The 60,948-nt window shown below is 40.8% G+C and overlaps 1 long non-coding RNA gene across 1 annotated transcript; it reads left to right on the top strand.

Annotated features, from left to right (window-relative positions):
* The first annotated feature begins 889 nt into the window (after positions 1 to 889).
* Positions 890 to 39,927, top strand: LOC145545823 (uncharacterized). Its single transcript, XR_014082231.1, has 3 exons — positions 890 to 1,020; positions 1,097 to 1,218; positions 38,564 to 39,927. It is a non-coding gene; the product is annotated as an uncharacterized LOC145545823 (long non-coding RNA).
* Positions 39,928 to 60,948: the final 21,021 nt, after the last annotated feature.

Raw genomic sequence — 60,948 nt, 5'->3', positions numbered from 1 at the left:
TAAACACACACACACACACTCCAATCCCTAAGTAATTACCCTTAGCTTCACAGAAAATTCCATCCAAGAAAATAGTTGCATTTAGGGAGATTTAGAGAGAAACACAGAGCAGACTCCAGACTCTTGTGGGCCCCAAACAGTTGGGCAAAGCATAACACTTAGTTCTATATAAAACTAAACCTCTCATTTCAGGAGCCAACAAAGAAAAAAAAAGTCAACCAAAATTCTGCATTGAGATAATAAAAATATCTTTTGTTATCCCCTAAGACAGATTGTATATGTGCTACATGTTAATTTACTGTCAATTTATTCACTTTTATATAATCTCATCCAGTCAAGGTAGATTTCATTCCATTTTCATCTTGTGTACTTCCTCTCAGAGCTTGGTAATTTCTTTTCTATTTTTATTCATTCCACTTTTGCTTCCTGTCAATTTTTATATCAAATCTGCTTCAGTTCCATTTGGCAAGCTGCAATCATGAAAATATTCCTCATGCTTTAATGTTTAAATTTGCCATTGCACTTTAAAACGGCTCTCTGTTCCAAAGGCGCAATGTCAGCGCTTCGCCTGGCGTAGCTCCCGGGCGTACAGAAGGCAGGGGCTCCATTGCTATCATGGCTCTTCATCCCTGTCTGAAAATTTCCCTTTATTTCCTAGTCATTGAGGGAGCACTGAGAACCTACTCTGTGCCGACCGCTCTGTGAGGGCAGTGAGAATACAAGTCAGAGGGGAAGTGAAATAAGACCGTAACTAACCGAAAGCTGGTGTATGATGGCAGCACAGGTGTTCAGGGGACGCTGCCCACGCTGTTGTGGAGGAAGTGGCAGGCTCAGGAGGAAAGAAAACCCGTACAGCAGTCATAAAAACCAGATGCCCTTCCCGGTACCTAGAAGAGGAATGTATACGCAGTGTGTCTGTCTCATGTGGGGGCCATTCTGCAGCCACTGGGCCACGGGACACAGAGAATAACCTCCAAAGAAGCCTCTCTTGGTGTACTTGACTAGAAGCTTGGTCCGGCGGTGGGTTCGGTGGGGGTACAGGGTGCTACGCGCTGGTTGAGACCACAGACACAGGTTACAGACTTCTCATCTTCAGCTTTTCAGACAACCTCTCATGCCCTGGGGAGAGAAGAGAGCACAAAGTGGGGACAGATCAGACTGTGGAACCAAACTGGTTGGATTCAAAAACCCAGCTCTGCCATTGACTACCCGTGTGCGGTGAGTGTGTTACCCCAGCCCTCTAACTCAGCTCTCTCACCTGTACAGTGAAGTAGGCATCTAATGAGGAATGATTGAAGTCATTGAAAACAGTGATGCTTACAACAGTGCCTGGTACACAGTAAGCTCATGTCATCATGATGCTCCCTGATATAGTGTTTGAAGAAGCAGAACTTTCGAGTTCTGTGGCTCTGCGTCACCCTTTCTAGGTGCCCTGGTTGATGTGGTGCAGTGGCTCAAGGTGTGGTGGGGAGCATGAAGCTGGGAATATTAGCTGGTGCACCGTCTCCCAGCTGCAGCCATATCTGTAATTGATCTGTAACCTCTTCCTCCTGGCAGCAAGCCCTTTTCCTCTCACATTGGGAAGGGAAGCAGCATTTATCTGAGTTTATGATTCATTTATTTACTATGCACAGAGCAAGGTAACTGCCTCATGGAAACAGTCTTGAGAAAGACATGAGATCAGGAGAGTGGTGGTGGGTTTTTAACTTTTAATTTTGTACTGTGGTATAGCCGATTAACAATGTTGTGATAGTTTCAGGTGAACAGCAAAAGGACTCAGCCATACATGTACATGTATCCATCCTCCCTCAAACTCCCCTCCCATCCAGGCTGGCATATAACATTGAGCAGAGTTCCCTGTGCTATACAGTAGGTCCTTGTTGGTTATCCATTTTAAGTATAGCAGTGTGTACATGTCCATCCCAAACTCCCTAAATATCCTTGCCCCTATCCTTCCCCTGGTAGGATGGTGGTGGTTTTAAAACAATTTACTCAAAATCTCATAGCTAGCAAGAGCCAGGAGAGGAATTTGGTCCCGAGCTTCAAATGCCTGCTCTCCCCCTGCTTCACCACACTTCGAGTGGTGTGAGAACACACACACACACGCACACACACACACATCACATATGTTCCTGCCCTGGAAGAATATACTTCAAGTTCATTGTCATCACTTTCACCTGTACACACTGTGGGAGTGGTGAGCGATGTTCAGGGATCATTGCCCCCACGGACAACTAGAAAAGACCAGCAAATATTATTTCCTACTTTGCCGCTCATGTACCACAGATACTCCTCTCAAGTTCAGTTATCTAAGTGAACAAGTATATTCACTCATTCAGTCAACAAGCAGTTCTTAGAATTCACTACAAGCAAGGCACTGTTTAGACACGGGTGAACAGCAGTGAACTAAATGGGCAAAATCATCACATTAAGAGTTTACTTTTATTGGTGTGGAGGAAGAGGAGGCAGATAATAAACAAGTAAACACATAAATTTCAGATTACGATGCCTGCTGTTAAAAAGATAAAATAGGTCAATGATACAGAGAGAATCATTGATCACCCAGCAACCAAGCAAGCTGTTAAAAATGGATCATTTCACACCCTGGCTTCAAACCTGTCGATTTCACTGGACTTGGAATAAAATCCAGATCTCTTTCCACGTCCTTCAAGTCCCCACGTGATCTCTGACTTCATCTTCCGCCATTCTGTTTCTTCTTCGATCATCTCCAGTCATCTCGGCCCTCTTACTGTCCTTCAAAAAATATAAAGCTCTGTTCTCTCCCCAGGCTTTGCCCCTGTTGTTTCCTCTTTGTGGAACATTCTCCTCCCCCCTCATCCCCACCAGCAGGCCCTTCCTATGCCCCCCAGCTCTTTAAATGTCTCATTCCTTCTCATCTTTCTGCTAAAAAAATAACACCTCTTCAGAGAGCCATCCCTGATCACTCTACAGTCCTATGATTTTAAATCTCCTTCCTTTTATTTTGCTAGGTTTTCTTTATAGCACTTGCCACTATCTGAAAGTGCCTGATTTATTCACTGATGCATTTATTGTCTCCCTCTCCTGCTGATGTGAGGGTGGAGACTCTGTCTCATAGTCCACTGTATCCCCAGTACTTAGAACATATATAGTGGGTTCTTGCTCAGTGTTAATTGACTAAATGAAAGCACGTCCAAAACAACAGCCAAAAGAGAACCCTGACAATTAGCAAATGGCATATACTTCTAAAGACTGCCCTCTAAGCAGCAAAAATCTTCTCTGTGATAAGACCAGGGAACCAAAATGTTGGGAAGTGGAGAATATGTGAGAATACAAAACACCAAATTGTATTTTTAGTCTTCAGACTCCAAAGGCTCTGAAATTAGGGGCAATTTGGAAGGAAACTATCACATGTTTATAAAGGTTTGTTTGCAAACTGATTTTTCATTTTTGAGACCAGAAGTTAGGTTAGCACCCATCTAACCATTGGTATAAATATCAAAATAAACACATGATTGCTTTTCTAACATAATTTCTTTACATAGTTTTTCTACTTCCAGAAAGAAAAGTAACATAAAACTATAAATTGATCATTTGAAGTGGTCTGTGGATTTAGAGAAGAATCACACAATTTCAGAGATAAAGGAATTTTTTAAAAAAATAATGCTTTTTAGTAATAGAACCTTTTGTTCCAACCTATTATGCAGAACATGTAAGAACACATAAGGGAGGTAAAGCAGAGGTGGTCTGGTTGCGGGCAGGACAGTCACCTCACCCCAGCCCTCCAGATGTCTCCCTGACCCCTAAGCACAAGAGCATAGGGAGGACCTCCTGACACAGCCAGACCTGCTTGTCTCATTGGCCCTGAGAAAGAAAATGACAACTCACACCACAAGGGCAAATAAGGACACTTCAGAGCTGACACTCAAGCCTGGGTTCCTGACGCCTGTTCATCCTTTTAACTAAACCATAGCAACCTTTCAAAAGGATCGAATAACATATTTAAAGAGTGTTCCCTTGGCTGGACTTACCAGGCTTCTTCTAAGTACAATCACGTCTTGTAAAGCATTTCATCTGCCGGTGATCACACTGTAGCATGCTTGGTCCTCTCAGCCTGGCCGGTACCACCTGCCCTGTGCCTCCCTTTTCTAACCCCTCACTTACACCCATGAATTTCAAGGCTAATGTTAAAATTCTTTTCTTAACTGGTCTCATTGAAAACTTCTAAACAAAACCACTCTGGACCAAATAGCTTGCAGGATTCTATTATTCCTTAAAAGCAGCAAGGAGAGGTATGATCCAGAGACTTGTGAAGCTGTGACAAAAGCAGACAGAGCTTAGCGGAAGGCACTTCTTCCTGTGTTTCTTCCACACCTCACACCTGGCAGGGGAAGGATGTAGTGCGGGTATTGGGAAAATAAGGATAGGAATTGATGTCATGTGGCTTCCATCTGGAGCGCTCCCAGCAAGGATTTGGAATACATCACTCAACCTGTTCACCCATCACTGGTCCATCCAGTGGGTATTTACACATTGACTGGGTGCTGTGTCAGGTTCTGAGGATACGTGCGTAATACTGTAACCCAAGGCAGTTACAGTTTGGTAAAAAATTAGCAACTACAGAAGAGATGCTGCTGAAGAATGAGCATAAACAGTCAGTGTGGTAGACTTTTGCTTTCGTGCCCCCTCCTTCAAATTCAAGCACCTCTCATTCATGGTTATATAGGCCCCGCCTGCCCTGACTTTGTCCAATCAGAGAGCAGCAAGCATGTTGCTAGCAGAGGATTGTCAAATGCTTGCTCCTGAAGACCTTTTTGTCATGACGAACAGCCCAAACTAGTCATATAGAGAAAGTCACAAAAGAGAGAGACAGAATTCTCAGGTTTCCAACTGCCCTTACCAACTTTCCAGACCTGTGAGAATAGCCATTTTAAATGTTCTGGCCCCAACCATCCCTTGACTGCAACAGCGTGAGGAACCCCAAGTAAAATAGCAGAAGAACCACCCCCAGGGTGCCAGTCAACCCACAAAATAATGAACAAATAAAATTGTGGTTATTTTAAATCTCCGAGTTCTGGAGTGGTTTGTTACCTAACAATAGAACATAAACATGTACATTTTTTTAAAAAGATACTCTCTTTTGTTAAAATTGATGCCAGGTTGAAGGTTTCAATTTTGATTGATTCTTTTTCCCAATGTGATCTCTCTCTTTCTCTCTTTCTCTCTTTTTATTGACATATAGTTGATTTACAGTGTAGTGCCAATTTGTGCTGTATAGCAAAGTGACTCAGTTATACAAATATATATATTCCTTCTTATATTTGTTTCCATTATGGTTTATCACAGGATACTGAATATAGTTCCCTGAGCTATACCTTAGGACCTTGTTGTTTATCCATTTTAAATGTAATAGTTTGCAATTACCAACCCCAAACTCCCAGTCCATTCCTCTCCCTCCCTCACTCCTCCTTGACAACCACAAGTCTGTTCTCTCTTTTAAAATAGTGTTTTCCAAGTGATTATTGTTATGGAATAATGTTCAGTTTGTTGCATGCATGCAAATATATTCATAGGAGGAGGAATAATCAGTAGACTATTGTCAAGGAAGAAGGCAAAAAACAGAATTTATAGGAGAAAGGAGAGAAAAAAAACTGAAGACAGTCTGGGAGAATGAATTTTGTTTGCACATTTTCGAGGTAAACTGATTAGCCTGTTTCTAACAAAAATAAAAGTCAGTCTGGGCACTTTGTTCTTAAGTAGGCAGATGAGGGGTTATCAAAGGAAAGAACTGAACTGATTATGGATTCTCCTCCCAAACCTTGAGAGTTTACCAGGGAGCTCACAGGTCAGGCTGTCCCGGGGCTATGGCTGATGGCGTCTTGTCATTAGACCTGATTCAGGGCTAAGCCGGGACTGCACCATTTTCCTCATCACAATTTTACTTACTGATTTTAATGTACTTTGTCGCTTTATTCTAAATTTTTAGTGAATTCTTTTAGATTTTCTCAGCATAAAATTAGATTGTCTGCACACAATGTACACCTTTCCTTTCATTAACATATAGCCGCTGACAAAGCACATCTTATGCAGGATAGAATCACAAACTGCAGTACTCAGAGCACACATATCTGTCAAGTGGATGCTGAGACTTTACTTAGATCCCTTTTACTCCCAGTATATGATTACTATGGCTAAGGCAGTGTTAATTTGGACCAGGGAACAATGGCAGATGGGCCATTTAGAGTTAATTCTCACCATAAAAGTTCTTCTGAAATCATCTGACTCCACAGGAAGTTCTGTCTCAGGATCTGGGCAGTAACAATTCTTGCTTTGATATTCAGCAGATGGTTAATTCTTATCGCATAGCACTGCACGATCACGCCACTCTACGGGATGCTGAGTTTATATCCTGTAAAATCAAAGTGGAACAGCACTATCTGGCTAAAAATGGTTTTAATAATAATCAAGAAAATAGAGGATTTTTTAAAATTTTAGAGTCAAGTTTTATAGGTAAATATTTCGCTATCTTTACTGGTGTCTCTGGCGGGTTCACACACACACACACACACACACACACACACACACACACACACACACACACACACACACACACACACACACCACTGTTACCATCATCACTGCCACACCATCGACCTGCCACTATACACTGTGCAGTCTCTGAATGGGAACCAGGTTTATACTTTATAAATGTTCCCCAAGGGACCTACTGCCTTGCTCTAGAAATGATCTATTCAACCTAGGAAATTTGCTGGGTGCCTGACTAAGAGGTGGAGTTTTCTGCAGAAGAGGTTAAAAGCTGTTTCCTCTCTTTAAGAAAGTTGAGGTTTATTCCACAGGTCAGTGGTTACATCTCTTGGGAAAGCCCTTTTCTTTTCCCTATCCTCAATGCATATTTTTGCAATTCAGGAGAGTGTGATTCTGCTTCCATTTAGCAGATCCTGTGGCAAGTTATTTCTGACAACTTAACAGACAACCACCTGCCTATGTGTACAATCAGAAATGCTGAGAGTCCAACCTTCTCTGAAGAATTTAATAATTGCAATTTACATTTATACCATTCAGTTTGCCAAAAAGACAGAAATTTCCTATTTTGAAGACTCTTATGGGAATCTGAATCAATCCTTGGGGTCTCCAGTATCAACCATTCTCACATTATATTAAAGACCCAAGGAAAGGCCATAGGATTGATGTATTCTGATTGGGGAGGTGGACACAGAAATAGAAAGCTGGTGGGCCAGTAGCTAGGGCCCTCTGGGCACTTGGGAGCTAGACATGTAGATGCATCGGCGTGCAAAGGATAGAGAAAGGCAGGCAAGCACAAAAAGGAGGAATTATGATGACAAAAGGTAAACTTTGCCCCCCTTTCAATTTCTTCCAGCTCCTTAATCTTCACTGTAACAGCTCTGTCTTACTGAGCACTGATATAGCAGGCTCGGGAAGATCTTTGCATGTGTTATCTCATTACATCTTTACATTTCCTAGTAGGTTCAACATTGGCTTGAAGTGAAAGGACAGCTGGAAAAACATTCTACTTTATAGGGTTATAGGATAATGTGAGATAGATAAGAGCTTTGCAGGCTATAAAGCATCAGGGTATGCCAGGTGGAATTTATTTCTTCTGTTTTTCATCATTTCATTTCTGGCAACTATTTTCAATGTCTGTGAGAGAAGGAGCTTTTCTATTCCTACAGTTCTTATTTTTCATTGTGCAGACTGTATTTCGTAAAAGAGGCAATGGGCAGATGAAATCGATGATTCAGTCAGTTCAGTCACTCAGTCATGTCCAATTGTTTGCAACTTCATGGACTGCATCGTGCCAGCTTCCTTGTCCATCACCAACTCCCAGAGCTTGCTCAAACTCATGTCCATCAAGTTGGTGATGCCATCCAACCATCTCATCCTCTGTCATCCCCTTCTCCTCCCACCCTCAATCTTTCCCAGAACCAGGGTCTTTTCCAATGAGTCAGTTCTTTGCACCAGGTGGCCAAACTATTGGAGTTTCAGCTTCAGCATCAATCCTTCCAATGAATATTGAGGACTGATTTCCTTTGAGACTGACAGGTTGGATCTCCTTTTGAAATTTGATCTCCATTTGAAATTGATGTGTATGTGCTTCTCACTGTGGTGGCCTCTCCTGTTACAGAGCACAGGTTCTAGGTGCAAAGGCTTCAGTAGTTGCAGCTCCTGGCCTCTAGAGGAGCTAGAGTCTCAGCAATTGACATGTGGGCTTAGTTGCCCTGCAGCATTGGAATCTTCCTGGACCAGGGATTGAACCTGTGTCCCCTGCATTGACAGGCAGATTCTTAATCACTAGACCACCAGAGAAGCCCTGTAGTTTCTTTTTTAAAACTTCTCTTCTTCTCCTTGTATTTTCACTCTTTCCTTTGGGCCCACACACCCCATCTCATCCCCATTGGAGGGTGCCTTTAAATGTGTGGTGGGTCCTTGTTTGGCTGTTCATATTTCAGAGTGATGCAGTGAAAAGCTAGTTTGGAGCTTTGTATATGTGGGAAAGGGCTCATGAATTGCTGAAATCTGCTTTAGTTATCAAGTGAGAAATCATCTTTTCTGCAGTGGTAGAATGCATAAGTCTTTCCCCAAGAACCATTCAGTTTCCCCCAGAAGAAACACCAGTCTCGAGCCTGGATGAGATACCTAGCTGTTATCACTGATTGCATAAATATTGGGAGTGAGTCAGGGAGAAAGCAAGGTTTGACCCTTCTATACCCCGTTTTGGGTTCCAAGCTTCATTCCTGCTCTCCACTACATCCAGCAACTCCAATTCGACTCTTCTCTGAGGCTTTGTAGAGCAAATTGCCTACATGCTTCTTCACGAACAATCCAAAATGATGGCTTCCTCAATCCATTTCACATCCTCTGTTTACATCTTTTAGGATTTTGTTCAAATAGCTTTTCTACTGAGCCTGCTACTCATTCTCTTTGTTACTGGAGATTTGACATTATTTTGCCTTCTGTATGTCTCTTTAGTGGAATCTCAGGGGGAAAATAAGCATGTGTATTCAATCCGTCTTTAATCAGAAGACCTATAACTATGCATTAGACTTGATTGGGTCATGCAAAAACATCTGTCTTGTGTGTTTCGAGGGGAGGGGAACAGAGGAGGAATTTCTCCTTAAGAAACATAAGCGTGCTAAGGTGATATTCACCTTGGACTGGAAGCAAGGAGCAAACAGGTTGGGGGCTCCGATTCCAGAGACTTCTCATTGGTGTAGGATGAGCCATATGGAGCCTCCCAGGATTGAGGCACAAACCCCAAGGTTTTACAGCCAGACGGCCCAAGAATGAACATTCTCCAACATTCAGTAAAGAGTTTTTAATATCACTGACCAGACCTATTTCTGCTTGGGAATGTTAAGAGAGGGGACTGTATTGACACTTGGAATGAATGATTATGGGGCAGAAAACAGCCTTGAAGGGCAATTTCAGAGAAGGTGTGAGAAGACTGGAAAAGGACCAGAAACTGTGTCCATGGATAGAGTTGAGGAACATTACATCCTAAAAATCACTTGTGGAAGGGGACCCTAGGAGAAAGGTCTGTCAGTCTGGGAGCATTTTTTCATTGTTATGTTTCAACATTAAAATAAATGTGATCTTATTTTGTGCCTCAAACTGGTGATATGAAATGTATTTGTTGGAAATATTTAAAATATATGTTTGTTTTTACTCTATTACATAATCATAATTTACCTCAATGCCTTAGCTTGTATTTAGCTTGAAGGACATTCTTGAGGTACTTTTAGATAAGAATTTCAAAGGGAAAGAGAAAGGGCAATGGTTTAGTTGGGAGGATTCTGTTTGGATTTGCTTTGCCCTCCTGGGTGACATCTGAGGGTGCTGATCAATGTCAGGCAGGGTGAGCAACTCCATGGGATGGTGAGAAGGCTGCAGTGCCACAAGTTGCTGACCTCCCCTGTAGGCTGGCTGCAAATGAAAACCAATGGGGTGGAGTAGCTATGGAAACCATGAAAGAGAACATTTCCTTTTCTTTTTTGCACATTACAGCAGAATTACAGCAGAATGACAAGCGTCTCTTTTTCTCCTTCCATCTATGACAAAAGTTCTGTGTCCTGGTTTCCACCTTCACTTAAAATAAATTACGAGAAAAAGAACATCTCAAAGAGCTGTTATTACTATGTGGCATTGCCCCTTTCCATCTTTCTATGGATTGATTTTAAAGCCATTTGATAGAATTAACCACGTAAGTCAGTCCCATTTATCCCAAGAATATTCACCTTTGTGCAGGTGATTCTGTAGCAAGGAACTTCTCCAAGGTGCCTCTTTCAACCACATGAAGGTCATTTTTGAGGCAAGGAGGCTGGGACCTGGAGAGACAAAGTCACTTTCTGAAAGGCCTCTGGGTCCCCATGCAGGTCTGGGTCCACACGCAGGTCTGAGTCCACAGGCCACATATGCCTTCATAGCACAGCATTTGAGATTTTTAATGAAGTTATCTGTCCTCCATCTGTTTCCCTATATATATTGACTCTTTCAGTCTCAATCGGAAATACACATTTTATGAGCTCCTGACATTTATAACCTATGCATTTTATTGGAAACTTTCTGCCTTTTGTTGACAACATATTAGCTCTTGGGCTTAAGTTTTTCAAAGGTATAATTTTTGTTTAGTTCCAGGCAATGGCAGTTCTACTTTGTGTCTGTGCCTTCCGTCATCAGCTGTCACTCTGTGCCCACTTGTTCTTTTATTAAAGTGTCATCAGGAAGGCACACAATTGATCCAGGGTACAGAATCCTGTTCCAGCAGCCAATGAATCATCCAGTGTTGTGTGTCCACTGGCAAAAAAGAACTCCATGCAGCACATTCATTTTCTTAATTATTCTTATTATTCACTGCTATAAAGAGGAATTGTTATTAATTCATTCTCCCTGGAGATACCCCCCAATCCATTTCAAAGACTATGATACTAATTATTGTAGGATCTTTACACTCACTTTGTTTCACTCTGTTCTACCTTCTAAATCAGAGTATGTCTTGTTCTATTTATACATTTTTTTCTGTCAATATTCATGCCAGTGATGGAAGAAACTTGGCCAGTACAAGTACACTCTCTAAGATCCTAGTGGATGATGTAAAACAAGCTCATGAGGCAGGAGGAGAGTATCATCTTATGACACGTGGACCTGGATTGCTGGTGGCTCACTCACCTAGAAAAACACAAAACAGACCATTGGGTTCCAGTCTCTCTCAGATCTCATTCAGTTGAGGAATAATGTTGAGCTCCCGATAGACATGAATATTTCAGCTCTAAGTAGATCATCTTTAGTGTCAATGAAAAAACGTCACCTCTCATATCAGTAAACAAAAGATGATGCCCCCATCAAGTCATCACACTGTAACTCCCCTCCCCATGGTGAGCCCCAGGGGAACTCAAGAGAGAAAGAGGAGCCTGATCAAGCCATCAGCCACTGAAGCCACCCCCACCTCCGCCAAAGGTGCACCCTGAGGAGACTCAGGATGAGAAAGCACAGGATACTGGCCCTGGATAGTTAAGGTGCATATCAAAGGAACGATCACAATGAGTCCAGACTTTTGTAGCTTCACTGGTGGCTCAGCAGTAAAGAATCTGCCTGCCAATGCAGGGGATGCAAGTTCAATTCCTGGGTTGGGAAGATCCCCTGAAAAAGGAAATGGCAACCCACTCCAGTATTCTCTTGCCGGGAGAATTCCAAGGACAGAGGAGCCTGGAGGACTATAGTCCATGGGACCACAAAGAATCAGACATGACTTATCAACTAAACACAGCAACAATACATAGAAATGCACTGAATTCATTAAGTTGAGATGTCTAGTTTCCTTTAATTAACAGTAACATTTTGATGTTCCACCTCTGGTCTTTGTTTGCAAAAACTACATATCCTGGCTCCTCTCTTACCTCTTCAGAACGCTCTTTCAGAATGGTTCGAGAGGCTGTGTACCAACCTACGTCCTCAGTTTTGTCCACCAGATAAAACAATTCTCGGCTTTTAGGTTGTGCATTTGTTTCAGGTGATGTTAGGAAGAGGAAACCAGCCTAATTAGAGGAATATTTTGAAACATGTTTTTGTGCTTTGGAAGTTTCAATATATTGTATTAGGTAGAGTATTTGTTGTTCAGTTGCTAAGTCGTGTCCAACTCTTTGCAACCTCATAGACTGCAGCATACCAGACTCCTCTGTCCGCCACTCTCTCCCAGGGTTTGCTCAAATTCATGTCCATTGAGTCGGTGATGCTATCTAACCATCTCATCTTCTCCTGCCCCCTTCTCTTTTGCCTTCAATTTTTCCCAGCATCAGAGTCTTTTCCAATGAGTCTGCTCTTTGCATCAGGTGGCCAAAGTACTGGAGCTTCAGCTTCAGCATCAGTCCTTCCTGAAGATTATTCAGAGTTGATTTCCTTTAGGATTGACTGGTTTGATTTCCATGCTGTCCAAGGGACTCTCAAGAATCTCCAGCACCACAGTTCAAAAGCATCAATTCTTCAGCGCTCGGCTTTCTTAATGGACCAACTCTCACATCCATACATGACTACTGGAAAAACCATAGCTTTGACTATACAGTCCTTTGTCGGCAAAGTGGTGTCTCTGCTTTTTAATATGCTATCTGGATTTGGCATAGCTTTCCTTCCAAGGAGAAAGTGTCTTAATTTCATGGCTGCAATCACAATCTACAGTGATTTTGGAGCCTGAGAAAATAAAGTCTAGAAATCAGATTTATTGTAGATTTGTACCACTCTGGAGCAGTCCACATTTAGTTAAAGTTCTCAGGTAAAGCTGTGGCCCCATCATAGGGCTATAAGTAACAATCTGTAGAATAAATTGATAATTGGATTCCTTTCCCTTATTCATTTAGCTTTAAATTCTAGCAAGAAGGGGCAGTGGATATATTTGGGATTCATTTGGGCTTAAACATGCACTCACTGATTAACACTGGGCAGGTCACCTAAACTTTCTAGCTCTCAACTTCATAATCTTGAGAATGGGGATGATAATGCCTATTTCACTGGGATATTAAATGTGTCAGTGCCTGACACATGTTAAGTACAGAAGAGTAGCTGTTATTTTGCTCTAGGATATTACTGAAGCATAGGAAACCTTACCTTTTCCACTGACTCTAGGCAGTCAAACACACTCTGCAAATTCCCTGGGGGTGTACATTTTCATGCTCCTGGTTCAGACCAAGGACATCTTTCTTACACTCCTCACAGAATAGCGTAATTTGGAATAAAGAATCTGAAAGATCTAATTGTTAATGAATACAAAATGCCGGAATACAAGGAATTCAATCTTAATCAGTATTAAGGAATACAATCTTCCTTAATATTGAACTTAAATTTTCCATTTTCAATTTTAGAATCTACTTTAGAAATCCTCATTTTATATTCGATGGTTGACATTTTCGGGTCTCTATCTTGTGAGGTAAGAACAGGATTAAGTGTAAAATGAAGGACAGATCTCTAGTGTAACGTTTCTAAGGACAATGCTGTAAAGCATGCCCCTGGGTGTCACAAATCCTTGCAAGCTGCCTGGGGACCCAGGCACAATAGAGTCGATGTTTCAAGGAGGGGAGAGGGCTGCAAGAGGCAGCCAGGTCGTAGCGTGGGAGGAGAGCTTGGCGAAGCACTGGAAAGTCCCCTGGGGAGCCATGTTAGCCAAGTGCTAACAAATTTTGTCGTGATTTTGTGCCACTCCTCCTCCTTGCTAGCTCTGTCAGAGCATCCTGAATGATAACACTACGAGAAATGCAGTGACAGTCACACTTCAGCCCCAGCTGACAGGAAAGTGACAGGTATTCACTAACAGTTTCTTCCAGTCCTGATTAGCTGTTCCACAAGTCCACTCCCTGTAGGATCCAGGAGAGCTGACATGTTCTAACTGCTCCATTTATCTGCCAAGGAGTATTTTATTTAGTGGTGAATCAGAGAGCTCGGAGCTGTTATTTGGGGAGCTGGACTCACCATTTTAGAGCACAGGATTTTTATGCCTTAAGACCAAAAGCTCACGAAGGGTAAGCACCTCCCAGCAACTTTTAGAATTTTTTATTTTTTTATTCTGCACAAGCTTTATCTCTGGGTCCCTATACATACTATTCACTCAGGATAGTTGGTTGATTGAGTTGAAGCTCCCCTTCCTCCGCCTGTACCATCCTTCTGACACTCAAAGAGAATACACTCACAGCTTGCAAAGTGCCTCTCACAGTGTGTATGCCATGTGGCATGAGTATGTCATATTATTACATGGAATCGTTTGGTTTCTGTTAGGTAGTTAGAATAGGAAACAGGAGTCCAAAATGGCAGTGGCTAAAAGACAAGGAAGGGAAAAGCCCACGAAAATAGAACAAAGGAAGGTCCAAGGACTGGAGTGAGGACCTCAGGTAGAATAAACAGCACTCCTGGCTAGCCCAATTTCCATAGGGCAGGCCCAGGGGGAGGAAAAAAACATATAAAAAGAGGAGCCAAAGGGCCAGGTCTCTCTCTCTCTCTCTCCCATGCGTGCGTGCTCTCTCTCTCTCTCTCTCCCACCCTGGGACCCCCCAGCCCCCCCAGCCCCCCCAGCTCCCCCACCCCCCCGCACACACTCTCTCACTCCCCCACTCTCTTCTCTTTGCGTATTTGAGTCAGCATGCCCTCACACCTCAAGGATGGATTTTTCTGCTATTTTCTAAATAAAATAGAGCTGTAACACGGAGCTGTAACACTGATCTGTCTAAGAGCTAGAACACGGTCTGTTCAAGACCTGAGAGCTATAACACAGTCTGTCCAAGAGCTGTGGCACTCTGAGGGCTTTAATGTCCGTTGCTTCAAATTTTTGTTGAAACGAAACAGAACTGAGGAGAATACACTTGCCTGACAGTTTCTTTCCTTCATTCTCTGTTTTCACACTTCTTAACACCTGTTTATTTATTTATTGGCTATGCTAGGTCCTCGTTGCTGCACATGGACTTTCCCTGTTGGAGAGCAGGGGCTACTCCCTAGTTGTGGTGCAACGGCTTCTCATTGCCGTGGCTTCTCCTGTTGCAGAGCACAGACTCTAGAACATGGGCGTCAGTAGTTGTGGTGCAGGGGCTTAGTTGCCTCTCAGCATGTGGGGTCTTCCAGGATCAGGGTTTGGACGTGTGTTCCCTGCATTGACATGCAGATTCTTACCCACTAGACCACTAGGGAAGTCCTTGGTTTTCGTACTGTGCTCGTTGGGGTCTGAGAAAATAAAACATGGGCTCAGGGCCAAAACACATGACTCAAAAGCAACTCCCTTTCCATAGAGATTTGTTAATGCTCTGAATGAATTGCTCAGAAGGACTCATTTTTTTACCTAAAGGGTTTTGTCCCCCTCAGTTTCTGTATTTTTTAGTTTTCCAGACCTTCTAATTACCCAGTCACAAGTCAAATGGTCCCTGTCCTTTGAGATACTGACTTACAGTGATGTCACACTTTCAAGGACAAAATAAACCCAAAGAAAGAAGAAGAAATGAAATAATAAAGATAGCAGAAATCACTGTAGTTGAAAACAAAAAGTACAGAGAGTCAGTGAAACAAAAGCTGGTTCTTTGGAAAGATCAATGAAATTGACAAACCTCTAGGGAGACTGACAAAAATAAAAGGGAAAAGACGCAAAGTACCAATATCAGGAGTGAAACAGGATATTCCTGCAGATCCTGCAAACATCAAAAAGATAAGAGAATACCGTGAATAAATCTACGTGTATATTAAATCTGACTGCTTAGGTAAGTGGATCAGTTCCTCAAAAACATCAACTACCACCACTCACACTGTATGAAACAGATAATTTGAATAGCCTTATGACTACTAAGGAAATTGAATCAGTAATACTAAAATTCTTCATAAAAGAAAACTCTGGTCTCAGACTGTTTCATTGGAGAATTCTATGAAGTATTTAAAAAAGAATTAAGATGAATTCTATAGTCTTGTGTAGAAAATGAAAGAGAATGGAATATTTTCCAATTCACTTTATGAAGCAAATGTTAACATGATACCAAAACCAACAGAGACAGTATAAAAACAGAGAGAAAGAAAACCACAGGCCAGTATCTCTCATGAAAATAAATGCAAAAATTCTTAACAAAATATTAGCAAGCTGAATTCAGCAATATATGAAAAGAATGTTATACCATACCCAAGGGGGGTTTCTCTCAGGGACTGCAAGGATGGTTAAATATTCAAAAATCAATCAATGTGACTCATCATATTAACAGTCTAAGGAGGAAAAATCACATAATCTTACCAATAGATGCAGAAAAAGCATTAGAAAAATTAAATAGCCTTTCATGATAAAAACTTTTATGAAACTAGCAAAAGAGGGGAACCTCCTACACTTAATAAAGAACATCTACCAAAAGAAAAATCTATGGCTAGCATCATACTTAATGACAAAAGAATGAATGTTTTCTTCCTACAATCAAAAAAAAGCAAAAATGTCCATTCTTACCACCACTATTCAACATAATGCTGAAAGTTCTGGTCAGTGCAATAAGGCAAGGAAAGGAAAGGAAATACATACAGATTAGAAAGGAAGAAATGAAACCGCCCCTATTTGTCGATGACATGATATTCTACATTAAAAAAAACTCAAGGAATTTACAAAAATCTCCAGAAACTTACAAATTCAGCAAGTTCACAGGATACAAGATCAGCATGCAAAAATCAATTGCATTTCTTGTATACACTAGTAATGAGCATCTGGAAACTGAAATTCAAAGCACAGAATCATTTACAATTGCTCAAAAAAAAGTGAAATACTTAATGTGTAAATCTAACAATATATACCTACAGGACCTGAATGCTAAAAACTGCACAACACTGATGAAAGAAGATAAAAATAAATTGTGACATATTCCCTGTTTCTTGACTGGAAGACCCAGCATACTAAATATGTCCAATTTTCCAAATTTATATACAATTGAATACTATTCCTATCAAAATTCCAGCAAGATTTTTTTTGTAGATTTAGCAAGAGTATCTAAAGTTTACATGGAGAGGCAAAAGAACTAGAAAAGTGAAAATAATTCTGAAAAAAGAAGAATAGAGAAGAATCAGTCTACCTGATTTTAAGGCTTGTTATATATCTATGGTAATCAAAACTGGGTGATATTATTAAAAGAATAGACACATTGATCAATGGAATAAAGAGAACCAAGAAATCACTCCACATAGGTATGGCTACCTGATTGTTTTAAACATACTTATTTGGCTACATCATGTGTTAGTTGTGGCATGCAGACTCTCTGGTGGCAGCACACGGGCTTAGTTGCTTTGCAGCATATGGGATCTTAGTTCCCAGACCAGGGATTGAACCTGCATCCCCTGTATTGCAAGGTGGATTCTTAACCACTGGACCACCAGGAAAGTTTTGGCTACCTGAATTTTAACAGAGATGCAAAAGCAATTTAATGGAAGAAAAATTGCATTGTCAAGAAATGTGCTAAAGCAATTTGGTATCCATGGGTAAAAACATTTAAAAAAATAAAGAATGTTGACTTAAATCTCATGTTATATAAAAATTAACTCAAAATGTATCATAGGTTTAAGTGTAAATGTAAAACTATAAAAACCTTAGAACATAATACAAGATAGAATTTGGGGACATGACACCATTAAAGAAAATATTGATAAATTGGACTTCATCAAAATTTAAAACTTTTACTCTGCAAAAGACTTTGATGAAAAGATAAGCTACAGAGGCAGAGAAAAAAATTGCAATCTACATTCCTAAGAAAAAACTCATCTAGAGCATATAAAGAACTCTCAAAACTCACCATTAAAAAAACCCAAACAATCCAGTTAGAAAATGGGCGAAAGACAAGATATCCTGTTTATCCTGTAAAGGATGTACAGATGACAAATAAGTACATGAAAAGTACCAATACCACTTGCCATTCAGGAAATGCAAATGAACAACAGGATGAGATATTGGAACAAGTAATACCAAATGTAGTGACAAAATCAAATGTTGGTGAGAATGGAGAAAAACTGTCTCTCATACATGGTGGGATTGTAAAATGATACTGTTAATCTGGAAGATAATTTGGCACATTCTTAAAAAAAACTAAACATGCATATGACCCAGCAAGTGCTTTCCTGGGCATTTGTCCCCCTAAAATGAAAATTTAAGTCCACCCAAAAATCTACACTTGCTTCCAGCAGTTTTATTTGTAATAGCTAAAAACTAGAAACAATCAAAAAGTCATTTTGTAAGTAAATAGTTAAATAAGCTATGATACCTCTACCATATATATCATATGATACCTCATATCATGCAATTCATGGGGTCGCAAAGAGTCGGGCACGACTGAGCGACTGAACTGAACTGATACCTCTATACCATGGAACACTACCCAGAAGTAAGAAGGTTTTGTTTTTTTTGTTCTTTCAAAGGCCTATCTGATTATATCTCGTCTCACCCTCAAACATTTCATGGTTTTCTATTATCCCAGACATGATGATGTTTGTATGAAACCTCGCTCAGAGGCCCAGTTGTCCACACTCACCAAAAGCTGGTCTCTCTTAGCTCATTTACCTCTAAACACACTCAACTTAATTCACCTCATGGTAAATCTACCTCTGTTTGGGAGACAAATAGTGTCTGCCACAGTGGTATTCTCAAGGCAATACCATTCAAACAAAACAAAATGCTATTCAAATGGTAATGCCACTCAAACAAAAACAAAACAAAAAAACGATACTACCTCTCCATCTTTTCATTCCCTCTTCTTTATTAAATCAGGAAATCCAAGATCAAGTCATTCACCAACAGCAAGTAACTTAAGTTCTATGAGGCTCAATTTCTTCACTTGAGAATTGAGTATTAATGATATATATACTGGGGATTGGAGATACCTACAGGGGATATAGGCTTCCCTGATAGCTCAGTTGGTAAAGAATCTGCCTGCAATGCAGGAGACCCCGATTTGATTCCTGGGTTGGGAAGATCCCCTGGAGAAGGGATAAGCTACCCACTCCAGTATTCTTGGGCTTCCATTGTGGCTCAGCTGGTAAAGAATCTGCCTGCAATACGGGAGACCTGGGTTCAATCCCTGGGTTGGGAAGATCCCTTGGAGAAGAGAAAGGCTACCCACTCCAGTATTCTGGACTGGAGAATTCCATGAACTCTATAGTCCATGGGGTCGCAAAGAGCTGGACATGGCTGAGCGACTTTCACATCACTTCATTGAGGATATAAAATTGGGGATTAATGATATACCTTAAAGATAATATCTGGCTGGAGTCATGTGACACCCAAATGAAATTATGTACCTGAAGTTGCTTTATATACCATAAGCACTATATAAATAAAAGGAATTATCATCAAGCAAGAGCTCACCCTGTGAAAACAGAGGCAGGAGTGGGGAAGTGAGGAAGAAGGGACCATCTTGGCAAATAACCAGAATGTTTGCTACCCAAAACTAGGGCAGAAGGAAAGATTGTCAAGCACCTACTATGTATCAGTATCGGTTCTGGATGTTTTTACCCTTGACTGACACTCATGAAATATATTTAATGAATTACATTTAATCATAAGAACAGGACTTTAAAGCTTGAGATAGAGAAAAATTGCCCAACTTTGTAGAAATGTCACTAGAAATGGATCACCCTGAGCATCTCATGTGATGGCATATATATTATCTCTGATCTTTCAGAGTTTCTTGCGCTGGTATAACTCCCGCTGATTTCCTATTTAGTGCAAAGCATAAATGAATCACCACCCCATCAGTCACCAGGTTTACACTGGCTTGAACACAGCCCTCCTTCCCTTAGATAAATCGTTGCTGCAAGATGGTCAGACTATAGTGTGGTCTCTTGCAATGGATCCTCTAACCAATGGATCAATCCTTCAAGTACTTATTGATTAGTTACTTGTTACAAAGTGCTATACCACCTGCTGGGAGACAAGGAGGTAGCTCCCAAAGGGTAGAATGAGGCAAGGAGATCAAAGAAAGATAGAGCATAGACCCTGTTCTCAAAATGTTTACAATCTATTTGAAAAAGTAGTGTATATACATGCCAAATGTTAAGTAATCATACCAAAAATAAATAATAGCTCTATTGTTGTTGTTGTTCAGTTTCCCAGTTGTGTCCAACTCTTTGCGACCCCATGGACTCCAGCGCGCCAGGCTTCCCTGTCCATCACCAACTCCCAGAGCCTGCTCAAACTCATGTCCATCACATCAGTGATGCCATACAACCATCTCTGTTATCCCCTTCTCCTCCCACCTTCAATCTTTCCCAGCATCAGGGACTTTTCCAATGAGTCGGCTGTTTGCATCAGATGACCAAAAATGCTGAAGGAGCTTCAGCTTCAGCATCAGTCCTTCCAATGAGTATTCAGGGTTCATTTCCCTTAAGGTTGACTGGTTTGATCTCCTTGCTGTCCAAGGGACTCTCAGGAGTCTTCTCCAGCACCACAATTCAAAGGCATCAATTCTTTGGCATTCTGCCTTCTTTATAGTCCAGTTTCACAACCATACATAACCACTGGGAAGACCATAGCCTTAAGTAAAAGGATCTTTGTCGGCAATGTCTCAGTTTTTCAACACACTGTCTAGGTTTGTTATAGCTTTCCTGCCAAGAAACAATTGTCTTCTGATTTCATGGCTACTGTCACCAGCCACAGTGATTTTAGAGCCCTAGAAGAGGAAATCTGTCACTACTTCCATTTTTCCTCTTTCTATTTGCCATGATGAAATGATCTTAGTTTTTTTTTTAATATTTAGTTTTAAGCTGGCTCTTTCACTCTCCTCCTTCACCCTCATCAAAAGACTTTTTAGTTCCTCTTCACTTTCTGCCATTAGGGTGGTATCATCCACATATCTGGCATTGTTGATGTTTCTCCCATCTATCTTGATTCTGGTTTATAACTCATCCAGCCCAGCATTTCTCAGCGTATAGGTTAAACAAACAGGGTGACAGCACACAGCCCTGTCGTATTCCTTTCTCAGTTTCTTCTCAATAATAGCTTAGTGAATGCCTACTTGACATGAGAAATTAGACCAAAGATGCCTTTGGAGTTCAGAGAATGGAAAACACTGGAGTGGTCTGTAAAATTTTAATGGAAGAGAAGATATTTGATACAAGCCTTAAAAAATAGTCTAAGAATTATGTAGGAAGATGAAATAAGCCATGACAAGACAGATGAGACAGCAACAGGATAAACATGATCAGAAATGTAAGACATGAATAAGGAATGTGGAATAGACTGATATGGCCAAAGAGAAGGGTGAAAGACAGTAAAAAACTTGGAGTTAAGATGAAAAATGAGGTTATAGTCTACAGTGAAGAAATTTAGAATGCCAAAATAAAAGACTTGTTTTCCTGTATGAGACTGAATAGAATTTTTGATTCATTTTGTTTATTGGTTTCATGAAAATTCAATACTATGACATTTTTATTATTTTTTATTTAAAACTCAAGATCTCAATCTTTCTTTGTTCCCTTTGTACAACATCAGAACATAGATATGGAATATCACCAACAGCAAGATTTTCATGACCAGATTCAGCACCAGAGTAGCATCATTTTAGTTAGGATTAAGAAGCCATCGCTGGCTCAAAGCTGTGATTTTCTTGATCTCCTGGACCTTGACAGAGGTCCTAAAGGCAGAATTTGCTGTTTGGATTCAGTGTTTACCTTTCCAGACACAATTATTTACTGGCAAATGTCTTCAAAGAGAGCAAAATGCCAAGGAATTAGCCTTTAGGGCTGGGCTCAGTGGGGCTTCCTGGTACATCATTCTGCTTCTGAGTGGCAGCACAAAACCTCAACATCTGCCTGCACCGACTTTTTAGACTGGAAGCCTCTTGCCCATTGGGCTTCCCTGGTGGCTCAGACCATATAGAATCTGATGGCAATGCAGGAGACCCGGGTTCAATTCCTGGTCATGAATATACTCTGGAGAAGGGAATGGCTATCCACTCCACTATTCTTACCTAGATAATTCCATGTACAGAGGAACAAGGCGGTCTATTGTCTATGGGGTTGCAAAGAGTCGGACATGACTGAGCAACTTTCGCACTTGGCCATGACCGTGGTCAACCACAGTTTGGCCTGTGGGCTGAAACAGTTAACCTAAAGATATCTCTTAGGCATTGTTTTTCTGCCTTTTCTTAAGAGAATGGGGTGTCATGTCAACTTGCAGAGGACAGCTCAATCTGATCCTGATTTCCCTTGATGTACCCTGGGCTGACCCACAAGAATAGCCTGTCAGCTGTGGGCTTCAGAGCCTGCTACTTGGGAGAGGCCCAGACCCTGCAACACAAGTGCTATGGGTTAACCCTTGCACACTTGCTGGCCTTTGTCTTCTACTTTTGTGAATTACTGGTTCATATCTGTGGTTACCAGCCTCCAGGACTAACCCCAGTGATCCCTACCTCCAGGTACTCATGCCCTTATGTAGTCCCCTATCACTTGTAAAAGGATCAGTTTACGTGAATCTTTTAAACAAAACAATTCAGTATTCAATTTTTTTTTTTTTTGGCCACACCTCAAAACATGTGGAATTTCTCTGACCAGGGACTGCGCTCATACCTGCTGCAGTGGAAGTGAAGAGTGTTCCCCTGGATCAGAGGAACCTCTGGTCCACCAGGGAAGTCCCATGAAACTAAAAAAACTCAGAAAAAAGTACAAGTTTCTTTTCTCTCAAGCAGAAATCAAATGATGGAGGAAAAGTTTTTCAAACTTTTCATTTCTTTTATAAGAAGTATGCTTGTTGTTGTTTGGTCACTAAGTCATGTCTGATGCTTTGCCACACTATGCTGTAGACTGCCAGGCTCTTCTGTCCATGGTATTTCTCAGGCAAGAATACTGGAGTGGGTTACTATTTCCTTCTCCAGCGGATCTTCCCCACCCAGGGATCTTCTCACCTGCATTGGCAGGTGGATTCTTTACCGCTGAGCCATCAGGGAAGTCCAAAAGTATGCTTTCTTCTTATTTAGAAATAAATCACAGCTTAAAGATGCATTGCTATCTTTGCCTTATAGCTTCTTAAAATGTAAAAATTATAAGAATATATCTTATGTTTCTTATATTTTAATACTACTTCTATATGTCTTGAGTTTGGAGATTATAGCTATAGAAGTATATGACTATACAGGAGTTTTTCTCTTTAATCTTATGTGTCTGGCTCTTCTCACCTCAGATAAAAAGAGTCAGTCAGATGCTCTCCTCCAACTCTCATTTGTCACATCCATTCTGCCTTTCCCACCTTCTATCAGTAAAGGTAAGAGAGTATTCTGTTCTTGTAAACTCCTTTAAATCTTTTTTCTTTGAGTTTTATTGAGAGTTAATTGATATACAGCCCTGTATAAGGCATATGGCAAAATGATTTGACTTGCATACATTATGAAATGACTATCTCAGTAAGTTTACTGAACACCCATCATCTCATATAGATATAAAATTTAAGAAACAGGAAAAATATTTTTTCTTGTGATAACTTAGGATTTACTCTCTCAACAACTTTCATATGTAATGTATAGTGCTAATTATATCGATCATGTTGTACATTTTACCCCTAGTACTCATTTATCTTATAACTGGAACTGTGTATATTTTGTCTTCCTACCACCCCCAACCTCTGGTAACCACAAATCCGACACCATTCTATGTTTGTTCACGTAGCTTTTTTTTGTTTTGAAATATGGTTGACCTTCAACACTCTATTAGATCCTGTAATATAACATAGTGATTTGATATTTCTATGCTTTCCAAAATGATCATTATGATAAATCTAGTTATGTTATATCATTATACAAAGATATATATAGTTATTGACCATATTCTCCTTATATCGCATACTTGTGATTCTTTTGCAACTGGAAGTTTCTATCTCTTAATCTTCCTTACCTACTTCCTCTCTCTCCCCATACACTCTCCTCTGGCAACTGTCTATTTGTTCTCTTTATCTATGAGTCTGTTTCTGTTTTGTTTATTCATTTGTTTTGTTTTTTTCAGATACCACATATAAGTGAAATCATACAGCATTTGTCTTCTTCTGTCTAACTTATTTCACTTAGCATAATATCCTCTAGTCCCATTCATGTTGCTGCAAATGGCCAGATTTCATTCTTCTTTATGGCTGAATAGTATTGCATTGTATGTGTGTATATATTTATAACATCTTCTTTATTCATTCATCTATTGATGGACACTTATGTTTCTTCCATGTCTTGGCTATTATAAACAGTGCTTCCATGAACACTGTGGTACATGCATCTTTTCAAATTAGAGTTTTCTCAGATACCCGACCAGGAGTGGGATTGCAGGATCATGTGGTAACTCTATTTTTAGTTTTTTAAGGAACTGCCATTCTGTTCTCCATCATTCTCAAAGATGAGGTGATGTCTCATTGTGGTTTTGATTTTGCATTTCCCTGATAATGAGTGATGTTGAGCATCTTTTTATGTGTCCTCTGTCCATTCCACTCCCTTAAATATTTAAAAGAGCTGACAGGAGAGAAAAACAGAATAGGGGGAAAAAAGCTGTAAGAAAATATACCCAAATGTAAACAGAATGTCACTCTCAATAGTAGAATTATAAATGATTTTGATGTTTTTCATGATAGTTTTCTGAATTTTCCAAATAATCTACAATGAGCACATAGTTAGAGGAAATATTTTTAAAAGATATATAGATATCTGTGGTAATAAAAAGGAGAAACTGTTCTTTTAGTAGAGACATTATCTCAAGAACATTTCCCAATAGTCCTCAGACTATCCTGATAATGAGTGAGGAAGCAATTGAATAGAGCTAGAGATCGATGAATACTGGAGAACAAACCTGGTCAGCATGTAAGATGAGGAACACGAGGTATTTCTTTACATATTCCCTACTGCAAACTCAAGATAGTCTGAGGCAGCTTAAACATGTAAAAGACAAAGATTTATTATTTATCTCTCTTCCCTACCCATTTTCTAAGGAGGTTGGGCTCCTGTGAAGGGACATATTTTCAGTTGATTCCAAAGATGGGCTGGGTATATAGATTCAAGGCAGAACGTGGGGAAGAGCTATTAATAAATGCTCTGCAGAGAAAAGAGGTGGGTAATCAGAGTGAAGGTGAGAAAGACCAGGTGAAAGGAGTTGGGACTCAGAGAGGGAGCTTGGCTGTAGGGAAGCATCAAGGAGAACAATCCACCACACTGTGCAGATCTAACGGGGAAGAAGGAACCTCGGGAGCTGATAGGTTGGGTAAGAATTCCAGTAGGTGGCTGTGCAGTGGGCAGTGTAACCCCCTTCTCCTTCCATGCCATACGGTCTTTAGGGGAAACTGCATTCCTCACTCATCTTTTTATTTATTTATTTGTTTTTAATTGAAGGATAATGGCTTTACAGTATTGCATTGGTTTCTGCCATACACCAACATGACCTCACTCATCTTTTGATGCCGGTGGATTCTTTCTAGGGAATGGGAAGAGGTTTTGTGTTCTGTATCAACATTAATAAAGGGTGAAAACAGACTGTGTATGACAACAGGTTGTCAACATACATGCAATTTTAAAAGATTCAAATAAGTGGATAAATAAAGCAAGTCAAAGCAAGTGTTGGTTTGAATTGTTCTGAATGCACAACCCAGGCATCAAGTCAGGGGGCTTATGTCTGGAAACGGTATCATGTATGGTTGGGAGCTTGGGCCCTGGTACGAAACAGATCCAGATTCCAGACTAGGCTGTTCACTCACCAATCCTGGACCTTCTGAATGCTCATCCATAAAGGGAGGATAACAACTAAGGGTTGAGACAACACAAGTAATGCAATAAGACAATGAGTTATTCAATATTGGTAGTTAATATCTCATGATAATCAGTCAAAAGTGTTCAGGCTTCCTATGGTCCCTAATGCTGACTGTCTTTAGCATCTTTAATTTCTTCTTTTTAACATTATTATCAACAACAGCTGTTATTTATAAAGTACCAGGTGTGATGCTAGCACTGGTTATGTAATATTTCCAGTGCTCACAACAACACACAAGATGATTGTTATTACTCCTGTTTTTCAAATGAGGTAACTGAGGCTCAACACAGTTAAACTAATTGACCTAAGGACACACAAGCTTGTCTGACTTCACTGCCCAAGCTTCTATCAGTCAGAATCATACCTCAGGGTTCAATGGGAACTTAGATCACATGATCTAACTTTTACTTAATAAATGTGAGAAATGATTCCTTTTTAATAAATTCTATTCTCCACTTTTAAGTTGCATTATTAATACAAACTTGAACTACCCCTTCTTTTCTATCTCTGTGTTCTCTTGTCCTCTTCTTGGTCCTTCTTTCCCAGTCACTGGAGGAAATGGGTAATGGGAGAGGACCAGAGGCCAAAGAGGAAAGCTGGATGGAATGACAGGTGGATGTAGAGGCCTCTGTGGTTTAATCCACCCATAATTGGTCAGCTGTGGATATTTCCTCCTCCTTGTCAATCCCTGATTCAAGAATGGCCAATTCTGACCAAGAAACATGAAGGGAAGTCTGCTGGGGCATTTCTAGAAAAGGTTTCCTCCCTTCTAAGCAAGAGACAAAGGAAGAAGTGACCATTCTTCTACTTCTGGATTTTGTCTCTGGACAAAATCCTTGCTACCAGCTTGAGACTGGAACAAGCTCTGAGGATGGTCATGGGAAGATGGAGAGACCTGTGTCCCAGGGATATTCTTGAGCCACGAAATCAATCACGTGAGTCCAGCACCCACATGACCTGAGGCTTGCAATCATGAGAGGTAATAAGTTCCCTGACTGAGAGTTTGAGTTGAGCTTACTGCTAAGTGAAGCCAAAAGCGTCCCAATGAAGATGTGCTTTTATGGATGGTGTTGTCCAGACTCGGAGGAAGCAAAAGGCCTCATGGAAACATTAAGTCCTTCAAGAAGATGAGAGAAGCTTTCAGACAGTTGTGTGTGTGTGTGCTCAGTTGTGTCCAACTCTTTGCGACCCTATGTACTGTAGCCCACCCCAAGCAAGAATACTGGAGTGGGTTGCCGTTTCCTTCTCCAGGGTATCTTTGTGACCCAGGGATTGAACCTGTGTCTCCTGCATTGGCAGGTGGATTTACCACCAGCGCCACCTGGAAGGCCCTTTAAAGAGTTGGTGTATATTAAAATGAGTTACTGATGGAGATTTCTTTTCCAGGCTTCTAAAAAATAGGACAGATTCTCATTCTTCTGGTATAATTTTGATTATGCCCATTGAAACGCAGAGAGAAGGACCAAAATAGTTGATCTCTAAAGGGTCAGATTTTGAGAGGTCAAAATGCATGCTTTAATAACACTCTGAAGCCTGAATTTTATCTTTTTAGTCTTTCAGCAGCAGATATATCTTGAAGTAGCTTTTTTTAATATGAAAAAGAGAAGAAAACAAGACAGAGATGATCATATTATACTATTATGTAACCTTAGTGTCAGGGAAATAAAAAATATATATTTTCTAGTGGAAAGTACTTAAATGCCAGAATCTGACTTTGTAATGCTTTCTGTGAATCTCCTCCATAAGCTATTTCAACTCTAAGCTAATGTAGTCTACCCCCCTTCCCTTCCTATAAGATATTCCTCGATAGATAATGGCTAGGTTATGTAAGGCATTTTCTTTAAAAATTATATTAATGAAAGTATGAAGTCTTAATAAAGTTTTATTATTATCTTGAGGTATAATTTCTGTAGCTGGGGGAACTTTGACAAATACTGGATCATTTTAATTGAAGTAATACAGCACTGGACTTTCAAGAAATGGGATGAGCAGAGTTGCCTAGGTTAAGCAGCCAGCTGCATGATTCGTATTGTGAACTCCTACAGGAAATGGTCAGGAATAGCCCCTCGTGAATTATAAAACAGAGCAATCACCAGTTGCCCGCAACCTGGGACTACTTGGGCAATGTATTCACTAGGTGAGGGCCTGGTGAGTGATTAGCCATTACTTTTAATGATTGACTAAACCCCTGAGAATTTTGCTGAAGTACGGCCAATATGGAAATACAGACTATCATGAGGGCTTGAAAGTCTTTTTCATTCAGTGTGTACTATGGAGCTTCTCACAGGAATTGAGGCAGGAGATAGATGGGCTCCAGGTTAGGCATTTACAATCAGCCTCCCGTTTGCACTTGGAAATAGAAATAACAACGGAAACAGGGTAAATAGCCAGGCTTTGTCTCCTGAGGACACTTTAAGATAACAGCTATGGTAGGAACAGAGAGGGGCTAAACCTTGTCTGAGTACAAGATCAAGAGGTCATGTATTTCCCATCCCTGGGGCAAGAGAGGCATTGCACATGCACAGAAAGATTCCTTAGGGATCAAAAAGGAGGGGGGACCACCCCAGAACAGGTGATGCCAAGGCCCCCTATAGGCCTCTGGGTTGAAATTCATCTTGGAAAGAAAGTTACTCACGCATGTTGAGGAGAGCACTAGGGCAGGTGAGGTGTGGAAAAAGAAATGAGGTAATTGGCCAAAGGTAAACAAAGATGCAGAACTACCCTATATAAATGATTTAACCACCTGTTTACTGCTCTCTTTGAGTAATTTCTCACTGCATTTCTCAATGGAGGCAAGGGCTAGGGGAATTTTGCTTCTAGCCTCCAGCCCCTGCTGTACTAGTGGTTAGGATTCCTGGTTTTCATCCAGGCTACTCAGCTTCAATTCTAATTCCTCGGCAGGGAACTAAGGTCTAGTTTCAAGCCAGGGCTCACTGCTGCCTCTCTGGGATCAGAATCAAGACACTGTACATGGCACTGGAAACATTGAAAGAGAAGGATGGGCTCTCTCTTAAGGAATTCACGGTTCAATGGCAGCATCTGGTATCACAATCCTAATAAAAAAGCAGCTTCAAAACAAATGGAAGGTGTTATCACGGAGCTACAGATCGTAAGTCATGGAATGGTGGATGAACAATACCTATCTGTTTAAGGAGGTCAGGGAAGACTTTACAGAGGAGATAACTCTGGAACTGAGATCTATATATTAAGAAGTTTTAGGAGGGCTACGTGGAGGAAAGCATTTTAACTAGATGGAATAGCATCAGCCAGAAGGAATTGCCTGGAGGTTAAAAAAAAGTGGGTCACATTACTAGTGACTCAGTGGGGGCATAGCACAGGATGTGTGTGAGATAGAGCTGGAGTGGCAGGAGTTAAGTTCCAGGTGGTAAAGGTCTTCATAGGACATGTTACTGAATGCAAGTTCTTGTACTTGATGCACAGTGAGGACAAACAAACCGAAATGTCAGGTTTGGAGCAGAGAAAGGTTTCTTGCAGGGCCATGAAAGGAGAACAGGTGGCTCATGGCCCCCTCCCCCCAACCCCTGAAATCCCAGAAGAGTTTTAGCAAAGCATTTTCTAATGTCAGGCAAGGAAGAGGGGTTGCAGGGTGTGTGATCAGCTCATGCATAATTCTCTGGTTGATGTTGCGGTAACAGGGCAGTTAACATTATCAATCATTGGGCCCCAGAAGGTGTGGGGTCTACCAATCATCAAGTAGTCAATTTCTTCCATTTGGTGGCGGTTTTTAGCATCTGAAGAACTCAGGAAATATGCATGAGATACTACTATCTGGGTGCTTCAGAGAGGAACTACAGCAGAGGATATATGGAAGAGGAATCTGTCCCAGGAAGGCCCCAGAGGGTTCTGTTTGGTTACAGACATATGAAGGAGTGAAGATTATATTCTAGGGGCAACAGAGAGCTATTGCATAGTAGCATTGCATTTTAGAGAGATTACCCAGTCTGGGGATAGTATGGAACATGGATTTTAAGGAGGCTTCATCAAGAGGCGAGGAGATGCCTTGAGGAACTGCTGTATTTCTGAGCCAGGGAAGCAGTGACAGAGGTAGAAAGGAGGAAGCATGTTTAGAAAATACACAGGAGAAAGAATCAGCAGGACCTCTCTAATGCTCAGCAGCATGTGACCAGTACTTGTTCTCCTTCTTACAGTGCTCTTCTTACTTGTCTTCCATTCTGGACACTCACCTCTTAGTTTTCCTTGTATTTCACTGACTGCTCCCTTTTTGGTCTCAGAGGCCATTTCCTCAGCCTTTTCCTGACCTCTAAATATTGTCTGAACTTTGAACCCAGTCCTGGGCCTCTTCTCTTCTTTCTCCACTCTCCCTCTCTAGGACATCTCATTCAGTTCCATAGCATTATCTGTATATTGATAACTCCCCAGATTCTATATCTGGTCCCAGCCTCTCCCCTTCTCTCCAGTCTTGTTTATCCAATGACACAGACAACCTTTCAAATTTAACATCCCCACAGGAGCACTCCTGGCTTCCCCTGCAAACAAGTTCATTCCTCCCATAGGTTTTGCATGTCACTAAATGACACCACTGTCCACCCAGCTGCTTAGGAAAATGAATTTTTTAAAAAAGCTTGTATGTCAGTATAGAAGAGTCTTAGAGTTTCTCTCAAATCAGTGAAGGCTGCCCTGTTGCATAAATCAGGTGGGCACCACTTTTGTTTCCATCTGGGCAAATGGTACCCATTTTTCCTGCACAATTCAGTTGCCCTAGCATAATTCTCTCATTAAAAAAAAAATCAGAGAAATATTTTTAAGTGAAATTTCATTACTAGGTATTTCAAACAAGATGTCACCTGACAAAGTAAAATCAACACTTACCTTATACTTGGACTTCATGAAAACTGAAACCTCCTCCAGTAGTTGCTAGCTGGTAATTGATACTGAATTTTGCTAAAGGTTGTACTATAGGACCCCACTTACACTGGAATTTCAATAAATACTGAAGGATTGGCTCATATGGCAGGCCACAATCTCATTTAGCTAATAAGAATTATTTTCTCTCATTTCCACGTAATGTTGTCCCTATTATTTATTCCATTTCTGTTTATCCAGGCCTTACTTCTTCATTATTATGAAAGATTCTAATGCCTTGTCTGCAATAGAGAGCCCAGTCTTCTAGGACACCAACATTAAAAATCCTTACTAACATTTGTTGGTACTAGTATCATAGGTACCAACAAAAATATACCATTGCCTGTGACTTACTGACTGGTGATGAAGCTCTGATTAGTGTGGAAGTGTCTGGCTTAAGAATAAAGCAAAGTCAGTTTTGCATTTTAACTCCAGTGCTCAGGGATGTATGACCTGGGTAAGTTAATCTCTGAAACAAGTTCCTTCATCTGAAAATAAGATCAAATTCACTGAATTGTTGTGAAAATTAAATGAGGTTAATACAAATGCCTGGAAACTAGACAGCCCCTCATCACTGGTAGTGGTTTGGTTGAATTATTACTAGTTTTTTTTTTCATGACTTGAGATTCTCAGGCCACCTGATCAGTCAGAAGTGGTGTCATCACAGTTGATCTTCACGGAACATCTTATCCTGGAACACTTAGCTTGAAAAATGGTCAAATTCCAGCTCTCAATACCTAGATTTTGTGATCTGTTCTCATGAGAAGAAGCTATACATGACTCAGAAATTAATCCGAATGTGTGGGTAATGAAGTTGTTCCCAATCTGAGAATACATCTACACAGGAAATGAAAAACTGAGCAAGCATGGAGTGAATTTATAGACACGTGTTGCACCAAAATATTAAAAACAGTGTGTGCATCCATTTGGGCTGTTTGTCTCCATCCTTCCTGAAGAACAGGGACAGCATATGCTTCTGAACAGAGTGTGTTCCTCTTCTTGTCAGAACACCAGGAGCATTCCAGGGGGAGCAATCAAACTGACATTTCAAAAATCGACTCTGGCTCCCTGTGACACATCCACAAATCAGGAAGTCTTGAATGGTTCCGAATGGAGAATGCCCTATTCACCCAACATTCCAAACAAAGTGCTCTGTTCAAAATTATGAGTCGTTTCAGCCCATCCATTTTTTACAGCTAGATATATTTCCTGTCACAATGCCTTGATGCAAACTATGCTAGGGTTTCCTCTACCAGATCATAGAGTTGTTTGGCCTCTTTACTTCTAAACATATTAGGAACAAGAAGATTGAGGCTGATGGGGCTGGAAAGTGTAGCTGGCCCACTGGAAAGTGTTTCTGTCCAGAGTTCATCATTTCACCATCCATCCTCTAGAAGACAGGTAAGTTTTTATAGTTATCCACACAATTTGGAGCTGGAGGGGAAAGTGGGTGAATAACATTATGCATTATATAGTTTATCCCATGGTTTGGGTATCAAATGAAAGCTCTTTCTGGCTGTAATAACACTGGAACAAGTGATACACTTGGGGCTTTCCCTTTTATTTCTATTTATTCTTAAGCCATCTTATAAAGCTGGTTTGCAGAGTTCTGTTTGAGAACCTAGACTCCAAAGTATGAAATGGTAGGTGGTCTAGATCTTCTCTGCTCCAATTCCAGCCTCCAAATGTTCCTCAGGACCCTTTAAAGATCCTTGATGGAGCTGGCTCCCACCAGACCCTGCAACTCTGAGAATATCAGGGTTGGAACGTAGGAGAAGAAGGAAACCCAACCACCAGCAGCAGCAGCAACAACAACAGAAATGACTTTGAATCCCTCAGGGAAAACCCAAAATGTTACTTTATTTTTGCTCCCAGAAGAAATACAATAACAACTGATGTGTAAAACCCACCGTGACAGTTGAATTAGCATTTGTGGAGAGACATGGCATTTCCCAGTTGTCATGACAACACTGATGCCTCCTCTCAGCTTGCATGCCCGTTCAGGTATTGTACTTAATTTAGGATTTGACTTGCAAGCTGATGGAGAGACTTGATGATCTTGACAGATGTACCTGTTTTTATCAATTAAGATGACATGTAAAGGTGGAAAAGAGTCTCAATCGCAAGGAAAGCATTCACCCAAACAGTGGTTTCTATGGAGATGCTATTCTCAAGCCAGCACTGCCAAAAATAAGTGTTTACTCATTTGGAAAAGCCGGAGGAGGGGATTTGTGTGCTGCAGGTGTGAACTGGGGCATCAGGAATAGGAAATTCTGTTTCTTTCATGGCTGTTTGCAATGTTTCATGAACTACAAATAATGAAGTGCATTTTTCAACAAAGAGATGGCATTAGAATTAGTAATTAGGATGCAGAAGTTTGAAGGATAAGGAAATGAAAAAGGACGTCTAGATGGGCCCTTATTTTTCAGATGAGGAACCTAGATGAGGCCAGGAGGCAAGCTGACCAGCTGCCAGTCAATGAAATCACTGGGGTCAGAGTGAAATCTGTTCTCCCAGGACCCCATGCAGCCTCTCCTGCCCTTACCCAGCAATCTCTGCATCATCCTTTCCAAACACTTGAGCAGAAGTTTCAGGTAGAGAAACTTCCAAATATCCCCTTAAGAATGAGCAACATCATCTGGAAAAAAAAAATCCCTTCCTCTTGTATCATTTAGAAAATGAAAGCTGACTCTGAGCAGTGATAGATTTTTCTAATTTCAAATGTGAATTGAGGCACCTTCCAACCCGTGTACACAGTGATGAATATGCAACGTGAAGAATGAAACAAGATACATCCAAAAAAATGTTTTGCAATGCAATTTCTATTACTAAAACAGCTTTTTCTCCTCTTCATTCAAGTTCTATCACATAAATCATTTTGTAGCTGATATTATAAAAAGGCAATTTTCATGAAAAAGATTTTATTTATATTCATTTTTTCCTAACCTCTGGCTGATTAACAAGGAACCTTAACATTTATTAATCTGGAGGAAAAATAGCATGCTCTGCCTGCCATATCCTCTCACTTGGAAGATTCTTTGTTTTAACCACCTTTTCTTAAATAAAAAATTCTTCTGCTAGGACTTTGAATAACTTAATAAATAGAAAGAACTTCGGTATCTTAATAAGAAATTTATCTTGTTCAAGTGTTTGTACTTATCAGTTACTTTCATCTAAAAAGTACTTAAATGTGAAAATTTTAAGAGAGTTCTATATTATCAAAACATGCTCATTTCTTTAGCAAGTAACATAATATTACAGTTGTCAATTTACACTTGGAGCCTTTGCAATGACGTTATTCATTAACTGGATACAACTTAGACCAAGGCTATATTAAAGGCTTCAATTTTGTTGTGGTCAGAACTTCAGAGCACATATCAACAGAAAAGTAAGGATTATAATGTGGCCAAAACTTAGGAAAAGAAACAAAATGAAGGAAAAGGAACCCCACATATTCTGGGTACTTGTGATGGGTAAAGGCACAGCTTTAGGTGAGCCCTTTGAGTATTATAGAGAATATCTGAAATTTCAGGGATGGGGCTTCCCTGGTGGCTCAGACAGTAAAGAATCTGCCTGCAATGCAGGAGACCCAAGTTTGATCCCTAGGTCGGGAAGATCCCCAGGAGAAGAGAATAGCTACCCACTCCAGAATTCTTGCCTGGAGAATTCCATGGACAAAGGAGCCTGGTGGGCTACAGTCCATGAGGTCACAGAGTCAGACACAGCTGAGTGACTGTCACTTTCACTTTTCAGTATTGAAAATCTTTTGGGTAGAATTCTCCACCTGCTTCAGTCTTGGTAGGAGAGAGACACCCTTTCGGCTATTGTCTAAAAGGCCGATCACTCCTCTCCCCATCCCCTTGTAGCTAAACACACTCTTGTGTTCTAGACTTAGCCAATTGGGTGTTCACATTCAGGACTGGCATTTGAGGCTGCAGTGTGCTGGTAAATGGGTCTTGGGAGAAAACAAAGCAAAATTTCAGCCCTGATTTTTAGCATTCACTGATTTATGTGGTATAAATAGCTTCTACTGTGGCTGATTTCAAACTAGAAACACTTTAATGCCCAGCTTGCAGAATTTCTGAATGTTTAGCAGTCATCTCTCACAGTCAGGTTCAATTCAGGTTCAGCAGACCTATGGTTGCCAAGGGGCAAATGGGAAGTGGGGGGAAGGAGTGGGAAGTTTGGGTTAGCAGATACAAACTATCTTCTATAAAATGGATAAACAGCAAGGTCTTACTGCACAGCACTGGGAACTGTATTCAATATCCTGTGATAAACCATAATGGAAAAGAATAGGAGAAAAAAGATGTACATATATGTATAACTGAATCACTTTGCTGTACAGCAGAAATTAATACAACCTTGTAAATCAACTATACTTCAATAAAAATAAAACAAAAACCTAGATTGTCAGCTGAATTGATAAGAAAAAATTCAGGCTTAGGACATCACTGAGAGAGTTCAGTTCATAGATTCAGTGGGGTCAGAGTGCCATGGCATCAGTATCTGGCTTAGCCAGGCACTGCTGCAGCAGGAGCTAGGGTCAGTGGTAGAAGAGCCAGTAAGTGTCCCACAACCAGCCATTTCTGCTTTGACCTTGGCCCTTTCTGTCGGTTGGCTTCCCTTAATGCTGCTCATTTTCAGATCCTGGTTCTTTCACTTTTCTGTCAATTCTGTGATCATCTTAATAGCCTCCCAATAATTCCTTTTCTGCTTCAGTCGCCAGAATTGGTTTCTATTGCTTGCAATGAAGAACCATTACACACCTTTAATTAAGCATAATGATAATCCCATGATCTTAATCCTATAATTATTACTTCCAATTTACAGATGAAGAAATAAGGCTCAGAGAAGTTAAGTAACTTTGCCTAAGGCCACACACAGCTAGTAAGTAACAGAACACAAAGCTCTTCCCACTCAACCAAGTTTCCTTTCACAAAGCCATCTCTCTTCTGCATATGCAGTACTGATGGCATGTCTTTGATTTCAGTCTCTGTTAAGCCTATATTAACTTAGAAATATTATTTGGGGTATACAAATTTTGAGTAAAATAATTTCTCCAAAAATTAGGCCCAAGTGACCAGTGTCCTCTAAGGCAAAAAAAATAAAATTTGAGATATCCATTTGTAGGATAGTTGATTTCTTTTTAGAGTCAATCTGCAAAGGAATTTGCCTTTTTTAATAAATTATATCGCCAAACCTTCAGGGGTAACTCTGGAAAGAGAATTCCCTGGTACTGAGGGGCCTCTGAACAAGCAGTCCCAATTTAGTTTCCTGAAATGTACCATCTCCCCTTGGAATTCTCCTGCCACAACCATGATGTCTTCCAACTGTGTTCTGATCCAGCTTTGATATTTCAACACAGTATGAACTGAAGTTTTTCTCTGTTTATTTTTAGCACAGTGTTTATCCTGGCTGGGCTTCCCTGGTAGCTCAGCTGGTAAAGAATCCACCTGCAATGCAGGAGACCCTGGTTCGATTCCTGGGTCTGGAAGATGTGCTGGAGAAGGTATAGGCTACCCACTCCAGTATTCTCCGGCCTGGAGAATTCCATGGACTGTGTAGTATATGGGGTCAGAAAGAGTCGTTCGTTGGATCATAGAAAAAGCAAGAGAATTCCAGAAAAACATCTACTTCTACTTTATGCTGAAGCCTTTGACTATGTGGATAACAACAAACTGTGGAAAATTCTTAAAGAGGTGGGGATACCAGACCACCTTACCTACCTTCTGAGAAATCTGTGTGCAGGTCAAGAAACAACAGTTAGAACAGGACATGGAACAATGAATGGACTGGTTCCAAATTGGAAAAGGAGTACATCAAGGCTGTATATTGTCACCCTGCCTATTTTACTTATATGCAGAGTACATCATGTGAAAGGCTGGGCTGGATGAAGCACAAGCTGGAATCAAGATTGCCAGGAGAAATATCAACAACCTCAGATATGCAGATGACACCACCCTTGTGGCAGAAAGCGAAGAGGAACTAAAGAGCCTCTTGATGAAGATGAAATAGGAGAGTGAAGAAGCTGACTATTACAGTATTGTAAAGTAATTAGCCCCCAACTAAAATAAATAAATTTATAAAAAAAAAAAAAAAGAAGCTGACTTAAAACTCATTATTCGAAAAAAGAAGGTCATGGCATCTGGCCCCATCACTTCATGGCAAATAGATCGGGAAACTATGGAAACAGTGACAGACTTTATTTTCTTGGACTCTAAAACCACTGCAGATGGTGACGGCAGCCATGAAATTAAAAGATGCTTGCTCCTTGGAAGAAAAGCTATGACCAACCTAGACAGCATATTAAAAAGCAGAGACATTATTTTGCCAACAAAGGTCCATATAGTCAAAGCTGTGGTTTTTCTAGTAGTCATGTATGGATGTGAGAGTTGGACCATAAAGAAAGCTGAGGGTCAAAGAATTGACACTTTTGAACTGTGGTGTTGAAGAAGACTCTTGAGAGTCCTTTGGACAGAAAGGAGATCAAACCAGTCAATCCTAAAGGAAATCAGTCCTGAACATTCATTGGAAGGATTGAAACTGAAGCTCCAATAATTTGACCACCTGATGCGAAGAACTGACCCATTGGAAAAGACCCTGATGCTGGGAAAGATTGAAGGCAGTAAGAGAAGGAGATGACAGAGGATGAGATGGTGGATGGCATCACCGACTTGATGGATGTGAGTTTGAGCAAGCTCCAGGAGTTGATGATGGACAGGGAAGCCTGGTGAGCTGCAGTCCATGGGGTCACAAAGAGTCAGACATGACTGAACGACTCAACCGAACTGAACTATTCTAGCTAGAATAAGAAAATGTGAATAATTAGGAATATAAATAGTCTCATATACAAAGCAGTGAGGTCTGGTTCTACTTTGGCCAGTTGGATCTCAGTACTGGTGAAGGTTTTCAGTTGCAGACAACAGGGTTCCGTCTAGCCAGATGATGCAGAAGAAATTTATGGATATTAGAAAGCTCACAGAATCACTGAAAGATCTGGAGGAATAGTGCTAGACTAAGCTTCCAGGGACAACTCCCAGAACCAGCCCAAGGAATTGTCACCACCATCTCCAGATCCACTCAACCTCTGCTATAATCAGGAGGTTGCCTCTACCACTACTAACCCCAGAAATACAGATCTTGCAGAATACCACACCTGCAACACAGGTAGACCAGTGCTCTGCCAGGTCCCTCAGGTAGCTGGTCTCTGAATCAGTCTCATGCATCTGCTTGGAAGAATCTAAGGTACATATCTTCATCTTAGGGGCAAGGAAGGTTGAAAAATACAGCTTTTAGCTTTGAGGGGTTCTCAGTAGATGGAGAACTATCAAAATGTGAAGAAAATATTCAAAATAAATTGGAATGTTCACTCCCACAAATGGCACTACTTTTCCACGTATCAGGAGACAGAAGCTTCTATTTCCAAATTACTGGCATAATTCATAGACATGTTGTCTGAGTTTATCACTTTCATGTGAGGAACTGCTTTTTTGAACATCTCAATTCTTTCTTCATTAAATTCCAACATAAAAAAAAAAAAAGAAACCAAGTGAAAGACAGGCGAAACAAATTGCCCTCTGCCCTTTGATATTTTTGTCTCAGTTCTTGTTTCTGAATACAAAGCAGCATCTTTCCCATGATGTTTATAGCATAAATGACTCCACACCCATTTTGAGATCTCATCTTCTACCTATGGTGGAGAATGTCTGTGTCCCTTGTTTAGGTCCAAATTCTATGATTTTTTTTTTCTGGGTGCATAGGTAAACTACATTTCCCAGCGTTCTTTCCAGCTGGGGACTTCTCTGGTGGTGTGGTCATAGATTGAGTTCTAATCAATAGAATATAAAGGATGGAATTTCTAAGTCAAAGCTTTCACAAAGTGGCTGTGCCTACTTCACCTTCTTTTCCTCCTTCTGTCTGCTAGATGCAGGTGACAGTAAGGACATGGGAGATGAAAGAACCACAGAGTAAAGGAGCCTGGAGGAGATATGAAATACTGCCTGGAGGAGATATGCCTGCCATCTGGAAGCAACTATTTGGACTCTTACATGGATGAGAGATTAACTTATCTTGTGTTTGAACTATCATTAATTTAGGGGCCTATTTATTACTAAACCTAATCTGTCCCAACTAATGCAATATTTAGAAACAAACTCTAGTTCTCCTCTAGTAAGAGTTATAAACTTGTAGACAGGAATTCTTTCTTCATAACACCAAGACATAGATAAATGGATTTACACTTGGCTATAGCAAATTCCCAGGTGGTGCAAGTGGCAAATTCCCTGCCTGCCGATGAGGGAGACCTAAGAGATGCAGGTTCGATCCCTGGTCGGGAAGATCTCCTGGAGGAGGGCATGGCAACCCTCCAATATTCTTGCCTGGAGAATCCCATGGACATAGGAGCCTGGCAGGCTTCAGTCCATAGAGTCACAGAGTGAGACAGGACTGAAGCGACTGAGTACACAAAGTTTTGGATCAAGTTTGATTTATTGCATTCTGGTTCTTGGTATGTTGCCTGGTGTGCTACAGTCTATGGGGTTGCAAAGAGTCCGGATACAACTAAAGCAGCTTAGCACAAGCATAGCAAATTAAACATCACACTGCGTTTTCTGAATACTTTTCATGGGCTCAATAGCTTTATGTTCTGAATTACAAATGTCAAGACTGAAAGGTCTATATCTTTCATAGACTAGCTAGTCCATTCAGTTCCCAAGACAGATACTTCTGCCTTTCAGCTGTCTGGTAAACATGTCCCCTTGGTCATCAAAAGTCATAGAAGAAGAGCAGAAAAGGAATGTTATGAATTCATGAGAACTTTTGAAAGAATCTTTTAAAGTTTTCATACTATTTTAAAATCAGTGGCATCACTTTTTACCTGTCATGGGCAGCCATCCTTTTTCTATAATACTGTAAGCTTCATCTAGCAATCTTAGCCAATGAATAGAAAAATATAGAAAAATAGTTGGGAAAAATATGCATTATGGTTCTCACCATACTTATGAAAGAAAGGTGAATTATCTCCCTTTTGAAGTTGCACTAACTTGGTAAGATTAATGGGATACTATTCAGTGTGTTGAAGGAGATAGTTTACTGAGTGGGCTTAAGCAGGCTTTCCCAAAAGAACTTAATGCACCTGCAAAAAGTGAGCAATTTAGTCCCTTTTCATCAGGAGGAAAATTCTTTTGAGAGATAATTTCTTCACTTCTGAAAATGGAAGAAACAAGAGCCATTAGCAATATCTGTTGATTATATCTGTGTGGATTTGAGAATATATAGCAAATGGTCAAACACACTCTATCCTCATTTACAAACATGCAAACATATGTGTGTCTTCCCCGTGTGGGTCTGTGTGTATGTGCATGTATGTGTGTATGCATATGTACATGTATATAGTTGATTTACGTTTTGTGGTGGTTGTGCTCTATAAAGTAACTGAGAAAATTGCACTACTGTCCCCAGGGAAAATATCTATATATTGCGTGCATGTTTACATAGTTGCTCAGTCACGTCTGACTCTTTGCAACTCAATGGACTGTAGCCACCAGGCTCCCCTATCCATGGGATTCTCCAGGCAAGAATCCTGGAGTGGGTTGCCATGCCCTCCTCCAGGGGATCTTTCCAACCCAAGGATCGAACCCAGGTATCCCGCATTCCTGGCAGACTTTTTACCATCTGAGCCACCAGGGAAGCCCATCTGTATGTTAGTCTATGTTATATTAGGTGTGCGTGCATGTGTGTGTGTGTAGATATATATATATATGTATATATATAATTTATATTATAATCTCAAATCCTAAAACACAACTCATCCTGGTTGGTCCTGTATTCTTTATTTTGCAAAAGTGACAATGAGGTTAGAAGAATAGGGAGGATGCCCTACCAACAAGTGCTGGACTTGGGATTCAAACCCAGTCCCACTGGCTCAGAGCCAGAGCTTCTACACTACAGTGTACCACTCCACTGTCTCCATCCAGTGGCCATCTCTTCATGATCCAAACCAAGGCAGAACTGGTGCCTGTTGCACCTCAGCTGAGAATGTGCATGATGGGGCAACTTTGCACATTTCTGCGAATAACTAGCCAGGAAAGCACGGAGAGTATCGATTTAGGGGTTACAAGCAATTTAGTGAGTAGGTGAATTCACAAACAAGGAATCCCCATATAATGAGGACTGACTGTATATATACACAACACCACAGTTCAAAAGCATCAATTCTTCAGCGCTCAGATTTCTTTATAGTCCAACTCTCACATCCATACATGACTACTGGAGAAACCACTTGAGAGTTTGACTATAAAGAATGCTGAGCACTGAAGAATTGATGCTTTTGAACTGTGGTGTTGGAGAAGAGTCTTGAGAGTCCCTTGGACTGCAAGGAGATCCAACCAGTCCATCCTAAAGGAGATCAGTCCTGGGTGTTCATTGGAAGGACTGATGTTGAAGCTGAAACTCCAGTATTTTGGCCACCTGATGCGAAGAGCTGACTCATTTGAAAAGACCCTGATGTTGGGAAAGATTGAGGGCAGGAGGAGAAGGGGACGACAGTGGATGAGATGGTTGGATGGCATCACCGACTCAATGGACATGGGTTTGGGTGGACTCTGGGAGTTGGTGATGGACAGGGAGGCCTGGCGTGCTGCAGTTCATGGTGTCACAAAGAGTCAGACAAAACTGAGTGATTGAACTGAACTGATACTCTTTTATATGTTTTTGTAAAATATCAGCTTTTATTCATAAACATGTATGTAAAAGTATGTCTATATATGTATATATACTGACATTTTTGGAAGTATCAATAGAACCCCCATTCTCTGGAGAAAATGACAACAGGATCCAGACTGACAACAGAGGATTTAGCTGGTGCAATCCAAGCTGAATAAGTAATGAGGCACATTTGAAAAGGACTGTCAAGTTGATACTCTAAGACTTTTGAAACATCAGTAGTAATTTCTTCATGATTAAGCAAGTGATTAGTGGTTCAGAAATTTATCTCATGTACAATGAGATGGGCTTCCCAGGTGGCACAGTGGTAAAGAATCTGCCTGCCAGTGCATAGTCCTGCACAGGGTTCAATCCTTGCATCGGAAAGATGCAACCCACTCCAGTATGGCAACCCACTCCAGTATTCTTGCCTGGAAAATTCCATAGACAGAGAAGACTAGTGGGCTATACAGTCCATGGGGTCGCAAAGAGTCGGACATGACTGAGCGACTGAACATGCATGCATACAATGAGATAAATTTTCTACCTAACCAATTTTTACAAGTTTCTCTAATATTAATTTACTTCTACTGTTTTTGATTTGCCTTATAACTATTTTTGCTTTGTTAGAATTCAAATTGGAAGTGCATGCCATCTTTTGTGTTGGCTTCTGTGAAGTGACAATCAATCGATTTCAATACAATTGGCACTCAGCTATAGGCAGAAGTGCCATTGCCCATGACGTGACTTAAGGGGCACAACTAGACCCCACCTTCTCCATAATATCTCTCTCAGCCTCTGATGTTCCCACTGAGATGAGAGGTACTCATAGATTAGCAAGCCGGGCAAGGCTGTTTTAGAAGGATCTTCCCCTGCTTTCTTTATTCCTGGCCATCTCTTAAATGAGACAGTTGTGAAGTCTCAGTGTCCCGGAAGCCATCATGGAAACTCCACCCAAAACCCAGCCTTGGGTTAGGTGTCTGATGCAGGTCCCCTGCTTCCCAGCAGCCCCTTCTTGCCACTCTCCATGAACTTATCATTGTGTATGGTTTCTACTTGCTCACTGTCCATCTCTCTTTCCAGACCCCCAGCTTTTCTAGAATGGAGACTGTGCCTTTCATAACAGTGAGCCCTGAACTTAGCACAATGCTGTAGACCTACCTCTGCTGCTTGTAAATGTTCTGTGTCTCTCTCCAAACCATTTCTCTTTCCATTTCTTAAGATTCTATATACGGGTGATATCATATGACACTTGCTTTGTCTGATTTACTTCACTTAGTATAATAAGCTCTAGGTCCATCCAAGTTATTGCAAATGGCATGATTTCATTTTTTACGGCTGAGTAATATTTGTGTGTATGTTTCTGTGTATACCACTTCTTCTTTGTCCATTCATTCCTGCATCCAGTGCTAAGGAACCCAGTTACCTGGGACTGTTGTACCAAAGTAATTCTGGAAAAGACAGGTTCAACCCTAATTCCATGCCTTGGTTAAGACCAAAGCCCTCCTCCAATTTTCTGCCAATTCCTGGAGGTGTATGGGAAAGAATGACATTCTCAAGATCTTCTCTGTGTCCTGGCTTTGTTTACACGCATGCAGTTTCCCAAGTCACATCAGCCTAAACCTGAAACTGATCTCCAAAAATATTCCCAGAAATCCTATCTGTTGAAAATATCCTAGTGCAGTTGACATTTCTGAGGACTTAGGCACCATTGGAAGGGTTCATATTACACAGCAGAGAGCAACCAGCATTAAAGTACAAAATGACAATTTCTGTTTTGAAGAGTGTCTCAGTCTCCCTGCTTATGAGGCTTTCCATGTGGCACTAGTGGTAAAGAAAAAGTGTTAGCCATTCAGTCGTGTCCAACTTTTCGTGACCCCATGGACTGTAGCCAGCCAGCCTCCTCTATCCATGGAATTCTCCAGGCAAGAATACTGGAGTGGGTGGCCATTCCCTTCTCCAGGGTACCTTCCCAACCCAGGGATTGAACCCGGGTCTCCTGCATTCCATGCAGATTCTTTACATTCTGAGCCACCAGGGAGCCACCTGCCAAAGTCAGAGATGTAAGAGACATGGGTTCAATCCCTGGGTCAGGAAGATCCCCTGGAGGAGGGCATGGCAACCCACTCTAGTATTCTTGCTTGGAGAATCCCATTGGACAGCAGAGCCTGTTGGGCTACGGTCCATAGGTTGCAAGGAGTTGGACACAACTGAAGTGACTTAGCTCGCACCCTGCTTTTAAGTGTTGCCTTTAAACCCATATTATGTTCTAGCTTCTCCCAGCTCACACTCTCCTCCTCCTAAGGGAAATAAAAAGTAAAATAAAACAATAATTCTTCCTCTTCTTGACATATACTAGGCTTTCAGGTATCCACATTTGTTACCTTGGTTACTGCCCACACCGAATCCTCAGCCTTTCATCGACACAGCAGGTAGTCTTACCAAAATGTTTCCTTGAACAATGACAGTAAATCCTAAAACCAGCAGTTAAGATATTCCATTATATTCTTATCACATTATTCTTATAGTAGTTTACAAAGCACTTTCACATCAATTATCTCATTCCACCTTAACAACCTCGTGTGGTAGTTGGGCTGGGTGTCATCGTTAGCCTCAGTTTACAAAGGAAGGAATTGAGGCTCAGAAAGATTAGGTCAGAAAAATTCATGACTCAAATCTGCATGTTTCGACGATGTAGCGGGTTTCATAGTGCTCCATGAAAATTCATGTCCACCCAGAATCTCACAGTGTGGGCTTATTTGGAAACAGAGTCTTTGCAGATGTAATTAGTTAAAGAATTTGAGATGAAGTCATCCCAAATTTAGGATGAACCCCAGATCTAATGACTGGTGTCTTTATCAGAGAAAGGAGAAGGAGATTTGGACATAGAGGCACAAGGAAGAAAGTTTGTGAAGACAGGAGCAAATTTGTCCAGCCACAAGCCAAGAAATGCCTGGAGTTACCAGAAACTGAGAGAGGCAAGGAAGGCTTCCCCCCAGAACCTTCAGAGGAACTGTGGCCTTGAGGGCATCTTGATTCTGTCTGTTCCCCAGAGCTGTGGGACAATAAATTTCTGCTGTTTAAGGCTTATAGTTTCCGGGACTTCCCTGGTGGTCTGGTGGTTGAGACTTCTTCCAATTCAGGGGGTGTGAGTTCAATCCCTGGTTGGGGAGTTAAGATCCCACATGCCTCACAACTGAAAAACTCAAACAGAAAACAGAAACAATGTTGTAACAAACTCAAGAAAGACTTTAACAAATGGTCCACATCAAAAAAAAAAAAAAAATCTTTAAAAAATTAACTAATAGTTCCCAAAGGTTAAGGGGGTAGAGGAGGGATAAACTAACACTTTGAGACTAATAGGTACATACAGTGTGTGTGCTAAGTCACTTCAGTTGTGTCTGACTCTCTGTGACCCTATGGACTGCAGCCGGCCAGGCTCCTCTTTCCATGGAATTTTTCAGGCAAGAATACTGGAGTAGGTTGTCGTGCCCTCTTGCAGGGGCTCAATCCAGGGATCAAACCCACGTCTCTTATGTCCACCTGCATTGACAGGTAGGTTCTTTACTACTAGCGCCACCTGGGAAGCCCAAGTGCACACTATTACATATAAAATAGATAAACAATAAGGACCTACTGTACAGCACAGGGAACTATATTCGGTATTTTGTAGTAACCTATAATGGAAAAGAAATCTGAATCACTTTGCTGTACATCTGAAACTAACACAATATTGTAAATTGACTGTGCTATGGCTGTGCTAAATCACTTCAGTTGTGTCTAACTTGTGGTGACCCTATGGACCATAGCCCACCAGGCTCCTCTGTCCATGGGATTTATACTTCAATAAAACGTAATAATAATTTCTGTTGTTGTAAGGCACCAAATTTGTCCTAATTTGTTGTAACAGCCACAGGAAAATACACAGATGTCATAAATGGAGATTTTCCTTTATGCATTGATTCCTCCCTATAGGAATGGTGGCCACAGCTCAGAGATGTTCTAAATAACCACTGCCATGAAGAATGAGTCACAGAGTCCAGCTGTGGCTTCTCCAGCTTTGGAAGAAATCACTTCTACTGTCCCAGCTACAGATAATGGGGCAGATCTGCTGAGGCTCCACTAGAAAACACACCAGTGCCACCTCAGCCTCTGGTTAGATGGACAAGAGTTGCAACCTTGCCCAAGAACTCTTACACCCACGTGGTTAAGACTTTTGAGATATGTTCATTGGCCAAGAAAGGACATTTTCTTCAGTATTCTTTTCATAGTACTACATCTACAGTAACCAGAATTTTCATAACTCTGTGAGCAGGAAAATGCCCTAGAAGAGCAGTTTGGTGTTGAAGCTGGGACCACACTGAGGGCACACATTCAGACAGGGGCTTGGTTGGTGTAGACTGAACACAGAACACTGTTCAGTGGAATTACCAACTTTGAGAAAAGGTTAATGTGTGTAATTCTCACTGCGTGGTGTGAAAAAACCTTTTAGTTCTCAAGCAGGAAACACATGTTTTCTGAGCCAGTGGCTATAAAATTGACTCATGTCTGCATCTTAATTGCATTTTACACATTCTATGCTTAGCTGCTTATTAATATCAAGGCACAAGACGAATATGATTTGAGAGGCTCCCAGAATCCTTGCTTGGAAGATTTCTTTTTGAAGAGTCTTCATCCAGCTCTCCACAGCCCTTGTGCCTGGTTTTCTTTGGCACAGTCTGATGTTAAGTAGACAATACAATGCTTACAACTGGACTTACTGATAATATTGAGGTCAGGTGGCCTCATGCAGCAATAGCCTGAAGCAGGACTTCAATTCCTTGGCCAGAGATTGAAGTTCGGTCATGGCGGTGAGAGCCCAAAATACTAACCACTAAAGCAGTGGTCAGTGCCCTGGCCCTTCAGCTTTGGAGAAAAAGAATTCCCTCAAAGACGGAAGGTAGTGAAACAAGTAGAGTATTTATTAGGAGGGAAAAAAGTACAATATGTGTGAATAGACTCAGAGAGAGTTGAGCCCTTGCGGCAGCTTAAATTACTCATAATGGGGCATTTCTTCCAGGTTTCCTTTGGCCAGTCATTTTGATTTGCCTGGTTTATAGCCCATATTTAGTATTCCTCAGGATCCTCCCATGTGTGTTATGCATCTCTTAGCCAAGATGGATTCCACTGAAGAGGCCTATGAGTGGTGAACTCTGATTAGCATAACTCCCCTTTTGACCTCCAAGGAACCTTTCTGCACGTGTGTAGTCAGGGAGGTCTCCTGACTTCGAGAACGAGAAATATGTAATCTCTTATCTTCTACCTGGGCAGGGCCCAGCCTCCCCTCTCAATTTTCCTGCCATTCTAGGCTTGGAGTATCAGTGCACAGGGGATGAATATCAGTGCACAGGGAATTGCTTTTCCCCGGGGGCGGGAGGGGGCTACCTCCTGCCTCAATATAGTGAGCTCTTCCCCTAGCTCATCCCTGCCTGCCTGTGTACATGAAAGCCATGGCATGGCTACATCCAACACAGAGAATGGAAACTAGTGAGGGGAATTTGCCCCTCCCCCATCTAGATACAAAATATGCCAACACTGAAACTTAAGAAAGATAAATTAGAGGGTAGGCATTTGCTTTGCACAAGGAGTCTCCAGCAGATCTATCTAAGGAATAAGCTTCCTGCAACAGCTTATGACCCCAACTGTGCAGAGTTGGGCCAAATTTCTTGAGTGAAGGGCACAGTCCTCCACAAGACTGTCCTTGCTTCTGACACCAGCTGCTAGTTTGGGTCCCCTAGTTTCGATCTCACTTCTGATCAGCTGGCTATAAATTCAGGGATTCCAATGAGTCCCTTTAGGTTCAGTAATTCATTACAGTGATTCACAGAACTCAGGAAACTGCTGTACTCACAATTACAGTCTTACAATAGCGAAAGGATACCAATCAGAACCAGCCAAAGAGAAAAACACAGAGAGTTCTGAAAGAGTCCCAGACGTGAAGCTTCCAGTCATCCTCTCTCCATGGAGTCCTAGACAGCACTGCCTCCTCCTGGCTATGATAATATTCAAGAAACCAACCAGGGAAGCTTGTCTAATCTTTTGTGCACAGAGTTTTATTGGAGTTTCATTACAAAGGCATGATTGATAGAATCTCTGGCTGGGCAAAAGAACTCAATCTTCAGCCCTCTCCCCTCCATGAAGGTTGTGTTGAATATCACAGGGCTTGAAGCCCCAACCCTCTAATCACAGGGTTGGTCTTTCTGGCTGGCCAACCCCCTGGCATCATCTCATTAGCACATGCTGTCTAGGGGCCACCATGAGTCACCTCACTGGCAGCCCACCATGAGTAACAAAGACACTCCTATCACTCAGGGCAACTCCAAGGCTTTAGAGGTTTCCTCCCAGAAATGGTGGACAAGGCCCTGTCAAATTATTTATTATGTACTCCTATTCTTGCCTCGGAAATCCCATGGACAGAGAAGGCTGGCAGGCTACAGACCCTGGGGTCGCAAACAGTCAGACACAACTGAGCACACACGCATGCATACCAAGAAAATTCACCTCTAAATGTGAATAATATTGTCTCTTGCAAGGGTTTTTTTAATAAGGATTAAATGAAAAATAAATATTCTTCTGGTGTACAGCACTCATTCAATGAAAGTTAGCTATTTACTGAATTTGTGACCACTGACCTTCTAAAAACACATCCACTGCTAACTCTATTTTAAGTTTCCTGAGGGTAGGGGAAATACTTGATTCATTTTTATATGCTTCACAGTAACTAGTTGTGTTTTGCACAAAAGGTTTCCAGTCCATATTTACAGATTTAATACAAAAATCTACCTTTCTTTAAGATTTTTTCTTTCCTAAGGCTATCTACCTTTCTTCAAGATTAATGTTTATTTGAACTTATTTGCTTTAAATACCAGAACTCAGTCATAGAAGAGATCAGAGGAGCAGCAGAAACTGCACTGAAACAAAACAATAGGTGTCTCCCAGCGTCACTGCAAACATCGGTGAGTATATCTGACTCTGGATGAGAGGGACATTTATGGTTATTTCTCCTCATTCTTTCAAAGCTGTCAGGGAAGAGAAATTTCCCCCTTTCCCTTTTGGTTCTTTTCAGCTGGTCGAAGAATGAAATTGAGCCAGGACAGATTAACAGGAGAAAAACAAATTTAATTTATACATACAGGAACTCATAGAAATAAGAGAATCAAAGAAGTGACCAAAGCAAGCAACTTTTATACCTTTAGACAAAGAAACAATACATTTGTGAAGAACTGACAAGACAGAAATTTACACTTGGGTATAATTAGAAGAATTGATGCTTTTGAACTGTGGTCTTGGAGAAGACTCTTGAGAGTCCCTTGGACAGAAAGGAGATCCAACCAGTCAGTCCTAAAGGAAATCAGTCCTGAATATTCATTGGAAGGACTGATGCTGAAGCTAAAACTCCAATACTTTGGCCACCTGATGTGAAGAACTGACTCATTAGAAAAGACCCTGATGCTGGAAACAATTGAAGGCAGAAGGAGAAGGGGGCGACAGAGGATGAGATGGTTGGATGGCATCACCGACTAGATGGACATGAGTTTGAGTAAGCTCCAGGAGTTGGTGATGGACAGGGAAGCCTGGTGTGCTGCAGTCCATGGGATCACAAAGAGTTGGACATGACTGAGCGACTGAACTGAACCGAACTGAACTGATTAGAAGAATCTAAGCAAAGTTATTGTTTACACAAACATCTCAGTCCTGAATTCCCTATCTCTGGAAGTAAGGGTGTCTCTTTATCTCTTGGTGTGGGGCAGGGGAGTACTTTTCACAAGGGAGATTCATTTCCTGCTCTTAGGGGGACAAAGGAGGGTCAGAGTGCCCCTCTTAGACTGATTGTTCTTAAGTAACTTCAATTAAAAATAATCAATATGCCAATGTGGCATATTTGGGGCAGTCTGCCCTTAACCCCATCAAAGCTTTTTCTCAACACTGAAAAGAGAAAGTCATCTTCACATAGGAAACTTCTGTCATGAAAAAAGGTTTTTTTTAAAATGTGATGCCTTCTATACACCTGTATTCAGCAATTGCAAAGTAACACCATTCATAATGGTAGCAAAACTATAAAATATCTTGAATAAGGTTATCAAGATGTGAAAGACCCTTTTAGAGAAAACTATAAAATATTACTGAAGAGCATATATGGTTGTGAACCAGAAAATTCCACTTAATACTCCTCCACAAATTAATCTGTAAATTTAATTAAATCATAATAAAAATCTCCCAATTACTTTTTATGTAATTTGGTAAGAGCATACTAAAATTTGTGTGAAAAATTCAATGAAAAGCAGCCATCAAGGTAATTTTGTAAGTGAAGAACAAATTCCGGGACTTTTCATTTCCTATATCAAGTTTTAAATAAGCTATACTAACTTACCAGGTAGCACTAGTGGTAAAGAACTCACCTGCCAATGCAGGAGATGCAAGAGATGCAGGTTCAATCCCTGGGTCGGGAAGATCCCCTGAAGGAGGAAACAGCAACCCACTCTAGTACTCTTGCTTGGAAAATCTCATGGACAGAAGAGCCTGGTGGGCTACAGTCAATAGGGTTGCAAAGAGTCAGACACGATGGAAGAGATTGGTACACACACCTCAGTAACTTAAGAGACACAGTAAGTCCCTTAAATATGAACCTTCAAGTTGGAACATTCAAAGAGGTGAATGTGTATTTGCATGTTGAATCACATAAGTTAGTTCACATGTCTGGTGTACACTGTCATGTGCTTCCATCCATGTCGTTTCGCTTTTGTGTACTTTACTGTACCGGAGAAGGCAATGGCACCCCACTCCAGTACTCTTGCCTGGAAAATCCCATGGACGGAGGAGCCTGGTAGGCTGCAGTCCATGGGGTCGCTAAGAGTCGGACACGACTGAGCGACTTCACTTTCACTTTTCACTTTCATGCATTGGAGAAGGAAATGGCAACCCACTCCGGTGTTCTTGCCTGGAGAATCCCAGGGACGGCGGAGCCTGGTTGGCTGTCGTCTATGGGGTCGCACAGAGTCGGACACGACTGACGCGACTCAGCAGCAGCAGCAGCACTTTACTGTACAGTACTGTATAGCATACAGTAGTACAATATCTTTATTTCAAGCCCAGGATGTGAGTGAGTGAAATTGCAGCTTCCCCTCTGTCTCCTATTGCTGATGATCCTTCATCTCTACCATTTCTCACCTCCTCTCTCTCCTCCAGTCAGTAACTCTTCTTGCCTCTTCACTCAATGCCAGCCCCTGTATGCCAAATGTTGTACTGTACTACTGCACTTTTCAACCAGTCGTGTCTGACTCTTTGTGACCCCATGGACTGTAGCCCAACAGGCTCCTCTGTCTATGGGATTTTCCAGGCTAGGATACTGGAATGGGTTGCCATTTCCTTCTCCAGGACATCTTCCTGACCCAGGGATCAAACCCGGGTCTCCTGCATTGCAGGCGGATGCTTTACTGTCTGAGGTATTTATTTGTGTGAAAGCATTATAAACGTATTACAGTACAGTACTACATAACCAATTGTGTTACTGGGATACCTAGGCCAACTTTGTTGGACTTTCGCACAAATTGGACTGTGCTCTCAGAACAGAACTCGTTCATATGTAGGGGACTTACTGTATAGTGTTGAAACAAGAGTAAAGTGGTCTTTGGACTAGAATAGAAATTCCACATATAAATTCCATAATAGTCGGAAATTTAGTATATGCTAAAGTAACATTTCAAATCAGTGGGTCAATATCAATATGCCAGCAAATTTGGAAAACTCAGCAGTGGCCACAGGACTGGAAAAGTCAGTTTTCATTCCAACCCCAAAGACAAGCAATGCCAAAGAATGTTCAAACTACCACACAATTGTACTCATTTCACACGCTAGTACAGTAATGCTCAAAATTGTCCAAGCTAGGCTTCAACAGTACATGAACTGACAACTTCAAGATGATCACGTTAGATTTAGAAAAAGCAGAGTAACCAGAGATCATATTGCCAACATCCACTGGATCACAGAAAAAGCAAGAGTTCCAGAAAAATATCTACTTCTGCTTCATTGACTAAAGCCTTTGACTGTGTGGATCACAGCAAATTGTGGAAAATTCTCACAGAGATGGGACTATCAGACCACCTTACCTGCCTTCTGAGAAATCTGTAAGCAGGTCAAGAAACGAGAGTTAGACCATACATGGAACAACGGACTGGTTCCAAACTGAGATAGGAGTACGTCAAGCCTGCATATTGTCACGCTACTAATTTAACGTATATGCATAGTACATCATTTGAAAGGGTGGGCTGGATGAAGCGCAAGCTGGAATCAAGATTGCCAGGAAAAATATCAATAACCTCAGATATGCAGATGATACCACCCTTGTGGCAGAAAGCAAAGAGGAACTAAAGAGCCTATTGATGAGAGTGAAAGAGGAGAGTGAAAAAGCCGGTTTAAAACTCAACATTCAAAAAACTAAGATCATGGCATCTGGTCTCACCACTTCATGGCAAATAGATAGGAAACAATGGAAACAGTGACAGACTTTATTTTCTTGGGCTCCAAATTCACAGCAGATGGTGACTGCTGTCATGAAACTAAAAGATGCTTGTTCCTTGGAAGAAAAGCTATGACAAATGTATACAACATATTAAAAAGCAGAGACGTTATTTTACCAACAAAGGTCCGTATAGTCAAAGCTATGGTTTTTCCAGTAGTCATGTATGAATGTGAGAGTTGGACCATAAAGAAGGCTGAGGGCCAAAGAATTGATGCTTTTGAACTGTGGTGTTGGAGAAGACTCTTGAGAGTCCCTTGGACTGCAAGGAGATCCAACCAGTCCATCCTAAAGGAAATCAGTCCTGAATATTCATTGGAAGGACTGATGCTGAAGCTAAAGCACTTTGGCCACCTAATGCAAAGAGCCAACTAATTGGAAAAAACCCTGATGCTGGGAAAGACTGAAGGCAGGATGACAGAGGATGAGATGGTTGGATGGCATCACTGACTTGATGGACATGAGTTTGAACAAGCTCTGGGAGATGGGGAAGGACAGGGAAACCTGGCATGCTGCAATCCATGGGATTGCAGAGTCGCACACTACTGAGTGACTGAACAACGACAAAATATCATTTCAAATCAGTGGGTAGATTATTTAATAAATAGTATCAGGTTAACTAGATATCGACTGGTAAAAAATAAGAAACACCTTAATTTCATGATGATTACAAGGTAAATTCCAATTTTACTAAAATCCTAAAGATAAGATAAAAATCATCAAAATACTCAAAATAAATAAATGAAAATGCATGCATGACCTTGGGTAGGTAGGGCCTTCTTGTTGCTGTTCAGTTGTTACATCATATCCTTTGCAACATTTCGCAGCAGGTGGCCAAAGTATTGGAGCTTCAGCTTCAGCACCAGTCCTTCCAAAGAATATTCAGGGTTGATTTCCTTTAGGATTGACTGGTCTGATCTCCATACATGACTACTGGAAAAACCATAGCTTTGACTATACAGACCTTTGCAAAAGGATGACTCTGCTTCTTAATACACTGTTTAGGTTTGTTATAGCTATTCTTCCAAGGAGCAAGTGTCTTTTAATTTCATGGCTGTGTCTCTGTACCCAGTGATTTTGGAGCCCAAGAAAGTGAAATCTGACACTGTTTCCACATTTCCCCCATCTATTTGCCATGAAATGATAGGACTGGATGCCATGATCTTCATTTTTTGAACGTTGAGTTTTAAGCCAGCTTTTTTGCTCTCCTCTTTCACCTTAGGTACTTCAAGATTAAAACCTTTATATGACAAATCATACCATGAAGAAAAAGATTTTTTTTAAATGGTGTACTAGGAGAAATGTACTTCAACACATGTGAAGATAAAAGATTGCTTTCTGGAATACAAAAGGAAAAATGTCTAAAAATGGGAGTACAAGCAATCCATTGTAAAAACACCCGCCCCGCTTCCCTCCCCCACCTCCACCAAAATACAAACAGGGCAGCAAGCACCGGAAAAACAATGCTCAATTCCATTAAAAATCAAGAAAATAAAAACAATGACATACCATTTTTAACCCATCAGATTGACAAAAAATTAAATGATGATATCAACTGTAAGTAGAGTGTAAGTAAATATGTACTCTGATCTCTAGCTAACAGAATTTATTTATTTATATATTTTGGCTGTGCTGGGTCTTCATTGCTGCATGGACTTTTCTCTAGTTGCTGAGAGAGGGAGTTACTCTGTAGTTGCAGTGCACTGGCTTCTCAATTCCGTGGCTTCTCTTGTTGCGGAGCATGGGCTCTTGGGGGCACAAGCTTCAGTAGTTGCAGCATGTGGGCTCAATAGTTGTGGCACACAGGCTTAGCAGCTCCACAGCATGTGGGATCCTCCTGGACCAGGAATTGAACCCCTGTCTCCTTCACTGATGGAGAAGGCAATGGCACCCCACTCTTGCCTAGAAAATCCCATGGACGGAGGAGCCTGGTAGGCTACAGTCCATGGGATCACAGAGTTGGACATGACTGAAGCGACTTAGCAGCAGCAGCAGCAGCAGCTCCTTCACTGGCAGGCAGATTCTTTACCACTGAGCCACCAGGGAAGCCCCTCTAGCTAACAGAATTCTAAATGGTACATGTCTTGTGTCCCAGTAAATTTTTTAGTATCTTCCCTAAAGTAACAATTTTCACATATGATCAAGAAAGCATATTCAAGGTACCTGAGAGTAAAATTGGAAACACCATAAATGTCCTTCAGTAGGGCAATGGTCAAATAACCTAAGCCTATCTTCACTGTGGTATATTAAGCCTCAGTTAAAAAATAAAAATAGCTGAGATTTATGCCTGCAATTTGAAATATGTACTATCTGAAATAGTGTTGGACATTACTGTACTGTTAATGGGGAAAAAGTGGCACAACTACACCTATAGAATTTACCATTTGTTCTTTTAAAAAATATGATTACCAAAACAATAATATATATTTTCTCCAAGTAACAAAAGAACATACACAAAAATTTTCCTATGCTGAGCACAGAGGATGTGGGTGGTAGGAGAAGAACTTAACCTCTGCTTCCCGGGTGGCACTAGTGGTAAAGAATCCACCTGTCAATGCAGGATATATAAGAGACATAGGTTCAATCCCTAGGTTGGGAATATTCCCTAAAGGAGGACATGGCAACCGACTCCAGTATTCTTGCCTGGAGAATACCATGGACAGGGGAACCTGGTGGGCTACAGTCCATAGGGTCACACAGAGTCAGACATGACTGACGCAACTTAGCATGCACACACGCACATAACATTTTTAAGTTTTATGAGGTGGAGGATTAACCTATTATATCTATAAAAGCAATAACTGGAAAAAATATATCCAAACTCCTCCCTAGACTTTAAGGCTTTGTTTCCAGCATCCTTGGTTCATTGACTCTTAAATATTTAAGCGCTCTATGAACTCAGTTCTATAATTCTCCTTTACTGATAACTGGATATTGGATTATATTAGACTTCAGTTTTTCCCAATTCCATTCCCTCCCCATCACATTAACATATTCCATAAGGGATTGTGTATCTATCACTCTATTTTAGGAAGAAAGAATAACAAAAGTTTTTAATGCCTGATTTTCTCCTCAGCTTGACTTCACCTGAATTATTCTCTCTCTCTCGTGTTGCAATCCAAATGAATTCATCTTGAGAAATAATCTTGAGGAAAAAGAAAATATCTGCATCTCAAGAGGCTTCAGCAGAAGGATCATTGTTTTGCTGTTTTCTCTCATGCTTATATTTGTACCTCAAATATTTCACAGCTGTCTTCAGAAACACTGTGTACCTTAAGGACTTAGAAAATACGTTCTCTTAAAAAAAAAAAATTAAAGACAGTCATCGACCAGTTTGCTTCCACTCTAGACACAGGTGAAATCTTTCTATGCTGATGCTCTAGAAATGGAGAACCTTCTGGTAAAGATATAATTTCTCCATTAGTTTTCTTTTTCATTCCTCATGTTTACTTTCCTGCTTTCGTTGCTGTAGAGAGCTGTCTTGAATCAGAGAAAGCTCCATTTTTTATATGTCTGAAAAAGACAGGCATATAATTGGACTCTACTAACAGGTTCAGAAAAAAATAAACCTGCAAATTTAGGCATACCTGGGAAGAGGATGGGAAATGGCTGTTTCTCTTTATTTTAAGAAATAATGCTTTAAGCAGCATGTGAAACTGAACTGAGAGGAGATGAACTAACATATGTAAACAGATAGCCAGTGGGAACTTGCTGTATGACTCAGGCAACTCAAACTGAGGCTCTGTAATAACCTGGAGGAGTAAAAATGGGTGGGAGTTGGGAGGGAGATTCAAGAAGGATGGGACATATGTACACCTGTGGTTAATGCATGCTGATGTATGACAGAAATCAAACCAATGTTGTAAACCAGTCAGCAATCAATTTAAAATAAATATTAAAAAAAAAAAGAATAAAGACATTTCAGCTCAAAAGGTCTTCCTCACCTCCCTGCCATGGGGCTAAAAAAAAAAAAAAAAAAGGAAAAGAAAATGACGAGAGGTAGATAGATAAGGTCTGAATCATCCCCAAGGCCATTTACCTCTAGGGGGCAGGCTACACACATCTCTGGACTCTGCCCCTCCATGTAGGGGCAATGAGAAGATGACAGTTCACCGACCAGGAAACAGCATCATGAGCACTAAGTGCCCACTGACATTCTAAGGTTGTGGATCTTCTGTCCTCCTTCCCCACAAGGGCCCTAATGCTTTGAACCCTAACAGAGAAGCTAGGCTTATACACCTTAATCCTACTCACAGGCTTCTTCACGGCCACCTCAGCATCTGTCACCTACCAATGTTCTTTATACTCTGTTACAAGGATGACTGGATGCAGTGGTGAAATGCCTTTCTCCCTCTCAGTGTGACCCAGGATCTCAGATCTGTGCACATCCTATGTCAAAATGGAAATGGGGGCGGGGAAAGGAATTTGGACAAAAGATAGAGGCCACAATAGTAGAAATTCTCCTTAAGCAGGAAACCTCCAAATGAACTCACCACCCACCAAACGTGCCTTGGATTTCACCTCTTCCAAGCCTGAGCTTCATTGGAATCAGAAATATACAGTTCTGTCATCCTGCACCCTTGGCTAAAGCAGGCATCACCAATTGATTGCAGCACACTCTTTCCCTTGTCAAAGTGGCTGCGGCTCCCTCTAACTTAATGCTAGAACAATTCTTCTGCCCAAATGCTCTGTCCCAGTTCCACCTACCTGTTCCATTGCTTTAACTCTGCCACTATTCTACCTCCTATTGAAAAATCCAAACAACCCCAAGAATGATATTGAGCCTCTGTTCAATTTTAATGAGTTTTATAGCCATGAAGGAGTTAGTCTCTAGGAGGGCAGTTAAAGAGCCCTGCTCCCCTTCCTGCCAGGACCCAGAGAGTACAAGCCTACCTGGGTTCAGTAAAGAACCCCACATGGTTATGACACCGGAAGGAGACTGGTACTGGAGAGAACTGGCAAGGTGAGGGAGCAAGGGGGAGAAATGAAGAGAGGAAAGGATGAGAGTGCTGAAGAAGGCATACAGTTTGGGCCAAGATTAGCCCAGTAAAAGAGCAGAGAGTGGTCCTCCCACAAGGAAAGGAGTTTTGGGAGGTTATGTCAAAGCGGCACTGCAGAGCTTTAAAGTCAGACAGTGCCGAGTTTAGTCCCAACTCAGTCTCTTACTAGCTCATTAACTCTGTATACTGCAGCCATGTAAAAAATAATAACTCTCCCCACCTCTGGGAGCAGTGAGGAAGACTTAAAAGTGTACAAGGGGGCTGGTACAAGGTCCAGTTCAGTTCACTTGCTCAATGGTGTCTCTTTTTTTTTATTATTATTAATTAATTTATTTTAGTTGGGGGCTAATTACTTTACAATATTGTAGTGGTTTTTGCCATACATTGACATGAATCAGCCATGGGTTTACATGTGTTCCCCATCCTGAACACCTCTCCCACCTCCCTCTCCATCCCATCCCTCTGGGTCATCACATTGCCCCAGCCCTGAGCGTTTGTCTCATGCATCGAACATGGAATGGTGTTCTGTTTCACAAATGATAATATACATGTTTCAATGCTATTGTCTCAGATCGTCCCACCCTCACCTTCTCCCACAGAGTCCAAAAGACTGTTCTATGCATCTGTGTCTCTTTTTCTGTCTCGCATATAGGGTTATCATTACCATCTTTCAAATTCCATATATATGTGTTAGTATACTGTATTGGTGTTTTTCTTTCTGGCTTACTTCACTCTGTATAATGGGCTGCAGTTACATCCACCTCAGTAGAACTGATTCAAATGTATTCTTCTTAATGGCTGAGTAATATTCCATTGTGTGTATGTACCACAGCTTCCTTATCCATTCGTCTGCTGATGGGCATCTAGGCTGCTTCTATGTCCTGGCTATTATAAACAGTGCTGCGATGAACATTGGGGTACACGTATCTCTTCCAATTCTGGTTTCCTCAGTGTGTATGCCCAGCAGTGGGATTGCTGGGTCATATGGCAGTTCTATTTCCAGTTTTTTGAGGAATCTCCACACTGTTCTCCATAGTGGCTCTACTAGTTTGCATTCCCACCAACAGTGTAAGAGGGTTCCCTTTTCTCCACACCCTCTCCAGCATTTATTGCTTGTAGACTTTTGGATAGCAGCCATTCTGATGGGCAGGAAATGGTACCTCATTGTGGTTTTGATTTGCATTACTCTGATAATGAGTGATGTTGAGCATCTTTTCATGTGTTTGTTAGCCATCTGTATGTCTTCTTCGGAGAAATGTCTGATTAGTTCTTTGGCCCATTTTTTGATTGGGTCATTTATTTTTCTGGAATTGAGCTGCAGAAGTTGCTTGTATATTTTTGAGATTAATTGTTTGTCCATTGCTTCGTTTGCTATTATTTTCTCCCATTCTGAAGGCTGTCTTTTCACCTTGTTTATAGTTTCCTTTGTTGTGCAAAAGCTTTTAAGTTTATCTAGGTCCCATTTGTTTATTTTTGCTTTTATTTCCAATATTCTGGGAGGTGGGTCATAGAGGATCCTGCTGTGATTTATGTCGGAGAGTGTTTTGCCTGTGTTTTCCTCTAGGAGTTTTATAGTTTCTGGTCTTACGTTTAGATCTTTAATCCATTTTGAGTTTATTTTTGTGTATGGTGTTAGAAAGTGTTCTAGTTTCATTCTTTTTACAAGTGGTTGACCAGTTTTCCCAGCACCACTTGTTAAAGAGATTGTCTTTTCTCCATTGTATATTCTTGCCTCCTTTGTCAAAGATAAGGTGTCCATTTGTACGTGGATTTATCTCTGGGCTTTCTATTTTGTTCCATTGATCTATATTTCTCTCTTTGTGCCAGTACCATTCTGTCTTGATGACTGTGGCTTTGTAGTACGGCCTGAAGTCAGGCAGGTTGATTCCTCCAGTTCCATTCTTCTTTCTCAAGATTGCTTTGGCTATTCGAGGTTTTTTGTATTTCCATACAAATTGTGAAATTATTTGTTCTAGTTCTGTGAAAAATACCGTTGGTAGCTTGATAGGGATTGCATTGAATCTATAGATTGCTTTGGGTAGTATACTCATTTTCACTATATTGATTCTTCCAATCCATGAACACGGTATATTTCTCCATCTATTTGTGTCCGCTTTGATTTCTTTCATCAGAGTTTTATAGTTTTCTATATATAAGTCTTTTGTTTCTTTAGGTAGATATATTCCTAAGTATTTTATTCTTTTCATTGCAATGGTGAATGGTATTGTTTCCTTAATTTCTCTTTCTGTTTTCTCCTTGTTAGTGTATAGGAATGCAAGGGATTTCTGTGTGTTAATTTTATATCCTGCAACTTTACTATATTCATTGCTTAGCTCTAGTAATTTTCCGGTGGAATCTTTAGGGTTTTCTATGTAGAGGATCATGTCATCTGCAAACAGTGAGAGTTTTACTTCTTCTTTTCCTATCTGGATTTATTTCTTTTTCTGCTCTGATTGCTGTGGCCAAAACTTCCAAAACTATGTTGAATAGTAGTGGTGAGAGTGGGCACCCTTGCCTTGTTTCTGACATTAAGGGAGATGCTTTCAATTTTTCACCATTGAGGATAATGTTTGCTGTGGGTTTGTATAGCTTTTATTATGTTGAGGTATGTTCCTTCTATTCCTGCTTTCTGGAGGGTTTTTATCATAAACGGATGTTGAATTTTGTCAAAGGCTTTTTCTGCATCTATTGAGATAATCATATGGTTTTTATCTTTCAATTTGTTAATGTGGTGTATTACATTGATTGATTTGCAGATATTGAAAAATCCTTGCATCCCTGGGATAAAGCCTGCTTGGTCATGATGTATGATCTTTTTAGTATGTTGTTGGATTCTGTTTGCTAGAATTTTGTTAAGGATTTTTGCATCTATGTTCATCAGTGATATTGGCCTGTAGTTTTCTTTTTTTGTGGCATCTTTGTCTGGTTTTGGTATTAGGGTATTGGTGGCCTCATAGAATGAGTTTGGAAGTTCACCTTCTGCAATTTTCTGGAAGAGTTTGAGTAGGATAGGTGTTAGCTCTTCTCTAAATTTTTGGTAGAATTCGGCTGTGAAGCCATCTGGTCCTGAGCTTTTGTTTGCTGGAAGATTTCTGATTACAGTTTTGCTTTCTGTGCTTGTGATGGGTCTGTTAAGATCTTTTATTTCTTCCTGGTTCAGTTTTGGAAAGTTATACTTTTCTAAGAATTTGCCCATTTCTTCCAAGTTGTCCATTTTATTGGCATATAGCTGTTGGTAGCAGTCTCTTATGATCCTTTGTATTTCTGTGTAGTCTGTTGTGATCTCTCCATTTTCATTTCTAATTTTGTTGATTTGATTCTTCTCCCTTTGTCTCTTGATAAATCTGGCTAACGGTTTGTCAAATTTATTTATCTTCTCAAAAAATCAGCTTTTAGCTTTGTTGATTTTTGCTATGGTCTCTTTTGTTTCTTTTGCATTTATTTCTGCCCTTATTTTTAAGATTTCTTTCCTTCTACTAACCCTGCGGTTCTTCAATTCTTCCTTCTCTAGTTGCTTTAGGTGTAGAATTAGGTTATTTATTTGACTATTTTCTTGTTTCTTGAGGTAAGCCTGTATTGCTATGAACCTTCCCCTTAGCACTGCTTTTACAATGTCCCATAGGTTTTGAGTTGTTTTGTTTTCATTTTCATTCCTTTCTATGCATATTTTGACTTCTTCTTTGATTTCTTCTGTGATTTGTTGGTTATTCAGAAGAGTGTTGTTTAGCTTCCATATGTTGGAATTTTTAATAGTTTTTTCCCTGTAATTGAGATCTAATATTACTGCATTGTGGTCAGAGAAGATGATTGAAATGATTTCAATTTTTTTGAATTTACCAAGGCTAGATTTATGGCCCAGGATGTGATCTATCCTGGAGAAGGTTCTGTGTGCACTTGAGAAGAAGGTGACACTGATTTTTTAGGGGTGAAATGTCCTATAGATAGCAACTAGGTCTAGCTGGTCCATTGTGTCATTTAAAGTTTGTGTTTCCTTGTTAATTTTCTGTTTAGTTGATCTATACTAAGTGTGAGTGGGGTATTAAAGTCTCCCAC

The sequence above is a fragment of the Giraffa tippelskirchi genome, chromosome 4 (genome assembly GCF_054371585.1).
Source record: "Giraffa tippelskirchi isolate mGirTip1 chromosome 4, T2T-mGirTip1v1.2.pri, whole genome shotgun sequence".
Classification (NCBI taxonomy): domain Eukaryota; kingdom Metazoa; phylum Chordata; class Mammalia; order Artiodactyla; family Giraffidae; genus Giraffa; species Giraffa tippelskirchi.
The sequence above is the reverse complement of the archived record's forward strand: the minus strand, read 5'-3'. Positions and strand labels throughout refer to the sequence as shown.